Source organism: Haliotis asinina, chromosome 5, assembly GCF_037392515.1.
Source record: "Haliotis asinina isolate JCU_RB_2024 chromosome 5, JCU_Hal_asi_v2, whole genome shotgun sequence".
NCBI classification, from domain to species: domain Eukaryota; kingdom Metazoa; phylum Mollusca; class Gastropoda; order Lepetellida; family Haliotidae; genus Haliotis; species Haliotis asinina.
This window is the reverse complement of record NC_090284.1, coordinates 50,524,728-50,596,816: the sequence shown is the minus strand read 5'-3', so window position 1 is coordinate 50,596,816 and position 72,089 is coordinate 50,524,728. Positions and strand designations below refer to the sequence as shown.

General features: G+C 39.3%; 1 protein-coding gene across 1 annotated transcript; it reads left to right on the top strand.

Annotated features, from left to right (window-relative positions):
* The first annotated feature begins 28,591 nt into the window (after positions 1-28,591).
* On the top strand, positions 28,592-70,044 carry LOC137284461 (neuropeptide SIFamide receptor-like). The gene is made up of 3 exons (XM_067816273.1): positions 28,592-29,031; positions 66,593-66,692; positions 69,229-70,044. The coding sequence occupies exons 1-3, from the start codon at positions 28,725-28,727 to the stop codon at positions 70,013-70,015; spliced, it is 1,194 nt and encodes a 397-aa protein (XP_067672374.1). The 5' UTR covers positions 28,592-28,724; the 3' UTR covers positions 70,016-70,044.
* The last annotated feature ends 2,045 nt before the right edge of the window (positions 70,045-72,089 follow it).

Here is a 72,089-nt window from a genome sequence, read left to right as displayed (position 1 = left end):
CCTTGCACTCACGTAAAACACTAAAGCCGAGGAGCGGTCGCTCTACAAACAGTCCGGACAATCTGTCTCCATCTCTACGTTTATAGCAATACGAATTATTATCTAATTTAATCATTGTGACCTGTATGCTGCAGGGACAGTCCAACCAAGAGACATATGGACCTTTCCGTATACTCAAAACTGGAATATAATGACGTGGAGAGATATACACTTGATCATCCTTCATACAATTAGCATTATTGCACAGTGTTGCAGCAAATTGTGTTTCTTGTATTTTGAGATGACTCGTGCAGTAAAATGTCAGACTTATTTAATTGTCACGTTTAACTCGTCATCATAGGATGTTCTCTTACAAGTAACATGTAATATATTAGTATTTTAGTAGTGTCACAAACCTTTTGTTTTTCATTTTGCTGTTATTCCGCGATATCATAATGCGTCATGAAATCAATCCAAACGTATATGTTATATGTTCATGATAAATGTGGATACGACAAGCTATTGTAGACGATCTATTCAGAAGACACGTATCGAATAACGACACAAGTCTATTAATGGTGTGGGTTTGCAAGGTAAGCAGGTCTCAGCAGCTGCGGGACACCAGATGGTCTTTCTTGACGTGAATTGTAATTAACATTACCCATGGCACTGAAGGCAGACAAGCAGGTAGGGTGTCTTCCTGGCATCTATTGCTAGCTCACTGTATTAAATTCAAGAATCATGATGCCCGCTCAAATGATATCTGGCGCCTGTAATGATCCCGATAGTAAGTAAATCACAAAGGTAATTTATAAATTCATATCCGATTTAAATTATTCAAACATTCATAGCAGGTACAGATTTGAAAATAAATATATCGTGTGCATATTAAAATGATGACCCATACGGTAGTATTTCAGCCATATCATGACTGTACTTATATACTAATTACAATGAGAGACAAATTATATTAACCTGCCAACGAGGGACTGTAAAAGCACTCGTGTATCACAGATATACAGTTTAAAACTAGTAATTAAACTTATAACGATTTAACTGTACACCACAAGACAATATAAAAAACAGGCCATAGCACGCCAACAACTGAAGGTGGATCACCATGCTAGGGACCTTAGCGTGTCTTTTTTTCACAAAAAGCTTTTCTTTCAAGCAGATAAATGAGTGCAAGCATGTGGTATATTCAATGAACAACTGCCAGCTGGTGAACATTCACAATATGGGTCTGTATCATTCATTTTATATTATTATTAATCGTATCTTTACTCTCACTCTGTCTACATGTCTACGTGTATAGGTGGTTGAAATTTGCAACTGGCACTATGGCGTATTGACTTATTGTTGTCATTGCTTTTTAGAATGGTCGTGCCCTTTTCCTTGAAATGTCCTTTTCGAATGAATATAACACGAAGAGTTCCATTAGAATTTCAGTGGAAGCTTATGGGGTTTCAAGAAGTCAAGAATATTCGAAAATTTAAACAAAACTCTAAAACAAACTCTCACAACTTAAGAAGGTAAATTGTCCTGGATAGAAAAAGAGAAACAAAACCCGCTTTTCTCACAAAAACGGATACTGTGCCTTGTGTTCATTCCAGAAAATGCCAATCACATGAGCGATACCTTTTTCACTTTTAATTACAACTTCTGACCAACATTTCACCCCAACATTTCAGTCCGTGTCACGAAACTGCAATGACTGGATTACACATTTTATGGGAGAAGCCGTTTATAAGTAACAGTTCTCGGAGGAACCTAAAACAGAGAGAGAGAGAGAGAGAGAGAGAGAGAGAGAGAGAGAGAGAGAGAGAGAGAGAGAGAGAGAGAGAGAGAGAGAGAGAGAGAGAGAGAGAGAGAGAGAGAGAGAGAGAGAGAGAGAGAGGAGAGAGAGAGAGAGAGAGAGAGAGAGAGAGAGTGTGCAGGGATGTATTTCTGACGGTGATTCACGTCTTGTTATCCACATATATTTCTTACCAAAGTCATGCAGATTTAGTGTGCTGAAAACCAAACTGTCTTTTTGAATTTAAAATTGTGGTACAAGGATTGTATTCGTAAATGTACTGTTTTTGAAAGACTTGATTACCGCAACGATAGAAGGCGATATCTTAAGTTCAGTCTAACACGTAACCCACACCTTCAGCATTAAAAACACTGCAGTGATCAACGATAGTCCATGTGCATACATATCTATCGAGGCATTTACAAATCGCTTGCACCATCGAGAAATCACATAGATATATTTGTCGTGAAATCATAATCACCAATACAAACACCCTTTTCATGATAACTACGAAATAGCACGTCCAGTCTTGTAAGTAAATGTTCAGGCATATACATGTACTCAGTCGTGCAAACGGGCTCGGTTTTTAGAATATTCTTTTCCCTCAAATGTTTCAGTATTTTGTTGGTGTAATATCAACTTCATTTGTTTTAAAATAAATGTAAACATTAATGTGATAAACATGTTTAATCCCTAATAAGGAATTTCTGAATACCTGCTTTTCCTGAACAACATCCTCAATAACTTAATGACATCACGACAAATAATCAAGTGGGCGTTTTGACTTTGTGCTGTAGACGACACGGACAACTCCAACCAGCAACAGAACAACATGACACTGTGTTGAACACAGTTTTTTCTCTGTTCATGAACATTTTGTGCTGAGTGTATTTGCAAATATATAATGTGTAAGCCACAAAAGCAACACTAATACAGGAGTTCAAAACTCCAATCGCCCGACGCCCAGGACAAGTCAATTTGTATTTTGGGCAATCAGATAATGGTATCTTACTTGTTCGTTGGCTGCTAGATTATTTCCTCTTCAGACTTCAAATAAACTTGGATATCATGTGTTCGAAACGTAGCTAGTAAAGTTTGAATTCATAATAGAATAGATCTATATTCCTTTACTATTTTTCGCTTCTTGACAAAAACATGTCATGTTGATTTATTCGCTTGTAATTACCTCACGTTGGTTATGTCATAAAAAGCAAGGCAGGTGGAAAATAGCAGGTCCAGTGACTTTCTTAGTTACTTGCATCACAAGGGATACCTATTTCAAATTCCGAACTATGAAATATCTTTTTAATATGATCTCATTTAATCATTGCATTTTTCAAAGAACTAGATTTGTTAAATAACTAAATATTTTAGTGTTGGAAGTTTAAATTCGTAACTGTGCCTGTGTATCCAGGTAGTGGATGTATCCTCGAAGGGGGTTAAAGTACTGTAATAGCATTGTCCTCGGGAGATCTAGAGGGTTACGTAAGTCCACAAACATTCATCGAAAATTAAAACTGTCCCCATTTTAATCGTAGAATAATGTGTTTTTTTATTGTATGGCTAGATTTTCTAAATTGCTAACAGCTGAAGGGGTGATGTAAATCCACCTATAGTCCATGCAGGAACAAATGTACAGTAAGTCCCCATGGTCCCTAGTATGGTGATCTACCTTCAGTTGTTGGTGATACATAGTCCGTATTTTATATTATATTGTCCAAATAGTGACATTAGTTTTAACTTTCCACACTAGTTTTAAATTGTAACTGTGATATTCTAGTTGTCCTTGACGACAGGTTTTATAGTGCATGCACAATTCATGTCAATATCAATCAAGTTCTCGTCACGATATTGCTGAAATATTGACGATGTGACGTTAACTATTAACTCACTCACTCACTCACTTGCCCGGTGGCAAGAGAAAAATTAAACCCCTGTAACAGAAGGACGTATTTGCGGCTGTATTAGAATGTGGCTCTTTGGAATAGAACTTGCCATAAATGTCTTCCGAGGATGTAGTGTTTGTTTGCGTGACCTGTCAAGTCAGATGTAGAAATTGCTGAAAATTAATTCGCAAAAAAGATTGTGCAGGTTTGTCCTTTGTCTTCATTTTTAGATTTTGCTGTCAATATTGGTTAATTATAACGGTTTGTTACACATTAGCGTTCAGCTTTTATGCAAGATAGAGACGAAAGTGCGATCTAAATGGATGCTGGAAAGAACACGGTTTCTCTGAATGCCGCCACAAAATTACATGCTGGATCTTCCAAATTCTATATTAAATTTTCAATGTATGAGAAATCACCTCAGAACCAGCAAAATATAACACTGACAAGTCTAAAATGTCCAATATATGTATTGACCAAAAAGCAAGATACAAAGATTAAATCACAGACGTTTCTAATACACTGCAGCAGAATCAGATCTAGTCTAATGGGTCACGAAATGGTTTGAGAGTGATAAACAGTTATTCTGAATGTTACATGGCTAGAGGCCAGTGTTGGATGTAGGTCGAGGTTGACAATCAGACGAAGAGGCAGACAAGAGGTAGATAGACCGAATGATGGCAACCCCAATCTCTCTCTCTCTCTTTCTCTCTCTGTCTGTGTGTGTGTGTGTGTGCGTGTGGCACAAAAACCAGCCTTATATATACACAGTGACTGATTCTTGAGTATTCTAGCGAAGTGTGGAACCTTCGCGATCGGCCCATGCATGTTTACACACCAAAGGGAGGCAACTGTAAAGCGCCAGCTTAAAGGCGCTACTAAAACACTATTATTTCGATAGGAAATGTGGCCCATAATTGCCATCACGCAATCAATAATAATACAGATTACAGAAAATAGACTACCCTAACACTATCCAAGGTCGTAAACTTCATCGTGACACATCATACAGTTGCTATGAAGGACGTAAGAAACTATGTGATAATTGTTGTTTAATCTTCCAAGTTTCGTAAGAAGTGAGGTCTTTTTCGTCGTGTCTTTCAATAACCCCATTCAACGTTCAGTCAGTACTCAGGTCCTCACTTGCTATGATTAAACTGACTCTGTTAAGGAGATAAGTGACGAGTATCATGAAAAGCAGTCGATAACCATGTGGACAGTGTGCATGCGGCATCTCTATTCTGTCCCAAAGTCCCTGAACCATATAATTTCCCCTTCTGTCCAGTTACTTCTGTAATGCAATGAAGTAAGTCTAGATCTTTCTCAGGCTCTGAATCATCCATGTCACTGACGGTCCTTTGTAATAATTTGACTTTTGAAAAGTATACTGAACTGCAAAAGAAACACCACACCGATAGAGGTTTCTCAAACCACACGTTTTATTTGCTCTAATTATCAATCTATACCGAAGTTTGAGTTCAAGCCTGACAATTATGGGTACCACTTTTTCGAGAATCACACTTAGTGTTCATGCAAACAAAATCACCGTAAAAGGTACCATTATTGATTGTTCAAAGTTAGTATCGTGGGTGAGCCCCATGGGCATCGATGACGGCGTTGCATCGTCTGTACATGAAATGAATTGGTTGGTGAAGCCAAATGCCTGATAGAGTCCAGTTTCAGTTGCCGGCCATGGTGGAAGGTCATTCTGCCTTCTTAGTATCTCGTCCCGAAGGTGTTCTGTTGGGCGTAAATCCAGACAAGTTGAGACCATTGCAAGGGTTGGATACCACGTTGTCTTAGGATGCCCAGTGTTGCTCTGGTAGTGTGGACACGGCTGTTGTCTTGCTAAAAGATTATAAAACCGTTCCTCACACCTTCGCCATAGTCTCATTCTACCATCGGCTGCTGAGTTACCCATTGCAGTCGGTTTGGACGGTGGCGAGCGGTGAGGACAGGACCACGATATGCCCTGTGACAGCAGAGGTTCCTTTCGCGCAAACGTCGACGCACTCTATCAGCACTAAAGGGTCTGCTGCTGGTGTGTTGCGTTCCTCGATATGATGACGCGATCTAGCAGATTGTTGCGCAATATCTGTCGGTCTTGACGGCCTTGGATGCTGTTAGTGGCCGGATATCGCTCTTGCAGGCGAATGATTATCCAAACATTAGACTTAATATGATTGGCTACCCTCCATGCAGTCTGTCAAACTTGCAAATGGCCCAAGGCTCGGTTCCTCAGTTGTCTTCTCGTAAGTCTTGGTATTGTATCAACAGAAGAATGCTTTCAGGCACGTGTGGGACTCGCCTTCATTGGTAGGGTTGTCACGATATGCACGTGTATTTTGATTTTCACGACGAATATAATACGGCACCTATTACCTCATCTGTCTTTCTTAACTGCGTTTGGTCGATATGAGTTTTCATCAGAAGACAACCTATGCTGTTGTTCACTGTCAATTTGAATCGAAAAACACAAAGTTAAAACAAACCAAAACAGTACACTCATTTCAATCAAAACGCCACAATGAAAAATGCATTTTGGTTTGAAACGTCGCTTTTCTTTTGCGATTCAGTATGTTTTCGTGCATAACAACGTATGTATTCAGAGACCAAGCATTAGTCTAGCAGGTTCCACTAAGACATTGCTTCTCCATAATTGTTTACCGTTTGGTCACAAATCCGAATTTCGATGGATTCAAGGGGCAGCAGAACTAGTAATGTTTTCGTGACTGAAGTTTTCAGGACCAGTTTGGAGTGTATTTTTTACTTGCCATCAGATCTATTCTTATGCTCAAATCATCGGCATGAGTTGATTTGCTGCTACTACGTAGTAGATGTAACAGAATAATAATGCCATTCCACACGATTAATTTCAATTCATAATCTGATGTTTCATAATTCTGCATTACTTGAAAAGCGGAGGTCTGCAAATTTTCAAAACTGTAGTGCGGAGAAACAATTCCTTTCAAAGCTGATATTCTGATCTTTTATTTACCTGCAGCCTCGTAAAGATCTAGGTTAGAATTGGTCTTCAGCAGCTCGTGTGTGTCGTACAAAACGGGTGGTCAAGCTCGCTGGATTGACTGGTACAGACCTGCAGACCGCAGTCGTATAACTGGAAATTGTTGAGAGGTTGTTAAAAAAGCTCACAGGTGATCGTTTAAAATACTTAAAATACCCTCACAAATTATCTTTCTGAAAACTTGCATGGGTGGTTAAATTAGAAATTGACACAGTGAACTTTGTCAACAGTTCCGAATTGTTTCGACGTATTTATGGTATTGCGTGTGTGACACCAGAAATGGGCTTCACACATTGTTCCTGAAACCAAAGCCTGGAACTTGACAAGTGACAAGTGAACCCTTTATTTACTAGGCCACCACCACATCGACCCCCATATCCTGCTATGGATGTATATTTATTGACCTGCAGTTGTAATGATGTTAGGTACATCAGTTATGGCCAAACATTTCAGACCGCCTTGGTACGAGGACTACAAAGACGTCAATCAAATATTGGAGCAACCATTTTTTGGCCCAAGATTTAAACGCTGTGTTGTCAAGACAATCATAGGCGTCTTGCCCACCAAAGAAATTACGTTTAGACCATACTTTTAACTAGCCGCAGCATCAGGGCTTATTAGTGAAACGGCTGTTTTGAATCGATATTGAGACCATTATATCTGACCACAACGTCCCGGAGTACGTGCAATCATTCTGTCACACCGACCAGCTGCCTGACGTTCAAAACAGTGTCTCATATTTTTAGGATACCCTGATGTGGATCTTCCTAGTTGATTCATTCAGGTTTTATCCTGGCAGCAGTGACGAACGGCTACGATCAAGGGTGGGACGGGGCGATATCGGTGTATGAAACCATCATTGCACATTACAGGAACCTTAATGCTGTCATATGTGGTCATTTAACTTTAAGTGAGTCGCCACGTCCTTCTGTGCCTTCTGACTCATGGATGTCACATACACTATACAATGTACGAGACAATGTCAACGCAACTGACATGTTTTTCTTCCTATGGATATACAGCTTCTTTAATATAATACGAGCGAAGTTTCGGTGTAGCCTCTGACACCGCTATCAAAGTTATGTAGAATACTGATGGCTAGGTTATGTTTATGCATGGATGTGGTTTGAACAGGAAGTGATTGATGAGATTCATGCACAAGGTCATTGGAGGATGAGAGTAAGCTGTGTTGTAGATTATAAGGCGGACGCCAGTGCTCTGACATACCGGAGAATAATGGGATTAAGACTGTTGTTGATGAGTTGGCTGTAGGCAGAAGGGATGTAACATCCTTGGTGTCTGTTCATGATTGGTTGGAGTCTCTTGATGTGAATGGCTTCTGGTACTTTTCTGATGTTATAGTGGATGTCCAGTCCATGTTGTTGTCTGAGATGACGTATGTGGAGTCTCTCTTTTTCACAGAGCTTTGGTGTTCTTGGGGTCTAAAGGGGTCTTGAGGTTTGGCCGATCTACTAGTCTGCACAGCAGATGGTTGTGGTCCATCGGACGAGTGCGGCAATGTTTCCTCTCTTGACTTGTGTCAAACCATCAACTCAACAACTAAGAGAAAGAGTCCATCTACTGATCTATCCATCTCAGCTTCCTTATGAGGCGAAGGTCCAAACCACACACCAGAAGCACACAAAGTTACATGTCATACAAGGATTTTTTGACAAACATGTTCCGGATATTTCACAATATGACGATTTGCTGCTAATACACTTTACCTTAAACGATCGCATGTAGAATGAGTTATTATTCAATAGTAATAATAAGAATAAATGGACATTTCTAATGCGCCAAAGTCCATCCAGAGCATGCTCAAAGCGCTACATATAAAATGAGTGCTTAGAGTTCTGGAGGAAGATGTCACAGATTCGTCAAAATAACCAAGAGAACATTTCGCAGTTGTAGGTAAGAGACGTTTTGGAAGAGGAAGGTTTTTCAGTCCTGATTTGAATGCTTCTAAGGATGAAGCATTTTTGATGGAGGTAGGAAGACTGTTCCCAATGTAAGGTGCAGCAAATTTGAATGGCATATGGCCAAAGTGTTTGAGATGAACTTGGGAAACTGAGAGAAGATCCTGATTTTGGGATCGAAGAGAACGGCAGGACTATACGTTGATAACATCTCAGTGAATTGGTGAGGAGGAGCTAGGTCCTGTCTGCAGCGGAAGACGCGTGATGATCCTGAAGTGATTTCTGGCTTCAACCGGCAGCCACTGGAGACTCTGGGGGTTTGCGGTTATTTGAGACCATTTGGATGTTTCAGTGACAACTCTGGCGGAATTTAGAGTGAGTGAGTGAGTTAATATTTAACGTCACATCGGCAATATTGCAGCCATATCGTGACGAGAACGAGTAATTATGATAATACAAATGAATTAATAGCACATATATTGTAAAACCATGTCGACGAAGGACAGTAAAACAACCTGGCGGAATTTTGAAGTCTGACGAGAGGATTCCAAACAGTAGGCTTTTGCAATAGTCAGTCCTGGCGGGAACAAGTGATTGAGTGAGAATTTAGCCGCATCTGTGGTTATAAGATGGCGGATGTTACCAGTAGAGTGGAAACGGAAGTAACCTTCTCTACAGAGATGGCTGCTCCATGGTGAGACAAGGATCAAGATAAACACCTAGGTTGTTTACACTGGATGAAAGTGGGATATCTGAGTTGGCTACTGTGATGTCCCTACAGTTTATCTTTTTCAGACAATGTGATGTGCCAGTCACGATAACCTCAGTCTTGTCATCATTGAGGTTCATTTGTAATCGTATGTAGACGTGTGAAATGTACACATATGTGCTTATATTAAAGCGTTTAGCTGTTCACCAAGATGAATGCCATACCCTCAGGACCCGTGAAGGTCCCGGGGTAGACTAGACCTTCAGCAACCCGTCCTTGCCATAAGAGGCGACTAACGGGATCGGGTGGTCAGGCTCAGCGGAGCGTAGCGCAGATCGATGCTCATGTTGGTGATCACTGAATTGTCTGGTCCAAACTCGATTATTTACAGACTGCCGCCATATAGATGGAATATTGCTGCATGCAGCGTAAAACTAACTCATTCACCCATACCTTCAGTTACTCCAAACAAACGCGGTAGCCCTGAACGGCTACCTCTCATGATGGGTTCACGCCCGTTGTGGACCCGAGTGGATATTTGGTCGGTGGAGGAAGGGATCCTGGTGGTTGAGGGCAATAGGGGCCTGCAACCGTGTTGCTATTGCCTGATATATCACATCGCCCCTGATGTCACCTAGAGTGATGGTTGAATGGGCCCGGTTCAACCAATCGACTGGTCATGCTAACCCCTGTACATTTAAATGTTGCTACATAAATTTGAGAAATTATTCAAATTTTTGTCATGGCTTCATGATGATTCATTTGTATTTCGATTGTACAATTCAAATAACTTGAGTATATCATCCGGGTATCTTTGGTGCTGCAGGCTGGAAACCCGCCTGCTCTTAGCATTGTCCTTATGATACTCTGTGGCGGGTGGACAGCTCGGATAATGGAACAATATAAACTTACACCATGGCTTACGTATCTCCCCTCAAGAGAACAAAACGTCCTATTGATACTACTGATCCTGATGTTGACGACAAAGGACTGTCCATTGACTACTGGCTACGTTTTATTGTAATTGAGACCACTGACTATTAAAGCTGAACCCTTTTGCTGTATCAAAAGACATACAGGGCATTGCAGGTAATGTTAGAAACGTTAGACGTTTACGAACAGGTTCTTTGCTTCTTGAGTGTAGTAGGAGGCAACAGGCAACCAATCTCCTTTCAACAAAATCATTTGTCGGGATTTCAGTGTCAATCTCTGCTCACATCCTCTTAACACTGGTAAAGGCATTGTGAGAGACCGTGAGAGACTTTTTGCTGATATGCTGGAAATTGCCATCGCCTCAGAGATGAAGCACCAAGGTGTGTGTTATTTGTCAAACGTTTCACTACCCGGAAAAACAACCAGATCCAACAAACCAACACCTTTTTTTTCATTTTCCACCCCAGCTGCTCCAGAATCAATAAAGGCTGGTTACTGTCACGTCAAAGTTGAAACTTTTATTCCTAATGCACTGAGATGTTTCAAGTACCAAAATATGGTCATGGTGTAAATTCCTGCACATTGTCTGTTGTGCTCATTGTGGTGAGAAGACCCACTCAGCAGAAGATTGGCACAGTAATTACAAGAAATGCACCAATTTTTCGGGAGACCATTTCGCTTTCTCAAAAGAGTCTCCGATTTGGAAGTACCAGATGGAAATAAACAAGATAAAATGTCCTCAGAATATTAGTTTTGCTGAAGTGAAACAACTTGTTCAAAGATGCGACCTACAAGAAACGTATGCTTCTAAAACCCAAACACCATCTGAACTATCCTCTTAAGCTTCTAAATCTTCTTCGGCTGCTCAAACAAACTTGAAGCACCCGTGGCGAGCCACCTCCTCGTGGTAGGTGCTGGGTAACGCTACGTGCTCGCCAACCCCCCGTATGGACCCGGGGGCATGTTTGGTCCACCAGCACGTTTGCCGTGGGTTGCGGCCTTGTGTCGGTGGAGGAAGGGATCCTGGTGGTTGAGTCTTATGCCAGAAGGAAAGGCGGTGGCTCATGGGCCAATCTGGCGGCATCTATCCTTTTTAGGTATTTTCCTGCTTGAGTATACTCTCCTAGTATCCTTGGTGCCGTCTGATGGAGATCCACAGATATAAGGCATCGTCCTTGTTGACACTTCCTGTAAGTACAGGTATATATAATATGTCCAGTACTCCTGTCTCTGTCACCTGAAGAAGATGCAAGACATAGAACCGAAACGTCGTGTTAGACAATAAAAAGAAGTTGTCATCAGTATACTCGTCTTTTTATATTCAGCAATTTCTAAATGCCTCGCAAGAATCCCAGTACAGTGATGTCGGAGACAAATGAAAACCAATTCCAAATAAAAACGCTGCTCCAATCAAGGTTGAGACAACGAAGCGACCATCTTGCTCCGATCCAGTACAAACCTCCAAAGTCTAAGAAGGCCTAATTATGAGATACTAAGTCCTAATTATGAGATACTAAGTCCTAATTAGGAGATAAAAATATTCAGGCTGTGGCACTAGGACGTGTCCGTAGTAACGGACTTTAAGTTATGTCGTGCAGCGTCAGGAAAACAATAATTGCAGTTTTTTGCAGGACATACTTACCCTTTTTGCACCTGGTGTCCTGTACACCTAACGGAATTTGTTTTTGAGAATAGTGCAGACTGGTTATTCTTTTGCATTGGCATTCTATATTTAAGCTTTGACATAAAGAAACTTACATCTGATCACCACAATGAATCGACATTTTGCAGTCTCGTTCTGCCTTGATATCATGGAGACGGACACTTTTGTGACACTACACTTTGCTGCATTACTTAGAAGGGGTGATCAAAATCGGCATTGTATCTCATAAGCATGTGGTAAACATTCGGTCGGCTGTGTTTTAAAGATTAAAGTTAATAAAGATTACACTAAAATAATCAAATGTACTTTAATGGACGAGATGGTTTTGACGAGATGACGACATCTATTTCGCAGATGTTTTTAGGTGTGTGATTGTCCCAGAGTGTAGGCGACAAAATGCTATTTCGTAACCTGCTTACAAATGTTGCTGTACATACAAATGTTGGACAGCACAATAATTACTATTGTTATTATTTTAGTATATTAATATTTGTATTGCAGTAATATCCAGTTCAACTGCTAAAAAGGTGCTTTGTAAGTAGCTCGATCCTTGGATGTCAATGTCAGAAGGCACATCGTGTTATCAATCTCAATCCCCTGGGGACCATACAACTGCCAGTAAGTAGGCGCACTGAGTTATTATTGTTTTCCTCATCCTTAGGAGGTGGAGTGGGGCACATACAATACTTTGTCCAAGTTCAATGTAACTTTGGGTATCCGCAACTGGGTGTTTGCACGTATTCTGGTCATTTACCAATGGACTCGCGGATTCTTTTAAGTGCATAAGGATGTGTACAACACCGAAAGAGTCTACAAGATCTTTAGACCACACATGGGCACGATCCAGGCGTCTTAATCTCGCTCAAATACTAGTCTGGCGCCTTACAAAGTTCCACAACCATGTAATACCAGCTTAAAGGTTCTAACCCTTTGGCAGAAGGGTTCCTAGTATGGTGACCTAGCCTCAATTGTTGGCGATCTTTAGCCCGTATTTTATACTGTACTGTGTTCTTTAACTGGAATGTTTTAGCTTTTCTCGCTAGTTTTGTATCCATAGCTGTGATTCTCCAGTACTTTTACTGTCCATCGTCGACAGGTCTCAGTCTTCCACTTGTCTTCACCTTTATTGTATAAATTGGTTTCGTCACGATATGGCTGAGATACTGCCTATGTGACGTTACATATTAGCTTAGTCACTCACTCATTGTTGTACACAAAGTCATGGTCACCTTTTTCTCCCCTACCACAATTCCTTGTCCAACCCTGTACTTACCTTCAATGGTAGTTAATAAACGTTACGAACAAAACAATAATCAGTCTCCGCCAACCATATTCCACTGGTGTAAAGGACAAATTAGTCGTGAAACATGAATAGATAACTGGCAATGAGTGTAGTCACCTTTGTTTGCCAAAGGGCGAGATGCCTATTCTGCTTACAGGTTCTGTATGCCTGACGCCTCCAGGCAGAGCTCCTATAACATCAATCCAGAACACGCTTCTTAAGTGAGTGAGTGAGTAAGTAAGTAAGTGAGTTAGCATTTAACGTCACACCGGCAATATTGCAGGCATATCGTGACGAGAACGATTAATTGTAGAAATACAAATGAATTAATAGCACATACATTGTAAAAACCTGTCAACGAAGGACAGTAAAACTGAGTAGAATATCACAGAAAAGAATGTAAAACTAATAATTAGACCTAAAACAGTGTATCTGTAGAGGACGGTACAATTCAAAAATGAGCTTTAGGTTGCCAACAACTGAAGGTAGATCACCATACTAAGGACCTTGGGGACTTACAGTACATTTGCTTCCTGCATGAACCCTAGCTAGATTTACATCATCGCTTCAACGGTTAGCAATTTAGACAAATCTAGCCATACAGTAAAAGAACACTATTTCTACGATTAAAAAGCTGGAAAACTTAAATTTACTTAAAAGTACCCTTTCAGGAGGACAATTATTTTACTTCACCCCCCTTTGGGGGTTCAGCCACTAAATGTTACTAATTTAATCTTCCAATTATTAAATATGTACCTATTTACAATTCACTTAACAAATCTAATTCCTTTAAAATGAAATACTAAAACTAATATTTATAATTAGACTAATATTGCTAAAAAGATCCTTCATAGTTCGTGAATTAAAATACTGATCCCTTGTGTTGGAATACTCAACACAATCAAGCAGTATATGCTTGACTCTGATTCTTTCATCACAAGGGATACAAAACGGAGGATCCTCACCTTTAAGCAAATATTTATGTGTATATCTTGTGTGTCCAAAGCGACATCGTCGTAAAATAACCTTTCAAATCTGGACTGGCAATCCAAGTAGGTGTAACCAATATACGGTTTTATTTCATGTAATTTATTTATATCTACTTGGTGTCCCACTTCTTCTGCATCAGATCACGGATGTAAGCTCTAATGCTAGCTTTGTAATAAGAGTATGGAATAAGAAGTGGTGTCACAAATTTGTTGAGTGCTGCCTTAGCAGCAAGATCGGCCATCATGTTACCAGAAATGCCCACGTGGCTTGGTAACCAACAAAAGACGATGTCGTTCTGGCCAGTAGCAAGATCATTATACAATTCAATAATTTCTATAAAAAGTGGATGTTTACGAGGCAAATTTGTAATTGCTTGAATTAATCCTGGAAACAAAGTTCCTCCGAGATCGCCGTTTGTTTTGTTTATAGGTACGACGGGCTTTCGCGTTGAGTATTTTAAACTTATTTAAGTTGTGGACAGTTGGATGATGGCGGAAATAATGTTCTGCCTTTTTCCTCGCTTTTCTGACTTGCCTACAATCGGAATTGAACCATGGTTTCCGTACATGTGGAGCGATAGAGGACCGCGGTATGCACTCATCAGCTAACACGCTTCTTAAAGAAAAAGGACTGCATTTAAAAATGCCGTACTGAAGCAGCCTGACTTCAATCGTACAAGATTATTAAAGTTTTCAAATGTTACATGATATCCTTTAGTGCAGACCAGCTTCTTTCGCATGGACAAGCAACTGTGGACCGTGATTGTTTAATGAGTAAGCATGTTAACTGGGAAGCGTTTGAAAATCTATGTTGCGAAAGATAATTATGTAGTTGATTGTAATCTTCACTGACCTTTACGTTATCATGCTAAGCAGACAAGAAGTCGAATCACCCTACATGTATCTGGGAAATGTCAAAGAATGGGATTTTTACAAACCAAGTCAAGTGTTTTCTTCAAATACTATAGCTGGTAAAGAATCGAAATAGTATAAGATTATTAAGACTTAAGTGATCTAAAGGCTGGATGAGAAACGACAGTGTACTTGAATAACTACCACGTATCGCACGATGCTTTACAATTGGTAAGAAGTGGTCAAAGTGTCACGTGAAACTTGATATTGTTTTCTCAAATGGTGAGAACCCTATGTTCATATGCCATCTTATGAGGTTGACATAACAAATCATGATCTATAAAACAAATGAAACACATTTTCATAGGCATCGCTATCAAGGATGTCTAATAACTGGTCGTTCATCAGCAGCACTGACACAATGATGTACATTGATAATCGGAGGTGACTGACCTGTACAGTTTTTAAGCATATTTTCACATACATTTTGCCCCAGTATTACAAATCCACGTAAAGGGGAACGACAATGAATTCTGAATATGAGAGTCGTGCGCACTAAACATCAATAATTACATTAATTGTGATATTCCTTCGGGGTCTTTCAAGTCATCTGTTCCCATATTAACTGTTACTTGTGGCAATTCATCCATACATTTTATGGCTTTTACTACAAGTTCTTTGATCGTCAAATGTTCAAACATTCTTTGGTTTCATGTCCATACTCACCGTCAGCACTGAATGCTGGTAATGACGTGGACACAGTGGCTTGCTGCGTCAAGATGTCCTAATATCTGACGAATTAATATGTAGGGATTTAGAGCCCTATTTCAAAGGGTATTTTCTTTTGAAAAACCTCAGTAACATCTCTCATACCCTGCATGCACGTATGATAACGGACCGGTTGCTCAGTACACTGTCCACATACAATTTCTGTAACTGATCTTTGAGTTTGTAATAATACAAATAAATGATGATCTATTTTAATCATTGTAAACTGTATGCTGCAGGGACATTCCAACCCAGAGGCATATGGGCCTCTCCGCATACTCAAAACTCGAATATAAAGACTGGAAATAGAAATACGCTGGATCATCCTTTCAGCATAATTTTGCACGTTATACGTTACGTTACTTTACGCTATATACGTCAACACAGGTTCTTCTCTTGCAAGTATCAGGTAATGTATTAGTAATTTAGAAACGTCACAAACCTTTTATTTTTCAGTTTGCGTTTAATCCGCGAGGCACCCGTGGCGAGCCACCTCCTCGTGGTGGGTGCTGGGTAATGCTAAGAGCTCGCCGACACCCGCGTTGTGGACCCGGGTCAATTTGGTCCATAGCACCCCATTGCTGGTCGTAAGGAGCGATCGAATTGGGCAACCTGTTTGCCGTGGGTTGCGTCCCGTGTCGGTGGAGGACGGTAGGCTGGTGGTTGAGGACATTGGTTCCAGGAAAAGCGTTCCTTTGTCCAACACACCACTTCGCCCCTTACTTCACCTAGACGGGTGGTAGAATGGGCCCGATTCTACCAATCGGCTGGTCATGCCAAGCCCTGTGGTATTACTTGTATCTGTACAATTTATATTATGAATTATATTTTGACTTAGGTCTTGGCTCGTGTTTTTGGTTGTACAATGTCATTCAATTTTGAAATATGTCTTCTTTCATTTGCCTAGAGTCTTGTGCCCAGAAGGCGATGGCTCACGGGCCAATCTGGTAGACTGATTACTTGTTTAATCCTTCTGTTGGAGTATATCACCACAGCATCCTTGGTGATGCAAGTCGGAGACCCACTTGTATATACCATTGTCTTTATGATACTCCGTGGTGGGTGGGGAGCTGGGTGATGAATCTTTACAACTTCAACATGGCTCTTGAAACCCCCTTGAAAAAGAAGCGTCAGCTTGATAATGATCATGATGACATTGATGGTTGTCAAACTCCTGAACAAATTGAGTACTGGCCGAGATTTCTTGTCATAGAATCTCCGGACAAACAACCTATAACGTTAAATCCATTTGCGATTTCAAAAGCTGTATATGGTATAGCAGGAGATGTAAAGAACATCAGGCGTATGAGACCTGGATCACTTCTAGTTGAATGTGCTAAGCGACAGCAAGCTACCAACTTACTCTCTCTTGATACATTGGCGGGACTCCCTGTTTCAGTGTCAGTTCACAGGTCACTTAATTCAAGCAAAGGCATTGTAAAGGACCGAGATCACCCCCTAGATGACATGTCTGAGCTTGATATTGTTTGTGAATTAAAGGATCAAGGCGTGACAAATGTGAAACGCTTTACTCGGCGTAAAAACTCGGCAGTAATTCAAACCAACACTTACTTGTTTTCTTTCGTGTCTCCGTCTCCACCACGAAGTATCAAAGCAGGTTATTGCAGCCTTGTAGTTGAGCAATATATCCCCAACCCACTGAGGTGTTTTAAATGCCAAAAGTTTGGTCATGGGGTAAATCCATGCAAAAATGTTATTACTTGTGCTCACTGTGCAGAGAAAGCACATGTTACGGAAGACTGCGACAGCAACATTAAGAAATGCGTTAACTGTTCTGGTCAACATTCATCTTCATCTAAAGATTGTCCTATGTGGAAAAGAGAGATGCAGATTAGTAAAATCAAAGTTGCTCAGAACATTAGTTGTAATGAGGCTAGGAAACTCGTACCATCCAGTGATCCAAATGGTTCATATGCTTCTGTAACTAGAAAAGTAGCTGTAGTAACATCTTCAATTGGCTGTCAAACAGATCTGACATAGACACATTCTATCAATCTCGAGCCCACCTGCACGTCAGATTCCAGTACACAAACGCCTGTTGAGCCTTCTTCAGTTAAACAAGTTCCTGTTACAGTAACAGTTCAGCCGACAGGGGCACAGAATGATTCAGCCAGTTCACAGTCTAGGAAGGGGAAATTTCGTTATCTAGATATAAAACTGACTCTTCTCGTAACAATGAAACGGGTAGAGTCTCAAAAGGTTCTGATGATCCCATCAAACTTTATAATAAGTTTGGATCACTTGAAGTGATGGATGTCTCAGAGAGCATCCCTCAGAGAACAACAAGTTTATCGCCGAAACGTAATGGGCGAACAAGATCTCCTGTTAACCCGCCCAAGAGATGAATACTTCTCAGCCTTTGATTCAGTGGAATTGCAGAGGATTGAAGAATAACCTAAATGAAATCTAGTTACTCATACAAGATCTTAAACCGTCATCATTATGTCTTCAAGAGACATATCTTAAAAATACAGATAACTTTAATCTGAGACAGTACAGTGATTTTCACTCTTTTTCTCCTGCAGGAGATAAAGCTACTGGAGGCACTTCTATTTTGGTTCATCAGAGCGTCATCCATAGCCCTGTCGCTCTGAATACACATTTACAAACTGTTGCTGTTCGTCTTACTCTGCACATGGCACTGACATTGTGCAGCTTGTATATACCTCCCTCGTCAAATATTCAACATTCAGATCTTCAAAATTTATATGATCAGCTTCCGAAACCATGTCTTATCATGGGCGATCTTAACGGGCACAACCCACTTTGGGGTAGTATCACCACAAATACTAAAGGTAAAATCCTTGAGGAACTCATTTCCGATAATAATTTATGCATTTTCAATGACGATTCAACTACTTACCTATATCCAGCTACGAGAACGTATTCTTCCCTGGATATATCATTTGCCGACTCAAAATTATGTAATGAATTCGAATGGGAGATGCATGATGACCTATGTGGGAGTGATCTCTTCCCAACTATTCTTAAAGGCATTATCCCTGGGGATGATCCACCCTTATACAGACGGAACTTCAAGAAGGCTGACTGGTTCTTATACAAAACACTTTGCATTGATCATTTAAAACCTGATGTTTTTGTAAACAGCGAAGATCCTATACAACTGTTTTCAGATATAATCAATAACATTGCTGACCAAACTATCCCCAAGTCCTCTGCAATTCCACATATTCGCAAACCATGGTTTACTAATGACTGTAAACAGGCCAGAAAGAGTAGGAGGAAAGCGGAAAAGTATTTTCGCCGCCACCCTACAGTACATAATTTAGATAGAGTAAAAATTTTAAATGCCAAGGCTCGACGCACTTTTAAACAGAGTAAGCGTCTGTCTTGGAGGAACTATGTTTCCAAAATTAATTCCCGTACACCTATGTCTAAGGTGTGGAATATGATACAAAGAATTAAGGGCAAAGGTTCCAGATCTACTGTTCATCATCTGAAGGGTGGTGACCGGTTATTAACTGATAAATCTGATATTGCCAACAAGCTTGGTGAAACTCTCGCCAAACATTCTTCTTCGTCCAATTACGTACCTGAATTTCAACACTACCAGAAACAACAGGAGAAGAAGAGAATAAATTTTACCTCAGACAATGGCGAAGACTGTAATGAATTATTTTCATTACATGAGCTACACACTGCCCTTGAGCAAGCTCATGATACAGCGTCAGGAGCTGACGATATTCACTATCAGCTCCTGAAACATTTGCCCAAATCATGTTTGGAAACAATGCTAAATATTTTGTGATTCAATATGGACTTCGGGAAATTTCCCGTCTTCTTGGCGTAATGCTATTGTAGTTCCTATTCCAAAACCTGGCCGGGATCATACTGATCCGTCGAATTACAGACCAATTTCTTTAACGAGTTGTGTCTGTAAAACCATGGAGCGTATGGTAAACAATCGATTAGCATGGTTTCTTGAAACTAACAACCTTATCACAAATATTCAGTGTGGTTTCAGGAAGAATCGGAGTACCATTGACCATTTGGTACGTTTAGAATCCTTTGTAAAAAATGCATTTATCAATAAGCAACATGCTGTACCGATATTTTTTTATCTCGAGAAAGCATACGATACATGGAAGCATGGCATTTTAAAGGATTTACATGGTTTCGGTTTAAGGGGTCGTTTACCTCTTTTTATATCGCAGTTTTTACAAGGCAGGCAATTTCAAGTCCGAGTAGGTTCTACCCTGTCTGATCATTACAATCAGGATCAGGGTGTTTCGCAAGGCAGCATTTTGTCTGTCACCTTATTAAGTATCAAGATCAACAGTTTATCTAAGGTTTTAAACGACTCAATAGATGGATCACTTTTCGTGGATGATTTTAATATTTCCTGTCGCGGTAAGAATATGCATACTATTGAACGGCAACTGCAATTATGTTTAAACAAAATAAATAAATGGTGTCTTGAGAATGGTTTTAAATTTTGCATCCATTTCTGCCGTAAGTATAAACCACATAAGGACCCAGAATTATTTTTAAATGGCACTCCTATCAAAGTCGTTAAGGGGGCCAAGTTCTTAGGTTTGATTTTCGACTCTCATTTAACTTTTCTTCCGCATATCAAATCCCTGAAAACTAAATGCCTGAAGGCACTTGATCTATTGAAAGTTGTGTCAAACTCAAAATGGGGAGGGGATCAAGCTACTCTCCTGCACCTATACCGTTCACTTGTCCGTTCGAAGCTTGATTATGGCTCCATCATTTATGGTGGAGCCTGTAAAAGCAATCTAAAACTCCTTGATTCTATCCACCACCAAGGTCTGAGACTTTGTCTTGGGTCGTTCCGAACTTCTCCTATTGACAGTCTCTATGTGGAAGCCGATGAACCATCTCTTACACAGCGCCGTACCAAATTAGCTTTACAATATATTACAAAACTATACTCTAACGAATCCAACCCTGCTTTTAACTGTGTTTTCGATCCTCTTTATGAGCATTTATACAACAAAAAGCCTTCTCTTGTTCCGCCTTTGGGCACAGAATTAAACCATTCATTTCTGCTGCCGGCACTGAGCTGAAAAGTATAGCGCCTTCTCGTCTTCTTTCTTCTCCTCCTTGGCAATTAGTGAGGCCACAAGTTGACCTCACATTAACAAAGTTAAAAAAATCAGACACAAACGAATTACAATATAAACAAGAGTTTACGCAATTAAAAAATAATTATAGTACATACAAATCCTTATTTACAGATGGGTCCAAGGATGGTGGCACAGTTGCTTGTGCCACTGTCATTGGATCCAGAACAATATCTTCTCGATTACCTGATAACAGCTCCATTTTCACTGCAGAAGCAAACGCAATATTAACGGCTCTTCAATATATTCAAAGACATCCTAATCATGTACAGTATATAATTTTTTCTGACTCTCTTTCTTGCCTTCAGGCTATTAAAAAATTGTCTTGTAAACATCCACTTTTAATTGACATAATTGAATTGTATAATGATCTTGCAACTGGCCAGTGCGACATCGTCTTTTGTTGGTTACCCAGCCATGTACGTATTTCTGGGAATGCAATGGCCGATCTTGCTGCTAAGGCTGCACTCAACAAATCTGTGACACCACTTCTCATTCCATACAGTGACTATAAAGCTAGCATTAGAACTTACATTCGTGATCTGATGCAAAAGAAGTGGGACACCCAAGTGGGAATAAATAAATTACATGCCATAAAACCTTATATTGGTTACACTCACTTGGGCTGTCAGTCCAGATTTGAAGAGGTCATTATGCGACGATGTCGCATTGGCCATACGCGTTACACCCACACTTATTTACTAAAAGGCGATGATCCTTCGTTTTGTATCCCTTGTGATGAGAGAACCACGGTCAAGCATATCCTTCTTGACTGTGTTGAATTCTCCATCATAAGGGATAACTATTTCAATGTCAAAACAATGAAGGATCTTTTTAGCACAGTTAGTACTCGTTTAATTCTTGGATTTTTAAAAGAAATTGATTTTCTTATTGAATTGTAATTGATATGTTCTGTAGATTGTTGTATTTTAATGATTGGTAGTTTAAATTAGTAACTTAGATTGTTAGTGGCTGTACCCTCAAAGGGGGTTGAAGTATTGTAAAATTATTGTCCTCCTGAGAGGGTACGTAAGTCCAATACTCTCATAGTCAATTTAAATCTACTACTAGTTTTTAATCGTAGAATATTTTTTGTTTTAAGTAATGGCTAAATTTCAGGATAATTGCCAATAGCTGAGGGGATGGTGTAAATCCAGCTAGGGTTCATGCAGGTAGCAGAAGTAATGTAAGTTCCCATGGACCTTAGTATGGTGATCTACCTTCAGTTGTTGGCGATCTATAGCCCCGGTTTTATGTTGTATTGTCTTCTTGAATTCCAATGTTTTAACTTTCAATGCTAGTTTTATGTTCTGAGATACTCTAGTGTTTTTACTGTCCTTCGCTGACAGGTTTTACTTTTTCTCTTTTCTCATCTTAACATTACTATAACTTAGATTGTTCTCGTCACGATATGGCTGCAATATTGCCGATGTGACGTTAAATATTAACTCACTCACTCACTTTAATCCGCGACATCCCATTTGGTCATGAAACCAATCCTACCACCAAACATATCAGTTACATGTTCATGATAAATGTGGATGCAACAAGCTATTGTAGACGATCAGTTCAGAAGTTACGGATCGTATAACGACACGAGTCTATTAATGGTGCAGTTCTGCAAGGTAAGCTGGTCTCAGCAGCTGCGGGACACCAGATGGTCTTCCTTGACGTGAAATATAATTAACATTGCCTATGGCGCTGAAGGCAGACAAGCAGATATGGTGTCTTTCTGACATCAGTTTCACTGTATCAACTTGAAGAATCATGATACCCACACAGGTGACATTGGTCTGAAGCCTGTAATGATTCCGCTGCTAGAAATGAAATCACAAAGGTAATTAATATTAGTTACTAAGATGGTTTGTGGTGGTAGACGGGTATTACTCCCAAGTGACGCTATCATATATATAGCAATCTAAGTATTTCAGTGTTTCGTAAACCTTGACTAGAGTCTTGAAAGTTTGTTCCGAAAGGCTGTTTTGTAGTAAGTTGTCAAATAAAGTATACATTTAACATTTGAAAATCAAATAACCAGAACCTAATCCCGTTTATGAGAGGTCTTGCTTGTTCCGTTGATAACATGATGGCTTGTGTCACAACGTACATAGCGGCATATGAATGTGTTCAAGTTGTGATCAGGGGTTTGTTGTGACCGGATCAAGCAATAGTTGAATGTGTTGAAGCTGTCCTAGAAAAAACTAATATCGTCATAATCCGGCCCGTTGCAAGCAGATATTTCTTGTGATAATTGATTTTTGTAGTTGCATTTACTTTCTACTACAGCAGCAGTTCATATGTGAATGCATAACATATATATGATGTAAGAGAATGCTCAGGGGATCGGGTTGGCAGGCTTGGTTGGCACATGTCATCGTACTCATGCTGTTGATCACTGGATTTTCGGGTCCATACTCGATTATTTAGAGACCACCGTCATATGGCTGGAATATTGCTGACTGCGGCGTAAACCTAAACTCGCTCACTCACTCACTCAGGGGGCAACGGAAACATATGACAAACAATAGATCTGATCTCCAGTTCGGTGATAACCAGGACGAATTACAGCACTTAGTTTTTCCTGGATCCGCAAAAGTATATCGAACTAGAAATCTAACGACATTACAATCTTACTTTACATAACTTGTAACATCAATTCGGGATCAGCTAGAAGATACATCATATACATCGATGGGGAGCCCTTGGGTCATTTCAAGTGTCTCTAAAGATGAAATTTTGACCATCATAAAGACAAACCGACATCTTGTATACTTGATCTTATTCCAACCAAGGTACTAATTGAACATGCCGGCATCATGGTTCCTGCCATGAGCAGCGTTGTAAATCTCATCCTGACTTCTGGAGTTGTGCCTAGCTCACTCAAAACTGCGGTACTACTGCTGAAGAAATCCTCTCTTGCCCCAGGTACGCTCACAAACTATAGACCAGTGTCAAACTCAGTGTCATTCCCCTGAAAGGAAGTAATAATACCTAATAGAACGTGCGGTGTGTCTTCGGTAGTTACACCTTGACAAGTACGATCTGTGTCGATAAGCGCATTGTTGCTCTGTAAGGTCTTTCAGATTTCAGTGCAGCATTTGACATTGTTGACCACAGAAACCTCCTGCCTTGAGAGTCAGATCGGTATCAAACGTTCTGATCTCTAGTGTAGTGAATCCTACCTCGGTGACAGAAATGAGACAGTGCCCCTCGATGGGTGCACCTCAACACCAAACAAGTTAGTGTGTGGAGTTCCACAAAGCTCAGTGTTGGGACCTGTCCTGTTCACACTTTATACTAAGACCCTTGGCAACATCAAATGACAATTACGGATTCCATCGACACGTTTACGAAGCCACAAACATCTTCAGTCTGCAAGCTCCAGGATGGCACTCTGCTATGGGGATATCAAGAAATGGACGACCAATAAGGTAAAGTTCAACGACGAAAAAACGAAGCACTCTCTACCCCTCCCCTAGGCGTGCCACCCACTGACAAAGTTTTGGACAGTCTCCGTAAATTTATGGAAGTATGTTCTTTTAGGCGACTGCGAGTGGAAGTGACTGACCTTACGCATCAAAATGGAAGGTCTCAGTTTCACATTTGAGACCAGCCGACTACATCCATGCGAAGACAATAGATGCAATGGCTTCTCAGAAAGCTTCTCCACAAACGATTCTGTACAACAACCTTGGCACACTTAAAATAGTTGTGGAATTCCTTGCTTCGCCAGAGGATCATCCATAAAGAAATATATGTAAAAGTACCATACAGAGTGGAATGCTTTTGATGAATCGTGGAAGGAGACGTGTACAGAATCATTACGTGCTTGACAGTGACGTATATTCTCTTGTAGGTTGAAGGAAGCATGAGTTTAAGAGCGTTCCTTTTCATGGGCCATCTGAGGGTAGGGAAGGTTCAAGCAGTTCAGGAAGTCTCTCTTCAAGAACTTTCTGAAAGACTTTGGTTATAACGGGAGTGAAAGATATTCCCCTTTGCTGGAATTGTTCAAGGTACATGTGACAGCGTTGTGGTCTGAGACATTGTATAGTTTGTAATTACTTTAAACCAACTTATTTCTGCGACTGCAATTTACTGCAAAGCACGCTACTCAGCCAAGACTGCGAGATTTGCGAGTGGTTGTTTTGAAACGACCCTAAATAAGCAGAGATCAAACGTAATCTTGTCCATTGTGTTTTCTTTGACTCAAAGGCGCCGATGACACCCGGGATCGTAATAAACACAAACCTAATAATACTGATGAGCTCAGTTACTCAGTGCCACTCAGGTTGGATTAAAGCCGAACTGTCTGAGTAGATCGCAATACCATTATCTAACATGTCTAATTGACCCCTATCTTTGTGAGGCATTATCATGCTTGTTGTCACGTGACAGCTGATGGTTATGCAATTAACGGATTAGTGTGGTGTCAACAGGTTTATTGCATTGTCCTGAGACTTGTATCTGTACTTGAAGAGGTTTACTTGTCACTTATCGCCATTTTGTTTGTATATCAATGATATAGTTGAGCTGATTGCTTAGACTGATTAGCCACAAGAATGTGATCCACCATCGTAGTAGGTCCTTCAGTGTGAAAGGTCAATCTAGGTCCTTTACAGATTGGTAGGCTCTGGACAGATACCAGTCCATTATCTTGGAGGAACCTTGAAAGTATTCATTCACTTATGTTTTTTATTTCCAATCTGGGCATTATAATTTCCAAGAATGACAGCTTCTCCATGCTCTGTACCGATGGTACATGTACTCCTGCAAAAAATGTTGGTTTACATCCGGGAAAAATACCCACTATAAGGATAATCCTATCACTACATTCCAAGATAGGTGTAGGCCTGATCTCCCACAAGATGCTCATAGTGTAACTCGACCGATCCATCATTAGTTACGTGCAACGTTGGAATAGGGTGAGTATTACATTTGTCGAGTTCACAAGTCATGCCAATATGATTAGGAAAGGCCTCGACGAGGAGAACCTGGTCTTTCAAATTGATATCTCTTTTGGCAAGGGGCTCGATGTCATCAATGTAAAGGAGATGAGTAAGATGTGCTGGGGAGGTCCGGGATGGTAGCGTTCCTCTTTATAGAGCGGACAGCTCAAGGGATCTAAAGGACTAAATGTTCAGACCCGAAAGTGCTGCCAAAAGATGGAAATTTGTTTCACAATTCCTTGAAAGTGCTGGAATTCCTATGCTTGCATGCAGAAGGTCATCTTCTCTTCAGTCCGCAGAATTCTTCTGCAGCAAATGATATGGTTGATCGTTAACAAAGGGACTTAGGCTTTAACAGAAAAAGTGCTTTGCGTTCTGATTATCTATTTGCATAACTATCAAATATTCTGTCTTGTTTGCTTGGCGTGCTCGGTCTGAAGACAGTATAAATTTCCATGTACGGCAGCAGATGATTCTCATATAATATGCATGTAAGTGGGATTCATCTATCTGTGGGATCTACCTGTTATTGAGGATTTTAAATTGGCTCCCATGCCATAATAACCTTACATGTTATATATGCTGTAACTGTCGTGTACTAAGTCCCTATTGTTTTTTTTATTATGAGCTACCTTCAGTTGTCGGCGATCTATAGCCTATATTCATACTGTCGTGTCCGAATTTGAAATCAAGTTTGAGATACATGCTAGTTTCACTTCGAAACGTTGACAGGTTTTATACTTTACATATATTTATGGTGAATTTACAACTTGTTTGCGTCACGATATGGCTAAAATACTGCCCATGCATGTAACTTTAAATTTTAACTCACTCACTCATGTCATGTACAAGGAATATCTATCTGCCTGTCATATGGAATACATATGACATTTCTGGAAGACAATCATTACATAGGAAATTCATGTTTCGTGTAGATTTATCGTTCATTTGAATTTTAAATGGAAACCGCAAAGATAGTTAACATACAAATATGTCTGTATCTTTTATCATTCAGTGGCGTGTCATTAAACTTCTGCATCAAACATTCGTCACCCGTGTATGTTTTTACATTTTACTTTAGCACCACTTTCAGTGATATCTAAAATGCTTTCTCGTAGCATTTCATTACACTTAGTCCTGTTATCTGGCGGTATACCCTCACCGAATCAGGGTTCGATCTAGTTTCCCTATAATCCATCAATGCTTTTCGCTAACAGATTGTTGGTCAGAATAAAATATTGTCTTCCTACCGCAAAGATGCCGGAGTTCAGTCGCTGCTATGCCTGACTCAGATATTGAGCCGATTACGTTACCTGATCTCATTGCGACCTGGGGCGGTAGGGGTAGCCTCGTGGTTAAACGACGATGGTTCGATTCCCCAGATAGTATAATGAGTGAGGCCCATACTTGGTGCCTACCACCGTGATTTGGATGGAATATTGCTAAGAGCGTCGTAAAACTAAACTCACTCAATCACTTTATTCAAAGTGAAAAAGGTAGCTTGAGCATTTGTGCAACATCGTAATAGAGTATGAAAACAAAAAAATCCATCTTACCGCCGTGTCATGCAAAGACGCTGTCGACACAGAACCGACTTGAACCTTTTATCATCTTATACACGTATGTGGATATTCTGGGCGGTTTTAAATGTCACCGTCTAATCCTGTAAATGAGTCCTTTATGTCTTTACGTTAACGTAATTGCACCGATTCACCTTAATGTGGTTGTTTCTGTCTAAACTATTCCAATGGACGATTAATTAATGAAAGGTAACATATCAGTTACGTGCAGCAGAAAAAGACCTCGTTGCGTGCGAAGTTGTTGGTTGGGAAGGATTTCTTCTGCTTTCGGATGTGGAGAGTGGAATATCAACCATATATTCCATATCTTTCGTGATAGCTGCCCTTTTCTTCTGTAAGTACTTTTTGATACTATTTTGTGTAATAAGTAATATAATTAACATGAAAGTAAGACAAAAATGCAAATCTTAATTATTCAACATGCAAAACATTCAAAATGAGGACAAAAGTCTTATAAATAGTTTCATTATCTAATGAAAGCGAAAATATTCTGTTCCATTCCTCGTACATCGTATTGTCATCATTTATTGCTGTAAGTGCCTTGTACATGTATTCCGATGGGTGTTTCTGTGAAGGTAATCTATTCCATTACAACGACTATTTGTTAGATAACTATCCCATGCCTCAATTAAGTATACATTTCTCCCGCAACGACCACTCACGTAAAAGTACGCACACTTAAAGGGCTCATAAAATATCAATTTACCTCCATGTTCTACATTTGTACTTAGGGGAGTAACTTAACTAATGCTCTACTTATTATCCTTTTGAGTGACATCGGCCGTAAAGGCACTGACAGTTTCATTAGAACAAGATCTGCGGGTATTCATTACCTGGGGAATCGCTTACTTTCCTATCAAGGAGAAAACGTCTCCAGGCCGAGTGAGCTAAAACAGGGTCTGTAAATGCTGTTGGTTCTGTTACTGACATGTCATGTCCATAAGAGGCGGGCACCGCACCTGTCAATTTCAGCTCAACCTGTGTGTTGCACTACAGAGCCTCTTTGAGAGCATTATCAAACCTTATTCGCAGCGTGCTGCTTCTTTGCCGAGTCTGAGGCGAGAACGCTGAGTGTACTGTCAAGTGTCTCTTAGATCCTACTCATTTATTGACCAGTGTGAAGAGCTGGAGTCAAAGTGTCGCCACGATGTTTGTTTGCCATCACTTCAAGTAATAGTCACCAAGAACAGTATGGACATAATTCTAATAGTGAATTATTGCCACGGGAGTATGTGAACACAAGACAGTGTTATATTTCACAATTTGAAAATGGAGATTACAACTTTGACAACGCTGGCCGAAAATACAACGACTCCGGATAACTGGACAGACTTGTCTGAAAGGTTATTCTATCCCTTACTAAAACAACCTACCTACATGGTGACAATATTGACATTGGCATACGGGACCGTTTTCATACTTGCTGTGTTAGGGAACACCAGCGTCATAGCTGTTATCTACCGTGATCGTCGCTTTCATACCGTAACATACGTCCTGCTGGCAAATCTTGCTGTTGCTGATGTAATGGTAGCTGTATTTTGTCTACCCATTACACTGATGACTAATCTCTTTAACGGTGAGTACCCTATCTTTACCGGATATTTCTGGAATCACTAATTGTGGTGTGGTGCCGTGTCTTGGAACATAGTTCACAAATTCATCTCTAAGTGGGTTTAAGTAGAGATCCGGGATATCAATTAGGTTACTTTGCGAGAGTTAAATTAGAGGTCACTATTTACATGCGTCATGTCTAGGTAGAAGCAGGATGTATTCATAGTAATTTAATGTTCGGATACACGTCATAACTAACTCTAGGTAAAAGGACACTATGCACAACAAGACAGACACATTAATGCAGGTATCACATATTTTCTCAAAATCAAATCCCTTGTGGTGTCGCCTAATCTCAATTATTTGTGATCTATGGCTCACTGTATTGGTATCAATAGTAACATTTCTATGATCAGATACTACTTAAAAATCTATGTCTGATACAGCCTAGCCTTCTACGATCCATTGTTGACGGCCGCTATTGTAATACAATTTTACGTTTTTGTATGACTTGTGTTTCACACAGTATTGCCCATGTGACTTATAATATCAACTCACTCACTGACTCAAAACCAGAATATCACATGAAATTAATGATTGATTTGGATCTCATTTATTAAACCTTAACAGCATGACTTAAACATAACACCAATCGACTTACATCTGTTGGATGATTGTTCCAATAGATCTTTCACCGACCTCTTGTGAGTGAATTTAAATCGTCAGCAAAAATCATTGAAACACTTTGAAATACTGATTTCATAGACTATCTAGAATGTTTTGTACCCCGAGCACGTGCGAGAGGAACACCCTTTTGATTTTGCCCGGTCTCTATCACTTATTCTGTCTTTCTGTCCGGTTTTCATTCCCACTTCCGCTCTTCCTCCTCCAGACCCGTGAAGGTCCCGGGGTAGAATACGCCTTCCGCAACCCATGCTGACCATAAAAGGAGACTGTGCTTGTCGTAAGAGGCGACTAACGGGATCGGGTGGTCAGGTTCGCTGACGTGGTTGACACATGTCATCGGTTCCCAATTGCGCAGATGTTGCTGATCACTGGATTGTCTGGTCCAAACTCGATTATTTACAGACCGTCGCCATATAGCTGGAATATTGCTGAGTGCGGCGTAAAGCTAAACCCACTCACACTCTTCCTCCTCCCTTCCCGTTCGCTCTTCCACTCTCTAATACCTAGGTGATGTATTCAGGATTAGTTGCAAATAAATTGTCTGAGGGTACAAAACGTAAATGCCTCCAATTGAGTAAGTGGAACAGCACTTTTGAACAGCATCAGCCGAATTGTATTTTAATATGTAGGAACAAGGGATACGATGAGAGTTCTCGCTTATAACTTCACGTATGTTCTGTCTCTTCTCATCAATTTACTACATACTGTGCAAACAGATTCTGAACGGATTAATTCCAGATTTTCACGTCTATCCAGTTAAGAACTCTCGACACTACCGTTAGAGATCCGGATTACAGTTGGTCTTCAGCAACCAAAGATTGTCGTAATAAACGATTAACAGGATGTTGTATGTCATTGTATCCCAGTTTGCCTAGATTGATGTTCATGACATCAGTCAATGGATTGTGCGATACAATGATAACCAAAATTCTCACAATTATCATCGTTATGTAAAATTTCCATTGAATACAACGCAAGAGCCAGTTCTGACTGTTCTAAAAAAATCCGTTTGATGTAAAGCACAAAGCAGCGATGGAAAGGACCACTGACATCAGTGATGGCACGATGTGTCCTCTATGAGGGTCAGGTTGTCCTACCCTACCCACAGCAGACAATTGGCCTAAAATAGTAGTTTGTACTTTCTCTCATGTAAACAGTTTTCAGGCATTAAATCATGCGATATTTCAACGACGCTAAGACACAATACACAGTGGGACTTCCCCATATTCACACAAACCATATTACGTGTTGACCTTTTCAGCTGTATAAATCCTTACAATCCCACAGCTCAGATCCATGCAATACAATAGGTTGTATTTCAGAACCAAATGATTTCATATGAATTTTCTGTGACACGCATGAGGACAATATAGTCTACATGAAATAATGCTTTCCTTACGAACTGCAACAACAATGACACATTTTCGAGCTTAATCCTAAGTCTCTATTCACCTTAAGGTTATAAAAGCTAGTAACATATATCCCTGTGGGCAGGTTACAGTACTAGACATCAGGTCACCTCCCAAAAGCATCAGGATGCCATGACATGTACCAGACTGTATAATAATGACACATAATTGAATGACAGACAAAAAGAAAAGCATAGGACTTAAGATACAGCCTTCGTGTAAGTCATGGAATAGAAAATATCACTTAAAGCAGCACCTCATCGAAGGTATGATTTTACACTGGATTATCAATGGCAGACATTTTGACATTTCCACTCCGCATTTTATCTATATTTGTAGAATCAAATGTCATTCTCTATATTTGTAGAATCAAATGTCATTCTAACATCAACAGAGGTCACAGGTAATTTGTTATTCTGTTGGATAACTAGTTGTGCACAAAGTGAATATGTTTTGAAAAGTCGAATAACCATTTAAAACGAGTGACTTCAATTTCTATCGTCACATCGGCAATATTTCATGCATATCGTGACGAGAAGAATTAATTTTATACATAGTAATTAAAGGTAATTAGTAAAAACCTGTCAATGAAGGACAGTAAAATAACTAGATTATTACAGATTTAAAACTAGTAATGAGACCTAAACAGTTTGAATATAGATGAAAATACAAGATAACAAGAGGCTAAATATCACCAACAATTGAGGTAGGTCTCCATACCACGGAACCATTTAAGACAACGGCTTGATTCTCTGAAATGAGACCTCTAAATTTCAACACTAACGTAATCTAATATTAGTATTGCCATAGATGCAAGTTAATGTTTTTGTTTTACAAAGATTACTAGTTAAAGATGTAAACCTGGATGTAAATTGCTATCCTTGGATTAAGGAATAGTGAATGATAGATTGTGATGAGGCAATAGGAAAGAAACTGAGACATTTATCCGAAACAAGAGTATTTACAATATTAATTGTAAAACACACCAACCACGGCAGATGTACCGATTTCAACAGCTCACCAAAAGCCACCAACATCATCAAAATGTTACCAGGCGCCTTCATTATCTCTTCTAAAGAACTGATTGTCTAACAATGCACCCATATATATGTATATGTAAGTATAGAATAATCTGGAACGTAGCCATTCTGTTGGTGATATGTATTGTTTGGCGATACAGTGCCTATTGCAGAGAACGTATGGTTTTCCACATCAGTATCACACTGTTAAAAGTGAAATATCATCTCAGATCTTCTAAAGGTCTACGTATATTTTCCACTGCACAGTAGCGTTTTCCTATATGATCACAACGTCTCAACTTTCTTAGAGTCCTCCTGTATTCAACCCCCAGCAGGAGCACAAAAGGAAAACCTATGTGAAAATGGTCTGATCAGTTATTAACATGTAACATCTACATACTGGCATAAATTGACAGATGTAGGGAAATCTGCAACAACCCTGAAACCATTACCCCTAGAAACTTGACACTGCGTCCTCTATCACCGTAAACTCTGCCACTGAATATAAACTGACTAAGAGCAAAACCCGTCCGCATCTATGCAAACAATCATATTGGGACATACGTGTTCCACATGGGTATTGGGTACAAGATGGGCATTGAGTACATAAATATAAATCTTCAAATTCACCGCTGTTGTCATGATATTGATTTCATCTACTGACATTAACATATCAACAAAGGAGTACATGTGATGAGATTGGAAAGGTAAACATACGCTTTTACTTTATCAAAAGCACAATCTCAATCACATTTCATACACAACTTGGAATCACAGTTTAAATTAAACTTAGATGTTGGAAATTTGAAACAAGAGGTTGTTATTATCTGTCACTGTCACTGGTTGGCAGCAGGCAAGGACTGTATCTGTCCTAGGAGCAGAAAGGATAGTTGATTGAATCTAATCGAACTAAAAGCAGGCTGTCCTTAAAGTCTTTAGTTTCCTCACGTCGTTTGACCAATGTGGTTGATAGTCAGTGAATGACAACCAGTACTCTTGCAATAGCCCTGTGCCCAAGGACATGCCAGCATTCTGCATACCAATATGTTTGAACATTTGACAGTTGAGAAGGGTCCATAGCTGCTTGTCACCAACGAAATCAATTGATTTTCTAAATTATCGAGCAGTAAGGACACTTTATTGAATCTAATATTTGCTTAATAGACGCATTTGATCTAAAATTACAGTCAGGAAATAATCATACATTCAAACCTACTTATAATAATGGCATCATGAGAGTCAAAACCATGGGTATATTTATTGGTGTGACTTATTCACATTCCGTGTGGGGAAATCCTGTGTCTTATGTGATTGCCATGTCCTAAGGTAACCGTCATGTAGGATAGTCATCAGTCGTCCTTTGTATGTTCCTGACTTTGAATGTGTCATGGCTTTGTCCATCATTATGTGATTTGGTTATTTATTCAGTAAGCGTCCAGTTGTGCCTGTATCATTCACGGCTTTAACATGTTCACATTGCCGAATACTTAAGTCACTTGCGTAATGAGCGCTATGCGAGTTTGATACTCCGATGTTGTCATCGGATAGCTGTAATTTAGCGATGGGCGGCTTTAATGTAACAATATTTAATATCCAGGCGTTGAGCACAGAGTGGCAAAGAGTGCACTGATGACTATTTGGTTGTTGTTTAACGTCGCATTCAACAGTCTTCCAGCTATATGGCGGCGGTATATAAGTATGGAGTCTTTTTGACAGAAATGAAATTGTTTGAAACGTTTTGATTCATATTCTTTGTAAATATATATATACAGCATACTCGCCAATGGCTATGGTGATGATATAAATACAGCTAGGGTCCTTGCAGGAAGCAATTGAACTTTACATTTTATACTCTTAAAAAAGTAGGGGATCTACATTTTTTTTATTCACGATTAAAAATATTTAGGAGACATATCGGAGTCAATCAATGTTGATATGATATTATTGAATGTTTTGAGAGTGCATCACCATTTGCACTTCCTTGCAACCATAGTTATTTGGAATGTAGTCGCTGTTAAAAGATGATTGGTGTATGGCTTGTCATTTGCATGTATACGATTTTCATTTTAAAACAAACGACTAGAAACAAATAGTAACATATGTGTGGTGCAAGATGTTTAAAGTGATTTCTCGACCTTCTTGAAAAAAACATTATTCATTATCCCCTACGTTTTTGGAGGAGTATATTATTAATAACTTGTTTTAGTCACGATATGGCTGAAATACTGCTTGTGTGACCTAAATTCGTAACTCTATCACTTGGTATATTCACTGCCGTTCATAACTATAGTTCCTCGAACTTGCAAGTAAAGACGTTGATTAGAATAACGTTTTCACTTCTGCTAAATGCATTAACTGTGATAGGTTCTCCTGTTTATTTTCCGTCCGGTCACTTAAACCAACCAAGATCAAATCAACGTCTTCGTACAGCAAGCTCGGACTGTCTTAACGTGTCACTCTCAACGTAAGAAACCTTTGAGTCAAACCAATTGAATTTACTTTTCAGTCCTCTTACTCCATTTGACAGTAGTGTTATCCGAATTCCATCTTGACATATCACGCAAATGGGTCTTTCTTCGAAAAGGTTTCTGGGATTTCTTTGGTGGTTCAAGATCCATCTCTAAGTTTTTAACACAGACGATGCCATGTTTTTCTATCCTATTTGACAGGGTTTTGCTACCTAATATGTAAGTGTTTCCAGCACGCTGAAATGTAGACGTCCAATCTATATCAAAGAATATGACGTTAATGGGTAACCATCTTCCTCTTTCTCAGATGTACTCAGAACAATGCAGCTTAAACCAATACGCAGTGTAAATGTCCTTGCACATACGATATTTTTTTAAGAAAATAGCGGACTAACGAAAGTGTTAACTCTTAATTGCCCGGTGCCTTGTGGTTCAGTGAAAACTTGAGCCTCGATAGATTCGATGTTGTTTTTCTAGTCACTCAATTTTAGTAGCTTCACACCTGGTGATTTTGTCAAAATACGAATATCGTTAACAGAGGGCATTCACATAAGTATTCACGGCAGTCTGGTCCGTTAGCCACTGGTCCGTTAGCCCGTGTCTATTAAAAATCCAGGCCAGTAAATCTGCACTAGTGAATTTTCAGGGATCATTTTGTAAATAAGTGACTCTTTCCGACTTGCTATGTTATTATACATCATTCACGATTGTGGCCAGCTTAATGTTGAAATCCGTGGCTACATTCAAATGTCGGACTAGTGAATTATGCTGTGGGCTAGTGATTTTAAGGCATAGCTAGCCTAACTGGCTTGCAAAATTTGGAAACTATTTCGCACACTGCTTCACGACACATGCATCATGTAATATGTGGTATGACACGCGGTATTGTGATTAATAGGGATAAGTCTAAATATCGTCAATATGCCTGCAGCTTGAATGTGACTTTAAATAGTCATAAACACATGACATCATGACTAATGCAGTCTATTCCAAAATTTATGATTTTTTAGGCAACGTTGAATGCACGCGAGAAAAATATAGCCCGATGCCCTTAACGCAATTTAGATCCAATCAAACTGCAAGGGAGATTAAAACATCAAACATGTTTAACATAAAAGTATGAGTAGAAAGATCGCTGTACTGATTCTGTAGTTCAGAGGGTGTAAGCACACAATTTAGCACCATATCGCGATGTTTTGTGTAAAGGAGTATGTTCTAACTGCCCACATATAAGACGATAACCATACACATGTGCGCTGCCTTCGGTTGCTAAATCAGGCTATGATGCTAAGGTTTGTCCTTTGGGCAGGCTGAGTGTGATAAGCTTAGTTTCATTACAGCGCGGGCGAAAAATCAATAAAATCAATACCCTTAGCAAATGATTTATTTCTCAGATGGCTAAATGTTGACATCAGCTGTAAGCAATAGAGTACGGGGCTACTCAATTACGTAAATCCCTATTACAAGATACGATGACTTGACAATGGATTAGGTGTAGCTGTCGATGACATCGCTTTATCTTCCAGAAAGAACGTCCACTGGAAAAAAATACTTCACGTTTTGTTTGATAAGAGTTCATATTCCAATGACTACAAGTTTGGTAATTTAATATTCATGTACGTCAACCCCACAATCGTTTTACCAAAATAGCTGATACTAGAATAACGATGAAGACTCGTCTTGGCTTTCTCGTCAGTTGACATCCTCATCTTCCCGAGGCAGTAATTATAACGTTCTCGGTAAAGGCAGTGTGTCATTTGCCTTTTTGTGCTGTTTATCCTATATATATATCTGGTAGACAAAGAATGTGGTGATCTTCCAACGACTTTGACACACACAAGAATGCAATCAAAATAAAGAATGATGCCGTTGCGACACAACAACGTGATTAGATTAAAGGTGAACGTGATGAGCGGACGTTGCCAAGAGACATGTGTTTCTGGGAAGGTTTGTGTATGTGTCACTTCCATTCTTATAAGACGTGTTTACGATGAAATTAGTTTTAAATTGAATTAGTTTAATCAGTTTCAATGTTGATTTCAAACTCCTAGTCGGAGTATGGATTTCTTCAGCGATGCCAATATTCAGCCAACACTCCGGATGAAACTGAAAGTGGCCATCGTACCCACGTTGTGCTTCCAAGGCGTTTCTTGGTATGGATGATGAGCTAAAGCTATGAGCTCAATACTCACGCTATCCCCAAACCGTGACCAAACTTGGCCGACTGGGCACCGAACACGCCAGTGGGGACTAGGTGTAGACAGTGCCTATTCCAGATTTAGAATAATCCTTCAGCCGTCAAATGTATGGATGTATGTCTGTGCTTGGCTATTGCAATCCGTGGTAAAATGACACTTAGTGCAAGAAAATATATCCCGTGGAAGGTCTCGGGGTTAGTTTAAATGAAATCTGACTTAACCAGACTATGATCCCACAACATATGTCTTCGGGAACTATTCCTGAAGGAGTGAGTGAGTTTTACGCCGCATTCAGCAATGTTTCAGTTACATGGCCAGACAATCCAGTGATGGGCATCGCTCTATATACGGAACTGTGATACGACGACATACGTGCACCATTTCAGCGAGTCTGGCCACCTGATCCTGTTAGTCCCCTCTTACAAGAAACATGAATTACTTAAGATCAATTCTAGCTCTGATCTTCAAGGGCAACTGATAGAGAAGATTTATAGGGTATTATAGTTTCCAATTATTCATCACACAAAGAAAAATGTCGATACTAATTTGTTTGACAAAATGTAATTCGTAATCGAGTGTCACTGTGCAGTGTGTGGAACATTAGATATTGCAAACGCATAGTTACGTGTCACTGTCTTCATCTCATCGTTCCCGCGTCTTGTGATATTTCAGAACTTAACTGATCAGCTCTACATGTCATTCATTATAATGAGCAACTTGCATGGAAGTAGTTCTATAGGGGCAGCTCAAGGCTGAACAACAACCGGGAAATAATTGAGTAACTGAGTGAATAATTGATCAAGAACAATCTGCTTATCTTTCATGCTGATGACAATATATACGTGAACTGGGCTATTGGGAATTTTCACCGTCCGTCTTGCAATTGCAGAGCCCTCACTTTTGAATGTAAACTACATTATCTTTGGAGTCACTTTCTAAGGTTCCTCAAAGGCATTACATCTGATAGGATGGTGCCAGCTTCTGGCAAAGTTGTAAGTAGGTAAATAAATTCACTTTACCTATTCTCCAGATGTGATAACCTATTATGAAACCACCTGGTTGTAGATTTCTCTCTCAATTCATTTTCATAGGATGCCACAACACGCTTCATCACGATGGAAAAGGACCGAAAACTGTCATATTTACTCACTGTCGACTCAACTAAATATATACCTTCAGAATATGAAAACAGAAGCATGAAAAACATCAAACGTTCTTTTCGTATACCAGAAAACACCTCTCAATAAAGTGTTAAAAGGGTCCAGGAAGAGGATAAGTGATCATGACACAGTGGATGCAACATTACAAATATAGTTGGCATAACAGAAGTATGTTCCTGTTATTTAATTGCACTCCTGAATTTCACAAAAATATGTTACCAGGTGAAGGAGCATTTAATTTTTTCTTCAAATAATGCAGACAGTGTTCTCGATCGACTCTTGGCAGTTCTTGATAAATCCGATGACACAAGTTACTGGTCCTAATGAGATCCAATACCAGTTGTTGAACTGATCTACTTTGTAAATTGTTTGTGCTACGTTGTATACTTGGTAAAGTTGAATGTTGTACCATCACTGATAAGTGCCAGAAAGCGATCACCCTTGAAATTCTTATGCTGAGCAACGATAACAGATTACATGTACCAGTTGAACGGATTATCGTCTAGTTGCCTAGTCTATGTGTTTTTGTAGACGATGAAATGATGAACATTAGGCTTACTAACGATATTTTACTTTAACAAGTGTTGATATATTTGATATCAACAGACACGAGTTTGAGATTATATTTATCATCCAAAATTAATCTTCTTTACTGTACATCTGTGAACTCGGTTACTGCTACTAGAGCTTGTGTGCAGCAATGTCATAGTACTGTGACGTCATCAAGTTCATGGCGTCACAGCGTTGTCAGGGCATTGTACAGAATTTACCTCCTAGGAGATTTCGTTCGATCTCACAGAATCCATATACCATGTGAATCTCGGTTTTAGATGATGAATCACGCCCTCCGACTTGATAGGTCATACATTGTAGCCATACTTTAAAATAACATCTGTTCTACGATTATGACTGGGTAATAAGATTTGGAAACTATTTCCCATACTGCCTGCTTGGCATCCTGAATCAATTGACCTCACAGCATACATTGTATGTACATTGACGTTCAGACATCACAAGGGGATAGTATAACATGACTTGTATTTCGTTCGTTCGTACAGTCTTCGTATACAAACAACATTCAGATTCTATATTCGGTACTAATGAAGGTCTTCAGTACCCATGGAAATATGGTTAACAAAATTACCCTTACAATTCGGGATTCCTCGGGCACATGCCCGATCTTATTTCTCGGTTTCTTTTTAAATCGTGTTTGGCATTAAGATGAACATCTTTTTAAATAGAGACCAGTATGAAGCATTAATGCGCCAAATCGTCACCACTCAAAGACGGGGTGGCTAAGTGGGTTAGATCTTTGTCTGATGCCTGCGAATCATTTGTAGAGATGGCCTTTTATGGCCATTAACGTCGACCAGGATGCAGTATTCTCACAAACTGAAAATCGTCCATCAATGCTTTGCCTAAATGGCCGCTATAAGCGTAATGGGGTTATATGGTGCATCAAACGCAGATCAGATCAAGTTTGTAACATGTGAAGTCAAAGTGACAGGTATTTTAACAGCGGCTTTCAGAAGTATCTTGTTTGGCAATTACCTGTACATGGCATTCTTGTCTTGAGCTATCTTAGGGTAAGTACCTATCTTTGTAGATCCTAGTAACAAGAGCAACGATCACTGTATTTATGTGATGTATGACGGAATTGATTGGTAGCCATGTAATGAAAGAGTATTCCCACGTAACTGAGTTTGTTCACAAACCACATTTAACACTATCCCAATTATATCACGTGGTGTCAGCTTAATGGAAAGAGATGAACGAGTTAAAAGGAAGTGATGCAAGTCTAAATTGTTTCCCTATTTGATGAAATCCAAGTGTGCAGACAACGTGCTGACAAACCATGGACATAAGCGCGTCGAACTAGTATTCGAGTGAGTGTGTAAGTTAATATTTAATGTCACATGGGCAGTATCTTAGCCATATCGTGACGATAACATGTAAAACTGAATCGGAATATGTATGTGTTATAAAAACCTGTCAACAACGGACAGTAAAACAACTAGAATATTACAGTTAGCATTAAAACTAGAAAGTTAAAACTAATATCATTATATGAACAACACAATATTTAAAAAAACAGGCTATAGATCGCCAACAACTGAAGGTAGATCACCATACTAGGGACCATGGGGACTTACAGTACCTTTGCTACCTGCATGGATCCCAGTTGGAAACTAGTATTCGAACCCACAAGGAAAGTTTCCTGGCGGTAATGAGGGACGCCACTCTGCATAGTGAGTTGCTGCAACTATGGCGACTCTTGCCTTCCTTTGCCCGTTGTTATGTAATGAAAACGTATCGGATAAGTAGTTTAGAGTGAGTGAGTTAATATTTAACATTGGCAATATTTCGACCGAGGAGAAAATGTTTGATATTGGAATGGATAGGTATTTCAGATTAATATTCCACAATGCTATACAAGAAGTTATGTGAGCGTTAAATAAATTTCCATAATCATTAGAAATCTCTGCCTTTCCTTTGTCGAATCTGATTATAAGGCACTCTCAATTAATGTTTGTGGGAAAAAATGTGTGAAAGCTGAGTACACGTGTCACAAACACCTGTACAGCCAAAATTATTGTGCAGCTGAAGAAATGACTGGATCATGTTGTATAAGTCATATTTTCACGTAATTATAATATCTCATGTACATTTAATTTTCATTCAGTTTGCTTTTATTGGATCCGCTTACTGATACACCATCATACCTTAGTTTAATAGGGACAGCCCACTCAGACACAGTATACAGGGTTCTAGACTGGAGAGTAGATGTTATATCTAATGTATGTCAAGTTTCTGGCGTTATTGTCTACTGGTATGACTGGACCGGGAGAATGGCAGTCCGTTTTCCATGGCAAGTAGGCGCACGATCCACTTGACCGGGCAGATGGTCAGGTTGAAACTTTTCAGATTCCACATATCGTTTTAGACTTAATACTGCATGATGAAATTGCCTTTTACCAGAGAATTTAATCTCAAGAAGTAAACTATTAAGGGCTTTTAAACATGCCAAAGACAATTACACTATGTACATGTACTACTTGAATATTTGTTGATAAGAAACGAAAAACGAAAACTACCTTACTAAGGTTCAGTGTTGACTGACAAGTCATAGGTTGATACAGAAGCGGTTTTCCTTTCTCGTTTGTAAACTGGCTGTTGTGAAGAAGATGAATGCCCAATCAGTCTTGCATTGTTCATTCTGAGAATATCATCGACTGCAAGTTGATGCGCATACAATGCTGAAGTGTTACGTCCCCGACGACCAGGAATATAGAAACATGACAGAAAGAGGAGATTGTGCTGAGTGAATGTTACAGCGCTACTGACTATAAATAAACGACTGTGCGTCATAATCTTCGGTAGACATTATAACCAAAGACCCACGCAGTTTAGGATTCATTGATGTATAATATATCACTTAGATAACATATTTTGACCACACGATTATGTCTTCCGTTGACATGTACGACAAGTAATTCAATTTTGACTCGAATCCTGAGACACGAGCAAAGTAAGAACTACTTAAAAGAGATCTATGACGTTAGCTTTATCAGTTCTGCTACCAAAGGGGTATCGTCCGTTTATGTTCTATGGAAAATAGTCTCTGGACATTTTATTATTTTATCGATGATTATGAGAACAGTACGATTTATTAAGATTACCTCCGTCGTTATTATGTTTATAGCTTTCAAAAGCCTTTGCATTGAATTAGTCAGACAGTAGCTTCATGACACTCAAATTCAGTGGTCACAGTTAGGACGATGGAAATAGATCATTTCTACTGTGTCCACAGTTCCTCATGCTTGTGGTGAGAGTTGTTTACAAGGATGTGTGGGAGTTGAAATGATCTGGCGGATTGTATACAACGTACAATACAAAGTCAATAGCATGGTGTTGCCTTTCTGGTCAGAATGCAACTTTGTGAGGGCTAGATAACAGCTTTTAGAACATTGGACTAAGACTTAGAACAACATGTGTTCATGTATTCCGAAAACGGATGCATCCTTGTTGAGGCTGTAAGTAAAATAATAACAGTGGATGATAACATAATGTGACTTTATTACGTCAGTAAGCATACAAAAAGTGAATTACAGATTGAGGAGTTTGAATTTTAATGTTGTTTTAAACAGAAAATTATTTCCCTTTGTTTTTCCTTTCTTTGCATTCTGAACTAAACCGCTCTCAGTTATGCTCACGATGTAGGCGTAACTGCATAATCAACTTTGCTTATACCAGAAATTCCGCATGAATGTGCAGAGGGAGTTTTTGAGAGAATTCAACCAGTAAAATATTGCTTTGATCTTTTTACAGAGCTGATAAGAATAGAACAGATTTATTCTGATGAAAGTTTATGTTAAAAATACATGTACCCGACACCTTTTTCACGTTAGTGTTTTCTTACTCACGTAAAAACATTCGTGTTTCTTCTTTACAAATAACAGCAAACAGAATGGCAGACCTGTTTGCGTACGCACATATGTGCTCTTGGGAAATAAATGAAATGGTCATCAATGACAAGTTGGTAAGACATCTGTCACATCTGAAAACGCGCTGTCATTTTGCCCTTCTTGTTTGGCATAATATACGTCTTCTTTCCGCAAATGCAGAAAAGGAAACCTTTGAAAGTTCCCATCAAAAGCAACACCAATAACTGGCGTTTCTTTAAGTATGTCGTGTTTTACACGCATACACGTACACTCTTTTTCTCTCCCTCTGTCTATTTTTTCTTTCTCTCCATCATTCCAGTTTCTCCTGTCTCTCTCAGTCAATATAGAATCAGGATAAACGTCACGTATTAGTTAAAGGACAACTGTTCAATAAATGTACATGTTGAACTCAACAAATATAATCGTTACATATAAGCAAATATAAATGTTACAGAAAAATGAACGTTATCAATATAAAGGGGAGTAAAGGGTAGACAGTAGGCAAAAGGACATTGATGGACACGGGGTTCCCGAATAGTTCTGCTTTGTCGATACCTAAAAGCACCCGACACACAAATAGTCTGTATGATGAATGAACGTACTGTTGGTAGCAGAATGGATTTCTTTCTGTCTTAAAGACAGTCAAACATTTTCATGAGAAGACTGTGGCATGTTAAAATGTTATTACAGGTCCTTTTCATTTGCCGCAATTGTTCTTCTCTTATTTTGGCATGCAAAAGTAATGCATTAACAGCCCGATCCTCAGAACGTTAATCCTGAAACACATTTTTCTGGTGTTAGTGGAGGCACACTTATTAACACCAAGTGCATTTCTCATGCATTGCCTAACATTTCTCAAATCCAGCACCAAATCAATAATGGCTTTGATTATTCTTTTCTTCACATTTTGCCTACTCTGTGGAACATACCAGTTGGTTGATGTCTCTTGGATATTGATGAGAACTTGCTGAAGGAATATGTGTCGGGACATTTATAATGATCCCTAAGTCCTGGGGGATCAGAGAAAAAGATCAACGCAATCTGTCAAAATCGCAGATTTTTTCATGACACAATGTGCATACTGGTGTAGTATCGTGTTAATGTGGGTGGAACACTACACGTACGTGTTATCTGCTAAAGTGACAGGTATGCGTAAAATGCCTTGACATAAATGTTTCCTTGACATCCTTTTCTATCTAACACATATGTAGGCATGTTGACATTTTCCACAACCCACTAGGAAAACATGGAAATTTACACAACGTGCTCACGTTTGAATAGAAGGTTAACTGAGTGAGGAATGAGGAATTGGTGCCAGGTTGTTCATGATTGCTCCTTGGTACTATCACTATAAGTGGCTATGTGCCATATTATTCATCATGGAACAGTTGTATCATATTTTATGGGATTATTTCTGTTAGTTACAGTTGAGGCAGTGGAGTACCTAAATGATTACGTTTTTTACGTTTTGGTTAAATGGTAGTTTCAACGTGGACATGTAACAAAATATTTTGCTGTATGTTAGAAATCATTTTCTCACATTTACAGCTATGTTTCTCTTCTTAGCAATAATCAAATGTATTGGTCATATTGCGACTAACTACAAACATCTCATCACAGATAGGCTCCAGTTATGTGAACACCCCGGGTGTCGTGAGGAAAATGCTTTGAACGAAATCTAGGTGGGCCAAGATTCTGTGTTGGAAGTGACATCATGCCAGCATCCCACGAATACCATACAAGGCGAGTTTATTGATCCAGTTGTCTATAGCTATGGCTGTCTTGTCGGATCATAGCTCATGCAATCATTCACCATTCCAGTATTAATATTGCCAATTGCGGCTTTTCTTAAAAACGAAACAACAATAACCAAGCAAACCAAGCAAGCAAACAACGAACAAGAAAATAAAAAAGAAACCCCCCCCCCCCCCCCCCCAAAAAAAAAAAAAAAAAAAAAAAAATCCAATAAAATGGCGAGTGGCCACTGTTTTCATTTGAATGGACGATGTTGTTGCTAGCTTTGCAATCGTCCTGATGGAAAAGCAGCCAAAGTAGAGTAACTGATACACATCACATTTGTAACACAAACACGGTAACTCGCAAATTCAGTACCTCCATGTACAAGGAAGAGATGAAATATACTGTACAGAAACAGGTATATATGTAAATTTTAAAATAACGAAGAATTATCTATTCGTTCATTGACAATCTGATGAAATATCAATCATAAAGATACCATTATCCCTAAATTACTTTGTCCAGTGTAGTTTACAGTTCTATGATAAAATGAAATCCATGTAAAGTGCATTGTCCTGTACAATTTCTAAATCTTTCGACATTTCTCGTAAGGACGGTGATATTTGAAAGAAGTAAACAGACACTCGAAAGATAAAGATTGATGTGAAATGTTAATAAAGACTTGTGCCTTTGTTACTCTCATTTACCATGATATCCGGTTAACATAATCTAAATGACTTTAAAGACGTAAAGTAATACCGTGCATTATAGATGTGCACCAAGACGTCAGTAGTTGACGTCTGAAACTGCTCCAATAGACTGAGTGTTACCTATATGTACCTGAAGGATACTAACGACATCTTTCAAGCGACCTGGCTAATGGTTTTTTGACATTTTATATTATTCAGAAACACGGTTTCCCTTGTTGAAATACAGTTTTAGGCATCCTGTGCTAGGTTTTGGTGGCAGGCTTCGGCTTATGATAAGACTTTGTAAATGACTTCAAGCAATACACCATTTTATCTTTATTGACATAACACTGGGGAGTGTCTTTGTCGGGTTTGTATGACAAAGAAACTGTATTCATGTAAAGGAGAACTGCCGAGTTAGATTATTCTTTGATCAGTTCTCACAACTGATATTTCCTTCAGCAGATCAACATGTGACGAGGCGTGTTTTTGAGATCAAAATTATAGAAATGTATACATCAAACTGATACCTCCCAGATACGTTTTTGTCAAAAACGTCTTTGAAGTAATAACTTAATCTGTTTCAGCCTGTTGTGAAATTCTGATTATGTGTAGCTTCCGATGGGTCTAAATTCATTTACAGTGCCGTTTTCAGTGATATCTGAACGTTGTCCTTCAGGATATTGTCTCTTTAAATGCGTAAAGTTTCACAGATGGATGATCCTGAACTGTGTCACGTACGCTTCTTTAACTAATTACATCATGCATCTTCAAAACTTTAGGTTCTTTAAAATACTGAAAGATCAATAACATCTTTTGTTTTAATATGATTGACTGAGTGACTCAGTGAGTGAGCTAAACTGAACCTGTATTTAATTTTACATCTATATAGACATAACATAAGGAGACAGCGCGATGAGATGCAGGGCTCATGTATTTGTAATTCTGGTGAAGCCCACTAGCATCGGTAAGTCTTGACAAATCTAGAAACGAAATCTAGACTAATTGGGATTCGAACCCGCAATCGTGTCTGAATACCGAAGGCAACCTGCAGCGACAGGTTGCGACCGGTGACCCCTTCTCAACGCAAGTTTGTGTCAGGCGATCGTGGTGATCAGAAGCCAGCGTCAAGGCTTCAATATTTATCGTACGAGTGACAGAGGCATTGGTACCAATCTAAAAGAACTAAAACGACATTTTCCAAAATGTACTCCATAGATGCATCATCATATAAAACTGTTTTCGATATATTTTGAGTGATTATTGCAACAAAGATTTACACAGAAGTCATGTTTTTTCACTGAACCGTCTCACTAACACAGATTTATTTTGTTACCTGTTCGGTACAGAGACGTGGTGTCCCGATTCAGTTGCAGCATATGGAGTTACATTTTCAGATTTACGTCAAACGTCACAGTTAACAATTATACGTTGAAAGAAGTAATACCATCAGCAACAAGTGCAGAAACAAGCAGTTACGCTCCAATGTACTGACGCCCCGAAACGCCCATAAGCTTGATTTGTGAAAACCGCCATTCGGTTGTGTTCGGTTAAGTTAAAGCCACCAACCTCTATTAAAGACGATTTCACGCAGAGAAAGAAAATACATGAGGAGTCTTAAAACCTGATTTACAGCCGTATCCGGTCGCTGACAGCTTGGGAAAGAATGAAAGTGAAAGAAATGTTACAAAAAATAAATAAAATAAAATAACATTAAAAAAAAAATAAAATAAAAAATAAAGAAAGAATCAGTGCTAGCAGGTGCCGATAGAAGTAAATGGTTCAGTTTGCAGAACTTACAGAAAATAGTTTGACGAGTTCATGTTGTAAAATGTTATACTTTGAAAGGTAAGACTTCTGTAGACTTTCGACCTCACTGACATATTTGTGACACACAAGTAATGCATCAACAGCAATGAGTTACCCTTGTAAAGCATTCCTGTCTCTATATAGAAGTGATAATAACACAGCGGAGGACTTGGTTCGTTTAATATTTCATCATTACAAGGTTATCTTCTTTTTATATTTGAAGACACTCTCATGACAAAATCTGGTGGCAGTAAGTTTGTAATTAAAATAATTACAAGGTTATTACACCATTACAAGGTTATCTTCTTTTATATATTTGAAGACACTCTCATGACAGAATCTGGTGGCAGTACGTTCGTAATTAAAATAATAATAGCCTGATGATGTACGCCTCTCCGTGGTGGTCCTAAATAGGGGAATTTTATTCCCTGAACTGGACGTACATCACCCAGTTAGGGCTGACCCCCCGAAGCTGGTTTTCTTACTGCGTTACAGCAAGACAAGAAGAATTCAATCTTTCACTTCCGCAGCGCAGTCAGCCTTCCTCCCGTAATGACACAAACCATACTGGAGATGGGACTTGCCCCAGGGGAAGGCACAGAACCCGACCAAGAATATCTTGGTCAAACCATCTAGACTGTGCGACAGCGACAGTATGGCCTGATAATCCACGCATCAATGGCAAGTCGCTTAAGCTGCATTGGGACAATGCCATGCCCATGTATGCTTACCTGACGGAGCAAAATCTCCGAGATCAACTACGGAGGCTAAAACATCTTATGCCTCGTGAGCCAGTTCAACCCACAACTGATGCCCGTCAGGAACGTTTGCATGAGCAGCATGCGACTGTAACCTGGAGGCACCATGGGTCAGTGATTATGACCATGCAATGCATGAGAAATAAAAAGATTGCCAGAATACTGTTATACAGAAGTCCAAATCTAATACAGCTCCAGGCCCGATGGCATTCGAAACCGGTATTGGAAACTGTTTCCCTGTGTCCAAGCACCACTACTTCACTGTTTCAATTGTCTTGTGGATACAGGTGATGTTCCCCCATGGTTCTGCAAAGGTCGAACAATACTTCTCTCAAAAAAAAGGAGACTTGACTGATCCCAAAAACGTCCGCCCTATCACATGTCTAAATACTCAATACAAATTATTCACAGGGTGTTTGACGAAACTCGTGTCATCATATTGCTTGTCCAGTGAGATAATTTACAGAGAGATGAACTTGAGATGTACTCGCAAGGAGAGGTGCAGACTTCAGATTCTATTCCAATCAGAAGGGGAATTTTCCAGGGGGACTCCTTTAGTCCTTTGCTTTTTTGTCTGTCTCTAAATCCATTGAGTTTTCTGCTCAATAGGGAGGATGGGTACCATCCCGGGCCTCCTCAGCACAGATCCCCAACACCTCTTACTCATCTCCTCTACATAGATGACATCGAGCTCCTTGCCAAAGGAGAGGCCAACTTGAAAGAACAGGTTCTCCTTCTCGAGTCCTTCTCTAATAATGTTGGCATGACATTTGGACCGACAAATGTAATACTCTTCACTTGAAACGTGGCAAGGTAACCAATAATGGATCGGTCAGGTTACAAGGGGGAGGAGTTATTGAGCATCTTGTGGAAGATCAGGCCTACACCTATCTTGGAATGCAAGTTCGAGACAAGCTCCAGAATGCCCAGATTCAGGATAAACTTCGGGCCGAGTATATATCTCGTTTAAAGAACATCTGGAGCTCCGAGCTAAATGCTCGAACCAAGGTCAAAGCCACCAATACGTTTGCTGTGCCAGTCCTCTCCTATTCCTTTGGAGTACTTGATTGGACAAAACAAGACATCCAGGGTCTTGACCGCCTGACCAGATAACAGAGCACACCACCCTCTTTCCTCTCTTAATCGTTCATATATGCCAATCAGTTCGGGAGGACGGGGTTTGATTAATGTGGAAGCTCTTCATGACAGAATAATTTTATTGCGTACTTTTGCACATATTTACTTATCGGATGATCCTCTGGGGATGCACGTCAAGACTCACGATGAAAGCAAGGAATTCTACAGCTATTGTAAGCGTGCCAAGGGTGTTGGACACAATCTGAAATTTGAGGTTGATTTTGTTGATGGCGATGTACTGCTGGACGGTACAGTGATGGGAGCAAACCAGGTGAAGTCCTTCACCAAGTCTGCGCAGAGTCGGTCCTTTGTGGAGAAGCTGTCTGAGAAGCCATTGCACCGAGTGTACATGCAGTGTGTGGAACAGAACAGCAATCCAACCGAGTCCTTTGACTGGATGAAGTCGGCTGGTCTCAAATGTGAAACTGGGGGCTTCCTTTTTGCTGCTCAAGACCAGTCACTTCCCACTCGCAATCGCCAGAATGTTATTCTTAAAGAAAATATCAATATGAAATGTCGTCTTTGCAATGAATTCACAGAGACTGTCCAACACCTTGTCAATGGATGCCCTTCCTTGGCACAAACAGCATATCTTAAAAGACATGATGGCATGGCTCGCTGCTTTTACTATCGTCTCCGCCATGCCTGTGGCTTTGACCCCGAGGTCCATCCATGGTACGACCCTGAACATGTCCAGGGCGTCCTGGAAAATAATGCTTTCAAACTTCTCTGGAATAGGCAAATATACAGTCTGAGACGAATTCCAGCCAACAAACCTGATCTTGTCCTTTTTGATAAAACTAATGACATTATTTTTATCACTGAATTTTCTGTCCCTTTTGACAGCAATGTGATTGACAAGATTCAGGAAAAGCATGATAAATATGCGGACCTCGCCTTTGAAATGTCTCGCCTGTATCCCAAGTACACTGTCGTCAGGCTCCCATTGTTCTCGGTGCCCTTGGTTTGGTACCTCCTGGTCTCTTGGCTCAGATCAGGAGAGTGCCCGGGTTCTCCACCGGCAGCACAGCCCTTCTGACAATCTGGGTAATGCAGAAGGCTGCAGTGTTGGGGAGCCTCCATATTCTCCGAAAAGTTCTTGGTGGGTTTGACAAGGCAGTGTTTCCTGGGAGAAGTCCCATTCGCTGTCTGGGCTGCGTGTAGAGGGGCGAGGGCCCTGAGCTGATGATGAGCTTTACCAGCCTGACAGTGCCAGGATCACCCAAACCCTCTCTGCTGCATTTCATTATTCATAAAATTATGACGTCAATGATTTTCAACGGATATTAGTAAAGTCTAAACAATTTACCAACTATCATTATAACTGAAAGAACGTGTGAAGATATTGTGGAAATTTTTAATATAACCGAAAGTGAATGATTGAGTTAAGATTAAAGTCAGCTTGGGAAAGTGTCAGCTATATCTTGGAATCAGGTTACAGGTTATTAATGAATAATTCATACAAAAATAATTGTCAAAGAAGGGTAGTGAAACAACTAAAATATCACAGACAGAAGTGTAAATGTAATTAAATCCAAAGCATGTTAACTATTCAGGACAGCACAATATAAAACAGGCTATAGATTGCCAACAACTGTACGTAAATCACAATACTTGGGATCATGGGTACTTTCAGTACATTTACTTCGTGCATGAACCCTAACTGGATTTACGCCATCCCATCAGCCATTAGTTTTTTTGGCAAACCAGCCATAAATGGAAACGTTTAAAAGCAGTGGTATGTTTAACTTTACTATGAATGTTGAGAACATCTGGTTTGTTGACATCTTAAACACACATGCAGATGCGTTTGGATACAGATGGTTGCATGTTCAAAATACATGTGTAATCGCACAATGGTGACGGTTGATGGAATAATACACGAACGTGAACTGACTTCATCAGCAATCAGTAACGTCATTGTGGGACCACTGTGGGACCTATTCGTTTCTCTGTTATTACTATTCACAAAAAGACACCAATCAAGTCCTAAACGAAGCGTCCTCCTCATAAGACTTGTTACAGCTGAACACTTAGACATGTCGCTGACCATTTTCGTGATCATACGACTGAAGTCCAAGGCATGGTTGTATCGGAAGGATTTGAGACAACGATCCAGGTGACCTAGCATCCACTTCAGCGTTGAAGTGAAAGCGACCTGGTAGTTATTGCAATGTCAACTCGTATGTGTCTGAATCGACCTTTAAAAGGAAACTTCACAAAGCCGTGCTCATCTAACGTGATGCATGGCGTTATGTTTAAGTGAAAACGTTATCGTAATCGCAATTGAGTTGAAACGCAGAAGTTAATTCAGATCTCGGTTCGCACATAACTAAATTATAACAGCTGCAAATCACTACAAAATTACCTGGCCAATTACCTTTGGAAAATGTACATGTTAAGATAAAGGTGTGGGCTTGCTATATAACTGCAATACAATTGGTCAAAATTATGGCAAGCTCTAAAACTAACAGACCCTAGAAATAGTGTTTGTTTTTTTAGGGATGTTCAGAGGATTGTCAGTTCAAACAGACTTGTCAGCTCAAATCGGAAGGGGATCGTCATCTTGTGGTAAAGAGGAAAAACCGAGAGCCTCCTAAAGTCATTCCCAAAAGACCTGGAATGTCACGCGGCCGAGTTGGGTATATGACTGATTTTAGTGTGCTGACAATTAGGGGCCTGACTGTAAGAGTGTGGATTCAAATCCCGGATGGGACTCAACCCATCAAATCTGTACGTTACCGAGAAAGCGTAATTTCAAGTATTGTATCTGTAATGTGCAGAAAAACCCAAGGTTTCATCACTACTTACCTATCTACCGGATTTCTGAACAAAAATGTTCGTAAAAAATTCGTAAAAAGCATTATCTCATACTTTACTCGCAGCAAAAATATCTTCACATCAACAACCAACAAAGCTGGTATTCAAAAAAGAAAGAAAAAAAAAAGAATCATTATTCAAACACTTTGATGAATATTATTTGTCCTAAAGACTGATCTTGCTCTCATTGAACTAAAAATTTCGATCCCTCGATCAGGTATCATTATTTCTTTCTTCCTTGAAATTCTATAAGGAGGTATCAGTTGCCTTTCATTCTCTTATGTTATTAATTATGGCGTTCAACCATATAGCTGGAATATTGCTGTGCGGCGTAAAACTAACCCCAAAGTCACCTCACAGTTGGTATTCCATGATGCAAGTTAAAGAAGGGAAGTATGCTTTTAAACGAGAACACTGAAATTTCAAATATGAACAAAGCACTAAATTAATCCACTATTTTTGTAAAGAAATTGTTCAAATACAGTTCTCAATCACCCGATTTCGACCTGCGAACTTAATTTACATAAACATTGTGCACATTGTTTTCTAAATTTCCGAAGAGCTCAGACCATGCATGTCATATATCTGCCTATAATGACTCTACATTGCTACAAGATCAGGAGGTGTAGAACAACATATCCTTTTTATTCAGCAACTGCAATGGCTGCAATAAGCGACTAAACAGATCGAGTCGCTAGGCTTAGTGAGTCGGTTCATAGCATGGCTTTGCACCTGAAGGCGAGGGACGATGTTTGATAAGCAACTGGACTTACGTATTTAGTTAAGTAACACAGTAGACACGAATTACACAGATGGCACTGTTTCAGACAAACGTTAATGACAAGGATGGCCGAATCTACTAAGCCCGTCGTGGCGCGTTCCTCAGACAAATTCCAATTACCATGTTTCGTGACCGTAGGCTTTAGCTGTCATCTCAGACTTACATAACTTGGGTTTCTTCTACACAAAAGCCAAACGCAGCAGTGCGAAACCATATCAACTTTAAAATATCAGTTGAATGTACTTATTGGAATTAGTTAAAAGTGTAGGTCTGTACTTGGAAAACTGAGAAAAGAAACACATTTCATGTTCAACCAACGCAAGAGATACTGATAACAAGTTGCGCATGTGTCCATATATTCAAATTGTACACAGATCTTTCTCAAACATCATAACAAGGGTGTCTCAAAGTAAGGAATGGTGCTGTGTAGGTTAACAAAGACATTTAACGTTTAACTACCTGGCCTATGAATACATTTATGTGAACTATGTTTGGTTTAGGTAGATTATAGGAGCTGTTTGATTTGTGTGAGTGTACACAGTATGTGAAGACGGAAATCTGATGTGCTCTGCCTGTTTGTAAATCAGTTACCAACAACTTAACGCAATTGTAGGAACATGTCTTTCTCATCCAATGGACATGAGTACTAGATGGTTGATTATGTTAGGTTCTTACGGGGCTTACATCACATAACTTTGACACTCATCTTAGACACCAGTAACTAATGACACTAAAGAGGAAGACTAACTAAGACAACACATAGGGCTGGCGGTCATAATAAGTCGTTCCTGTTGTTAATGGGGCCAGTTTGTTTTGATGTATTGTATTCATCAGCTTGTATTGATGAACAATATGATATCAACTCTACATGAGGGTTTGAAGATACATGGTCCAGATATTATCGTCAGATCGGCAATATTTCAGCCATACCGTAACGAGAACATATTTGACATTGAGACTGAATATGTGTACAATATAAGAACCGGCCGTTAAAGGGCAGTAAAATAACTAGGGTATCACAATGACAACTATGACTGGTATAGAAAGTTAAAACCAATAGCACTATTAGGACACTATTAGGACAGCACTATTCTTGCTACAGATTGCCAATAACTGAAGGCAAATCACCATACTACGGACCGTGGAGACATACGTTACTACCTGCATAGACCCTAGCTGGATTGTTTTCAACTCTTCAGCAGCTAGCGATTAGCCCACATTAAAATGACAAACGGCTGGTCAATCAGATGGTAAATTTCAATTTTCTTTGAATATTTTGGGATTTACGTGCCCTTCTATATTGGTGACATTGTTGATGGTATAGACGGCTACGTCCGCCTTTTTCCGGACGATACGTCTATAATAGATGATCATATTACAGCAGCCACAATTGTAAGTAATGATTTGTTAAAACATTTCAGACTGGGCTGAGAAATGACAAGTTAATATCAATGGTGAAACCAATAATTAACTAGTAATGAAAAGTACCTGGTGAAGCGGCACAGATTAAACAAGCGCTCAAACAGCAACATCACCTTGTTAAGGCATATACCTTTCGCTGGAGAGTAAAACAAATGCACAAATGAATCTAATTGTTGTCGATCTAGTTAAGAACAACGCGGTGCTTAAAGGGATTTGTACACTAGGAAACTGTTAATTAACCCAAATGTCCTTAGGTAAAATGTTAATACGCCGTAGTTAATACGTAGATTGAAATGCCTTCCCAGGCTTGGGGACATTCTTCCTAGGAACCGGCGACATGCTTGCTTTAGCCACGGACCTCTAAGTGTCATCGTTTGTGTTGTGGGCTTCTTCACCGTCATCGAGCTTCAAATAATTACCGTGACCTCACCAATAAATATCACAAGTCTTGACTCTAGACATGTACATTGTATCCTTGCTCATTTTATTGACTCCACACAATCTTCATTGTATTAGCTGATAATGGTGGGGATTCAAGCATGGTTCAATAACAAACGCCCGTTCGACCCACACAACCGAGATAATAGTGATTATCTTGACCGACTCAGACATACGTGAAGCTAAGATAATCTTATGTTATTTACAGTGACCTGACGATACGTTCATCACACACGAATGACCTGCTGGTACAAATGTCACGGCAACTGGGTGAATATATATGTGCCGTATCATATACTACGCGAATGATCTGCTAGTACAGATGTCCTCACCTCCAGATACCTCAACTGAGTATACATACACACACACACACACATAGATAGATAGATAGATAGATAGATATAGATCGATAGATAGATAGCTATCACTTAGCTATCACTTCATCTATACCTCATGAATTCCAAACCTTTTCCACTGGTTATTTCTCCAGTATCAGAAGATAGTTCCTGAAAGCAACAGTACATCACGTTAACGCTGACGTGATTACCGTATTACATAATACAACGTGGCTGGCGATGCAGAAAGTAATGCATTAAGTAACCCTTATATATCACTGGAGGTCAAATGAGAAAGGTTTATGACGGTGACGATCGTTTATGGTTTATCAAGACCAAATCGTGTATTACTCAGTGGTAACCTGATGTATTTATTCTCATCACTCCAAAATTATTTTAGGGCATGGCAACATTTACGAGCTTGAGAAGAAGAGGCTAGTGACTGTTTTAAGGCGCTATATCACTTTAATAAATTACTGTAGTTTATCATGCATGATCCAGTCAGAAACAGTACTCCGAGCCGACCGGTCATTGCTTTTTCACTAGAATGCCCAAATATAGGACCCAACAAGTATTATGTTTCTAATCCAAAGGGTGAGCTTTACCCGCTGGACGTAGGAGATGATTATGTGATGTGATGTGATGTGATGTGATGTGACAGAGTGAGTGAATGAGCAGGCGTGCGAACGAGCGAGCGTGTTTCGGGTGAGTGAGTAAATACTTAACGCCACATCGGCACTACTTTGTCGTGGCGCAGTCAAACAGACGAACAACATATATTTCACAACGTTAAAAGATTATTTACAGTGATATCACAATCAGCAACGATAACAGGAAATTTAATGATGGGATCATCGTCAAAAGATCAACGTCTCACATTAATCTTAAAAAATACTACTACTTGTTTTCTTCTAAGACATTTTGGTTGATGAAAGATTTAAAACTCGTTTGATGTTTGTAATGTAGAAAGAAAATTCTGGTGCAATTACTATTTTATGTTACTTTGCGGATCCACATCAAAGAGGGCACATCGGAAAATGTTACAAAAACCCAGCAACTACATTTCACACACTTCGAAGTCAATTGGCACTAATCGAATTTTTTACCGGATATTTTTGTAGACTAACATTTAGTCTCATGAACATATGTTAGAGAAAAACAGTTACAAAATTATATACGACGAATGTTACAAAGCAGAGTCTGGAGACATTTATTTGCAGAGATCAACCAAATTGTAGATCTAAAATTGCTTGGAATTTCACATCACAAGTGAAGCTAATTCTTACAAACGATCGCTGCCGTGCTACTGGAAGGGTGCGTGCCAGAAGTATCTATTCTCTCCATCATACAACCCCCCGCTAGCAGGTCATCAATGCCACTTTTCATGTTTACCATTGATGCAAAAAAATGAGAAATCACTTTATCTCCTTACCGAAGTAACAATGAAATACACGTCGTCTGAGGCTTCGGGCAGATGGCATGGAAGGAACATGATGTCTTGATTCTGTCTGGTGCCTTGGGGAATTGTGAGGGAAACTCGCCTCGTGATAAAAGACTGATTGGTTGGTTGCACCCAGCAATATTCCAGCTATATGACGGCGGTCTGTAAGTGATCGAATACTGACCACACATTCCAGTGACCAACAGCAGGAGCATCGATCGACGCAACTGGGAACCAAGCTAGCCTGACCACCCGATTCCATTAATTGCTTCTTAGAACAAACAAAGGTTGCGGAAGACCACTTCTAACTGAACTGAAACGGGTGCATTTATCTCCTCAATCATTGTAAGCATATCTGTAGGCAAACTGAGTTCATCTAGGATAAGTCACTCATTTAGAGTGACAAACATAAAAGTAGTAGCTTTCAATGCGTGTGTTTGATGACGCTTCTTGCAATATTGCAGTAATACCATGGCGGGGTACACCAGAAATCAGCTACATATATGCTACCCTTGTAATGAAAACGCGAACGCATCACTGGTGTGACGAGCGAACGCATTTGCTAGGTTACTCGACCGACCCCACACAGTTGCAACCGTTCTGACGTATGCTGTACTGAAGACCAGTTTTGAATGTAATAATGCCGAATGTTTCTCTCAGGAGTTGTGAAAGTGACCGGAAGCTCGGCTTCAGATCGCTAGTCAACGATGCATCATACTGGGTTCCGGACTACAACATATTCCACTTGCCATTTACATGTTTATGTTTATTTGATGCCACCTGTTTCTCTTGCATGTATCGTGTATCAAAGGTTCAACTTTGAAACTGATGTATTGTTTAAGTGTAAATTTCGATCAGCTTTGCGGTACAATTAAATCGTCATGAATTTCCACCTGACACGTGTTTTTCGCACCGACGACAGAGGTTTGCTGCTGTTGCCTCTTGTGTGTTTAACGCTGTTTTCCTGAGTCAAAGAAATGTATATACAGACACTTCTGAGAACTTCAACTGTTTTAGAATTAATCACTGGTTTTAAATATCTATCTGTGATAATCTAGTTGTTTTAGTGTCCTTCGCTGACATTTTTACCATGCACTATTCGTTAAATATCAACCCACTCACTCACTTCTGAGAACAACACGGTGTGATTTCTAATCCTGAGTGGGATTTGGTGTCTCACCACCATTTGTGACTGATTTTACCAATATTGTAATCTTCAAAATTTGTTTCTGATCTGGCTTCCCACAAGCCTACACGTCATGACAATGAGGTGTTTAACTTTTAAAAAATGTCGCCTAGGCGACGCTATTCAATTTCCACATTCAGGACTCAAAAACAACTTATCACCCCAAAAAACAAGGACCTAGCCAGACAACCTCCTAGAGTTGACCGTGAGTTAGTTGATAATGAGTCTTCACTTGAAGAGAACTGGTTGCCAAAACGGCGTTCTCTCATCTCATACACTGTATGGGTATGAGGAGTAATGCCTGTACTGGCTATCCTTCCAATGTGGCCTTTGAGTTACCTTCAGACCATGATATACATTCAATATATTCATTAAAGACATAACACAAATGTATGTTCAATCTGCTATTCATGGACACTTTGATTTTCTTTGCTCTAGAATTGTTTGCTTTGTCATTTGATTGATATGGACTTGCTTTGCTTTGAATTTATCGCCTAGTATATAGATTTTCATTTCAGCGTTAGTGATAATACTTGCAATGAGCCAATGGGTGGCAATGGGGCAAACACATTATTGTGCTTGTGTATATCATCCTTTCATATCCCCAGTATCTGCTGGATATCCATGTTGGAAAGGTATTGTTGCGATGCTCTTATTGTATGCACTCAGTTTCAGATAGAAATTACAGGTATATATTTAGCTATACAAAATAGTTTTCAAAGTCTCCCTTAAAATCAACACCTCCACTTGCAATGATCATTATGCCATATGAGTTTTACTTTAATATCAATATTGACCACGACTCTTGGTAATGCAAACGAGATCGTGTTTCGGGGCCTTCTTGATGCAGGTCAACTCCAGGTGTGACGATAGATCCCCGTGATTCGCTGATTGTTGAACTTCTATTAATTAATTAATATTACTGAATTCAGGCGACAACATATCAGTTTTCTTACAAAAACCGTCAACCAGACCCAGAATAATTCTGTTCTGCTGATGACATTGGCTTGTTTTTTTTTCTTCCGGTTCATAGTACTCACTGATGATCTTATATCTGAACACCAACCTTCAAGCCGCCATGGAAGGTCTTATACTGCACTCTACTTTCACAAAAGGACACGAGGACTAATCCTAAATAACGGATGATTGCAAGAATACAAGAAGTATGCAGAATCGGAAATTTGAAAAATATGGAAAAGGAATACTGTAAGGTGCTATATCACAATCAACAAATCATATCAGCAATAAATTCTAAGGACGCAAACAACCAAGAAAAAAAACGACAGGATGTAAACTTAAAATAGCCATGGCATTTCAAGTAACGTTTATAAACCTATCTGTGTCACCGCCCTCGGTTTTGATGCTACATGTCTAGCAGTTGGGACCCAGTTCAGCTATCATATCAGGTATTCTCTGCTGTGGGCGCAAACCTCTACTGATCACGTTCCAAACGTGCTCAGTGAGTGGAAAAATCAGAAATCATGGTTTTCCGTTGTATTCCCGCGATGCTTCACCGCAGCAGAGAGTCAGTTACGATAAGTGCATATATGTAGAACAAGAAAACGTGGGCCTACATGGCGCCATACTATAACAATGTAGTCGTGTGGTTGTAAAAATAACGATAGTTCTGTCGTTCTAGCAGTCATAGAGATCCTGCCCAGTACCGTTACTGTGGCACCCTGTCATGTCGGCTAAGGTGACGTTCTCTTGACGTTCATCAAGCCGTCTATCCAGGAATCAGGAATTAACACGCGACCTCTGGAGACTCTCTCTGTTCCCACGTTCTAATCACCATTGGGGGGACAGTGTGATAACCTAGTGGTTAAAGCGTTGCTTCGATTTCCCTCATGGGTACAATGTCTGAAGCACATTTCTGGTGTACGCTGTCGTGATGTTGCTGGAATTTTACTGAAAGCGGCGTAAAAAACATACCTACTCCAGCACTAATCACCAATGGTGTATTCCTGAAATGTGTCGGTTTGATAACACTGAGCAGATCATCTAGCTGTAAATTATGTCTTATAATCTGATCCAAAGCTCTGGTCGCCAGGCGCCAGATAACCACAATATAATTGGATCGTAAGGTCTATTTCCTGAAGATTGGACTCTCATTAATTGATACAAGACTTGTGGTTGTGACCTATGGCGCAAATCATGGCTATATGCTGTCTGCTGAAACCTATTCAGGAGTCTGCAAATCACAGAACGAGACATACTGAACATAATACGACTTGGAACTTGCCAATGGCCCTTTGAGCGTCTATTACGTTGCAGACCATGCCATCGGAGCATCACTGTAATTAATGAGCAATATAGTCTGTCGTACAGACCTTGAAGTTTATATATCCAAGAAAGCCCACGCAAGTCTAGAAAATGTGGCAAGTCTAGCTTTCCTTAGCTCAGCTTCTGAAAATGAAGAAAGTCTCAGGGCTCCATTTCATTATATTATTTTTTTCACCATGAACGTTTTTTCAGTAAAATATGTTCATTTCAGAGACTAGCTGTTAGTCTATGAGCAATAGAATCAGCGAGTGAGTGATTTTAAGCCGCATCGGCAACATTTCAGCAATATCGTGATTATTAACTATTAAGTTATAATTGTCATGATACATCACCATAGAAACCTGTCGGCAATGGGCAGTAAAAATAACTAGAATATCACATATAAAATTTTAAAATTAGTGTGAAAATATCTTAACTATGAAAGACAATAAAATATACAAAGTTGCTATAGATCGCAACCAACATGGGGACTTCCAGTACTTTTGAATGGGACTTACATACAATCAGCAATAGAAATGGAGCGGCTTATCTACATGTATTCCTCTGTCCACATCAAGACTAACCACCAAACATCCAATAGCCAACCTAAGTGCACGTGGTCAGTATGCATTGTTTTAAGCGGAGTCGGTTGTCTTGTTTCTGAAATATCTCGCATTTCTCGTTTCTTCCACTGACCTTCATCTGATGGCCATACCATATTGTGTCCCTACGAGAGCACATGTTCCACCTGTTTCATATCTCTTATTGTCCGATATCTGGGAAGATTACAATGAGGTAAAAGATGTATGTGTAACAAAACTCTGTCTGGAGAGACGCAAGAGATTCATAGAGGACTTCATCTTTATCTGAATTAGTTTATGTGCTTATAATGATTCAAAATTGTATATAACCTGCAACTGGCATCTACTCGTTTTGAGTTGTCCATCACAGTTTCAAATCAGTCCATGGTGGCTTCTGTTGATGGTCTGAATTTGCAATCCAATTTTAGAGATAAATGCTAGTTTTACTTCTCAAATTCTGTAATAGTCTAGTTTGTGTTACTGTCCTTCGGCTACAGTTTTCAAAAATAATTTACATGCATTTATCGTGAATTCACAACTTGTTTTAGTCACGATATGGCTGAAATATTGCCGACGTGACTATGAATTTTTAACTCACTCACTCATTCGCTCACCTGTGTTGACGGGATAATAATAAAACAGGTCGGTTGTTTGTCTTTCTGATTTCATCACGATTGCATTTTTCAAGGTCAAAATGTTTCTTGAACCAAAAAGGCAAAAGTAGTTCAAAACAGTAATTTAGTGTCAATATCAATCGAACTGCTGATGAATTGATTCATAAATGCCCTACAAATCCACATGTACCTAAACAAAGGTTTTACGAAGAGAGGGAACTAACTAGAAAGATTGGAAGCGCATTTCTGCAAAAACCCAAGGGAACAAAAAAATGATTAAGCTTGAGATAGTAAATGTTATAACCCGTCGCACCTTCAAGTTAATTAATCTCAATCCAATCTTGGCAAACAGCTTTTTTTAAGAAAAATCAACTCAAGACGACATTGATAAAAGCATAACATATACGGCAAAACTGTTACGGAAAAGACTTCAAATCAAGTGCTAATCGTCCCATGGAACCATACACGTTTCTAACATATATAATTATATATAGCAAGCAAACAGTGAAACGTAAATTCATATAAACATTTTTGTCAGAGGCGTGGATTAAAATGAACTTCTCCAATCCATATTATTGCAAACGTCTTTGGAACAAGCAACAGGGTCATGTTCTTTACATTATCTGTTCATTCTAAGGCAACAAATGAGTTTTTCATCAATCTTTTGAAGTACTCATACAGAAGAACCCCTAACTATTTCCATCGTTTGGGATTCGTATCAAGGCACAAGTAGTGACCACGTCACAGAGATGGAACTGCCAACAGTCTTGTTCTTTATATTACACGCATCTCCCCATATCGGCTTCTTTATATTCATGCATCTCCCCATATCAGTTTCTGCCTTTGGAATACATTCAGCATCAGACCAAAAGTAAACAATTCATCATCTTTCTTGATTATCTGGTATCCCTCCAGGCACTGAAAAAGTATTTTCAATCATCCTTGTATTCTTAAAGTTCTAGGATCACACAACACATCGTCTTTTTCGGTGTCCTTGTGAAAGAAAGGCAAATGATATAGAATGAAACGCCCTTACACTAGCCTCAAAATGAAACTGTGCATTGTTAGAAATATTTCACAATTTGAAAGTATAACAACAGTGAAAGGTTTCGATACAAACCTCAATAAGAGCATACTGAAGAGACGGCAGTACAGTATGTTTATTGCCATGGCATATTAGGACAGAGGTGATGGAATGTGTAATGACAGGAACGGCTATGAAAAGCGGTGCATGGTTGATGCCTAGAGTTAACCAAGAAACGAAATTGCCTCTAATCCGAGAATCTGATTTCCTAAGCCCATACTCATCCCACCCCAAATCTTTAGGAAACCACCCCCGGAGCGATTCCCACCCATGACACAGGGTCAGCATAACGCTTCCTCAGAAGTCTGTCGACAGGTGACCGGAGTCTTCAAGAAAATGAACAGTCGTCAACCACAATCGAAGTTGACGGACAAATTTTGGCAGCACCTAACCTATTTCTAGATGATGTTGCGTCAGGAACGGTTGGTCGTTGGTCCCGTCATGGCGGAAGCGGTTCCTGCTAGCTGTTGCGTGGATACGCCGAAATAAAGATATGGTCTGAGCCTGCAGTCATGTGCCGTGCATTGGTTATCGGTATCTCTCTGTTCTGTCTTAGCCATGTCTTTGTGGGTGGACACCTTGCATTGACTATCGGTAACTAATTCGGGAAATTAATATAGCATACGGACCGTCACAAGATCCTCAAATGTGCAGTCGTAGAATAATGTGCGATTTACGCGCACGCACTCACTCACACACACACACACACACACACACACACACAAACACACACACACACACACACACACACACACACACACACACACACAAAGTACAGTTTACCTGAGAATAGATTAAGTCAGTTAATCGGTAATGCAAACACTGGTGTGATCGTCTCATGCATGTTCGCAATTTCAAAATCAACTCTTAGTTGATAATCCTAACAATACAATCTACAGAATACATATATGGAATTATATACTTCAGTGCTATTTGAAGTAAGATGAAAATGACATGAAAAGGTGTTAAAAATCGCTTTGACAGTTTTAGATGATTTTGACGAGACGACAGACACAAATGGTTCGTGGTACTTGACCTGTTTACTAGTGAGGTGAGGTAAGAAGTAGAGGAGGACTTTGGTTTGTCCATGAAGGAATTATTTTGTCGACATGTTGTAATTATATGTGTTGGTTGGAAATCATATCTACACACATCTTCTTGCATGTGAGCGAAATCTTAGAGTCAAATCAATATTGCATCCTTATCGTCTGGACTATGATACTATGTACTTTAAATATAACTCATTTGTTGCGTAACAACTGTCAACAAAGTACAGCAAAACAGGTAAGACTAGCAGGTAAGCATTAAAACTATTATTACAATACAGGATAATACAATAATACAATATATAAACAATATATTCAGATTCAAATACTGAATCCCGAATTCGTTTCTGTCTGTATGTTGTTTACTTATTGTGACCTTCCAGTCTAGCCATAAATTGAAACAACACATATTTTACGATTAAAAGCAGTAGCAGGTGAGTGAGTGGATCAAAGATAAAATAAAAGAAAGATACGACAAGTTCGTCTGGGCAGATTAATGCTTGTGATTCAAAGATTAGAGTGAGAAATACCGCTATGTATCAATGACTAGACACAGAGTCATCATAATACTATCATCGATCATTCATGCACTTTCTGTGGCTCGCAACGAATCCCCTAACGTTAAACGTCTCCGAGATGATGTGTGTGATTCCGTGAAGAGCGTGTATCCAGTTACCTGAAAGCGTTACTGAATTACGTTGATGGGAGAAACAACTGAATCATCAGGCTGCAAACTGAATGAATGATTCCGGTGTCTGAGTAAAAGTACCTGAAGGACCATTAGGAGCCTTTGAAGATATTTCTTCATCTTGATAAATTGTTTATTTGTGAAACATGTTAAAAGAATCTCCACATATAATTGACCTTCAGTGGTTTTGAAGAAACAAAAAATTCACAGTATGTGGTCGATAGTTTGTAAAATACATCAACTTCATCAAAACTACTTGAAGAGCGCCAGGAAACATTTTGAAGACGTTTCAGGTTGGTGATTGTCTGTTCTTTCAAGATGCCGGAACTACAAAGACTGTTACTGCTTTGCGTTAGGGAAAGTCAAAAGCGATGAACATAATGGACGGTAAAACCTGAAAAAGAAATTTAATAAAAAATGTAGTAAACGGAATGCGACAGGAGCTTGAAAATTGTGTCCATTAAATTCCATAAGGTCTAATAATGTTAGAGTTTGCTGATATGCAATTATGAATTACGTCAATATCCATTTGCCAGTCGAATTAGGGTTATGGGCTATAATATCTGATCCATTAACTGGTTCGACCGACAAGAGATACAGTTTCTGTACGTGTTTGGATTTCGATTCGGAATAGAGAAGACAGGCTATCGACACTGACGCACCCTTAAAAATATGTGGTTCAGAGTGAGTGAGTTAAGATTTACAGTCACATCGGCAATATATCAGCCATAGTGTGACTTTAAAAAGTTAAAGTTCATAATATTGTCATTATAAACCTGTCGACAAAGGATAGTGAAATACATAGATCTGACAGTTAGAGATTTAAAACTAGCATGTAACTTTAAAAATTAAACCAAAATTATAGGAAATACATCATACAAAACGGGCTGGAGATCACCATATGTGGATCGTCGTTATAATACTTGTCCTACTGCTGTCCAGATGAATAATATCCGAATTTCTGTTTTCGATGATGATGATTATCTCCAAGGCTCTTTCAACTGCAATGACTGTGACTATTTGTGCACAACATCCTGTGAATGTTGTAAGATAGGACGCTATTCCTGACTTTCCATTTGGATTAGAACTTTGCGGGAATCCTAACGAGACCTAGGACCGCTGGTGAGTCAAATTCCACTAATTGTATTATAAACCAATAATGTGGATGGTTATTTTAGGGTTGTAACAGACCACATGTGTCTGCGACAACGATAATGAGATCAACGTTATGATCCTAATGTGATAATTGGCAGATGGAACTGAGATCTGTACTCATTGACTGTGTCACAGTTTGGTGCACCAGGGTTGTGGTGGATATACATTGAGAGTTAGGAACTGAAAGACGTATATTGACTTGGTTTGGCAAACAGTGAACACTGAACATCAGAGATTTATTTATATACTTTGCATCAACAGTTTGCCTTTATGTGCACTGGAATCCACTGACTGTTCTCTGGCATTGCAGATGCTCTACTGTTCAATGTGTATGGCGGAGCGCATTGACATCGGGTGCTAAGGTATGGGGTTTGGGGCTGGGGACGGCAACTTAGTTGATTTGGTGATGTTTGACGCCGTACTCAGAAGTAGTACAACCCTCGAAGGTATGTAAATAATGTAGTCTGGACCAGACAGTCCAGATTAATAGCATGAGCATCGGTCTACTCAATTGGGATACGATGACCTGTCAACCAAGTCAGCCAGCATGAGCTGATCTCGTTTGTCGCCTTTAACGACAAGAATGGGTTGCTGAAAACCCGGATCATCACGGGTCGGCAAAGTGGAAATGACCACATCATAACCAGATCAGTGTTATGTTGTCATACCCAACCGGTCCACACAGCGTTTCCACACCACCCAAGTCGCTGTGTACTTTGGAATCCAAAGGACTTCTCACGCCCGCAGCACGTAACAGGAAAGATAATTTGTAATTTTTCGAATACTCACCTACATTACCATCTTTAATAAGACCACCCCATTCTTAATACCCTGCATATTGATATAAATGGATATTATCACGTTGTGGGAAACATTCGTAATCCTCTTAACTTGGCGCCTCATTCGTCTTCAGAAACAGATTCTTTTCGTTGGGACCAAGTGTTTCGGTGTATTTGGACCCTACACGTTACTAGCAAACTACCATGTCATTAGTCCTGTTCAGTGGAACGCAGTACATTCGATTTATATTCTCGTCTCCCTGGGAAGTAAATAACCAAAAGTGCATATGACGGGCTATCAAGTGATTGATCGGCCGTACTTGGGACCGAATCTTAGTTTCCCTTTCATAACTGAACTTTCATCCGTGCCACTAGTTTCAACAAACTTATGAATCTGGTGTGGGTTTGTGCATTCCGTTGATCCGTAGTCTTCTCACTAAGACACTTATACTCGCTGTGTGAGAGTATTTATTTATCCGTGACTTCCCCATTAGTAACATCAGTTGGACAATCAGTTTACACAATTACTCTCTGTTTTATTGCATAGACAACCATCATCAACACTGCATGGAAACATGCTACATCACGGAAACTAATTATTTCAGGGGAAATTGAGACAGGTGAAAGTAGTTCATTATTATCACTGAGGCTTTTACCGTAGCACTTGTATGACGGTGTGGCATTCGCGACACTTTATCAGTAGTATAAGCTGTTCTTATGTTAAATCTTATACCTGTGCGTTCGACATCAATGCCTGTTCTTGTATATAGAGATGTTCGTATTGTAACAATTCACATAAGGAGACACATAGACACGTAAAAAAACTACTGATTTGTTCAAGTATGGCTGCTGACTGGTTTTAACATCTCAGTCGACGGTTCAAACACAAATACTGAAACACTTTGTATTTAGTTACAGTTGAATCTCGGAAAGAGTGTTATTCTGTTACGTGTTGCCTTCGGATCTAATTGTATTTTCAAGCCCCAATAGTCCCTAGTATGATGATCGGATATATTTATATTGTATTGTCCAAATAGTGATATTAGTTTTAACTTTCCACACTAGTTTTAAATTGTAACTGTGATATTGTAGTTGTTTAGTTGTCCTTTGACGATATGGCTGAAATATTGTCGATGTGACGTTGACTATTAACTCACTCACTCACTATTTTCAAGCCATTGTCAGATGGACAAAGCCGAGCTTTCATATTTCAGATAACCAGTTAGGAGCAGTCTTTGTGTTTTTTGTTTGTTTGTGTGTGTGTTTGCAATGTTCATCGTGCTTTTCACCTTCCATTTATAAATGCAGTATTAATTGACATTTGCAATGTCGTCTTTCTTTACCTGACTTTCTGTTGTTTCAATCCGATTCAAGATAATATTTGCCAACATTTACAAAAATTAAAAAAAATTAAATAACATTTACGTTTTGGTTTCAGACTGGCTGTTTGGGGCACTGCTCTGCAAACTTGTTCCATATCTTCAAGGGGTTTCCGTGTGTGCTTCAGTCAACACACTGGCAGCTATTGCAATAGACAGGTAAATGTAACTAACATGTTGTATCCAACCCGCCAGGAATGGTATTTCTAGAGCGGCGGTTCGCTGTTCTGCGAGGGAACGGTTCCAGCGAGACGTGCAGAATACGCTATTTGTCGCCACTAATTAGACATTAGATCCTTCCGTGATAATGCATGACCTAGTCTTAAAATGAACCACGATGGTGTTACAGTCGTTAGTGCCAGTGTTATGAAGGTACATCTCTGATATTGTCTGGGTTTAGCCTTATTCTTCTTCTTGAGCTGAGGGCTGAATATTACTTAAAGGGAAAATAACATGACCAGAACTCGATAAAAGGCCATTAAATACTCATATGCTATTGGCGTAAATGTGGTCTTGTTCTAACGCCCTCGGCATGTGACCTATCAAATGACCATTGTCGACTAGTTTGCGTATAAACGGGTCTGAGTAACTCTATACATTGACCTTTCGATCCCTTATTCTCGCCAAAAATGGTTTCTTGTGCAACACTTCGATCACGAATGTTATATATGACGGAACAGCTGATGTGCTAAGAAGAAACGAGTAATTTATGAATTGATACATCCATAAACCCAACCATTTGGTTCTGTTGTGTTTGTTTTACTCCCTGTATGTCTCACGGTGCGAGTCGGTCTTGGATCTGCTAAATAACTGAACCTGATTAGCTTGGTTTTAATCTGAAACCTTTTGATGACTTAGTACTTTATCAGTCTTCTTCTTGAAACTGCAATAAGAACGCGAATCAATGAACACTTGTGTTGGTTTGTCACCGTACTGGATTGCAATACTTGATAAATCATGTCCAGTAGTCGTGTATGAAGTCAAAGGCAAACCCTTTGCACTCATTAGGAAGGTGAAGCCCTATGACCAGATGTTCATTGTATGTTTACGTCTAGACATTAGTACCATGTGATGAAATAACGCATTATCGCTATGTAAGGAGAGTAGCCTTGAAAAATAGATTGAAATACAGCTTGAAGCTTTTGTGAATCAAACCTGGTTCGACAGCTAGTTATACGTGACCTTTTTGTTTAGTGCTACACAAATAAATAAAAGTAAATGTCTTATATATCTTTATAATTCTCAAAAAAACCTTGAAAATTGCCTTGTGATTGTTTCACAGGCTAAACGAAAGTTTGAATTAACCCTCATTCCAGATGAAAGCAGGTCAGAACGTTACAATTACTTTTCACATGTACTGAAACTTACTACCACATAATGAAATACTTTTGCAACAAGGTCAGTATTAGATGTTGTTGGAGGGATGCCAGAACGGTAAGTTGTCAACAGATCATCTCACTTCCTTATTGACCCGACAGTTCGTTTCTAAAATTTAATCAGCAGGAACATCTGTAACCAAGGGAGTTTGTTTATTGTTTAGAAAAACACCCATGAACCAATTTTAAAAGAAAAAATACAGAACCTTATATCTACTTCACATAACTTGTAAACCAACAGCTCACTTTATTGATTTTATGACTCAAAGTAAAATATTCTCTTCTGCATCAGGTCATCTTTCCAGCAATAATGACTCTCGTAAACAAATCGGTTCCTGCACCAGGAAGTGCTCCTGCAAAAACTTGATATCTTCCAGTACATTGCAATGTTACAATGTTTTGAAGACTTTTAACAGCAAATATGTTAAACATACTTTGATGGGTATATCTAGAATGATGAATGTTGTATAGTAATCATTGGAATCTTCATCAACGTATTGTCAAGTTACGTTTATGCAGACTTTACAGCAAATATAATGTCATCACTGAAACCACCCATTTCTATATTTTCACATGATGTGTTGCCTCAGATAACAAAGACTAGTTATTCTCTGACGTTTTAGCTTTACGTCATGAATATACAAACGCATGACGGACGTTTTTGAGAAAACATGTCTGAAACATTATGGTGAGTGAGTTAAGAGTTATAGTGACATCGACAATATTCCAGCCATAAAACTAGATCTAAATAAATAATGCATGTATGCAATATGTAAACGAAGGACAGTAACATAACTAGATGATCATAAAATGTGTTAAACTAGCTAGCATATATCTTAAACGTAGAAAACTATTTTTGCACAATACAATGAAAAAGTGGGCTATTGATTGCCAACAACTGAAAGAAGATCACAATAACTCAGGGCTGAGAAATTATAAGTACCAACAAAATGAACTTCTAAAGACCAGAAAAGCATTCCATTTGGAAAAGTTACATTTGCTGTTATGTGGCATTGCCATAACTGATCTTTATAGCTTTGTATTTCAAAGAGTTTGATTTACTCGATATATGTACATTATTCCAAGAAAGCAATCTGCCTCAAAGGGGGACGGTAGGAGCACAGTGGTAAAAGTGTCACGCCGAAGACATGGATTCGATTCCCCCTAAGGCGTGAACACCATTACCGGTGTTTCCTGTCGTGTCATTGCTGGAATATTGCTAAAAGTGGCGTAAAACCCGCAGAACACACTCACTGTCACAAACGTGTGATGCGGGACAAAATATGCATAAATAAACTGATGTTCCAACTCTGTTTCAGATACATTGCAATCTGCCACGTACTTGAGTTCAAGCTGACGATGAGGTCTGCCCGATTTACAGTGGCTGTCGTGTGGACTTTGGCTGCCTCCATTATGATCCCATGGATTATCTATTACCAGCAAATAGAGTACAGGACAGAGCTACAGGTTCTCTACATCTGCTTTCCGGAGTGGCCAAGACCCGAACAAGCTCAAGAGTTTTTCCTCGCAATCTTCCTGTTTTGTTATATTTTCCCTCTTCTGCTCATCGTAATATGCTACTCTATGATTGGTCTCAAAGTATGGAACAGAGATCTTGGAGGTGTATGTTCAGAAAATGTCGTGATACATAGATCGAAAGTTCGAGTTGCCAAAATGTTGGGTATTGTTGTACTGCTGTTTGCTCTGTCGTGGATGCCTTTGTACGCTATAAACATAAAGCTGTCCTTTAACAGTCCAGGTATGCATAGCGAGGAAATGAGAATCATTCAAGATCTAATCATCCCCATGGCCCAGTGGCTCGGATCGTCCAACTGCTGCATGAACCCTCTTGTATATTGTCTGTTCAGCAAGAGAATGAGAGCGAGGATCAGAATAATGCTGACCTGTTCGTCCTTGATCAGAACTCGTCGGAAGCTTCTTAAACGATATTATTCAAGCACGAAGCACATGACTGTGGATTATTCGAATGGGCAGATCAAACTGGCTTTCAAAAGAACGCAGTTAAATGGTTCAGATGATCGATTCAGTAAGCTAAGTAGTGATACCCCAAAGGTTCTTGAGAGACATCGCATGTACAATTTGTAAGACGTCATCTCTTGTCTGATGTAAAGCGGGACTCTTGCTTGAAGCTGATAATCATCGTATCGTCCATAATGTTGAAACTGTCTGCCATAGTCGTCTTATTCATGTAGTGTATAGTGTTATTCGTGAAGTGTATGCCATAAATACGATATTTTATGAAACGATATCTTTGTTCAATATTTTTTATTATTCGCTTACCATGGTTCCAACCAATCATGGCGGTAATGTCAAATACTTGTATTGATACGTGTTTATGTGTTTGTTGCATTTCTTGTGTATAAATACGTTTAAGTAAATTTCCTAAAGATAACTCCTATACGTATTAGTCTGCTACTTGGTTTCAATGAAAGAAATAAACGCTGGTGTGTGAGTGTGAGTGCGCGCGCGTGTGCTTGTGTTTTTTTTTTCACTGACCAGTGTAAAGAAGTGCTCTTGAATGATTGGTAGAATATGCTGTAGTGTTTGGTTGTAAGTGTCATGTAGAGTGGAGGTGAGTCGTATTTAAGAAGGATGAATGGACATGAAACTTGTTTTGGTTTCGTCGGGATGTTTGACAAATGTCACAACTTGAGAAATGGACTTCATAAAATAATCCTAGCTTATATCCACAATCATCTCTTGCTTGATAAAGGTTAAATGTTAAATAACCTGTCCCGACATGTCGTATTAAAATCGAAATAGAATCCTTATTGTTTTCTTGTATTTACTTCTTAAAATAAGGTCTGGTTGTGTAGACAAACTATTGTAAGAAGAGACTGAATGTTCTTGCAGTCATTTTATTGCCCTCGTGTTATAATACCCTTCTAGGCATTTCTTTTTAGGAATGAAACAAAACACTTCAAAACATGTATGTACTAGCCGTATGCTCATATATGTGGAAAGGAAACGAGAGCTTTGATCACCTTATGTGAAAAAAAAATGTTTGCCTGACCAGATGGTCATTTTTTGCAGCACGCAGAAGAAACAAATAGAAGTTACTTTGAAAAGTTGTTGGATGACGATTTGTTTCTACTTTTCTATTAGAATGTTAACTGGATTACATATGAAAATTGATCCTAGTTCTTTGTGATGCAAACATACACGTTTAACTGGCTGCAAGGTGCATATTTGTCTTTCGTGTAACACTGACTTTGCATTTCGCAACAGTTGTGTTCCTAAATTGTTATCACAATGAAAATTCAAAGAGACAAGATATAAAAACCACAAGCTGTTTTCGAGTGCATATTAAACACCTGCATGTTTTCATGCGGTTGGTACGCTGTCGAGAGCCAGTTACCCAGAAATCTGTAAGCGTAGGGAAAAGAACAATACATACAAGCTAGTTTTAACTAGTGCTGTTTTTGTGATACCCTAGTCATTTTGCAGTCCATCATGACTGGTTTTTATTTTTTTTATATTTATTGTGTATCCACAACATTTCTCGTCACTATATGGCTGCAATATTGCCGATGTGACGTTAAACGTTAACTCCCTCACCCAAAGAACAACGTTAACAAAGAAATTGTGTATTGTTTTATCAAGTACTACCAAAGAGCACAAAATAGAATCTCAGTCCAACTTCAAATCAAGTACAATGAAATCTTAACAGAGAAGCTGGTCTTATAGCAACAAAAGGACGTGATATTGAACTAACGGAAACAGATGTTAATTGGCAAACATGATTTCCACGCACTTTGCTGGTCTTGATGCACCATGGAATAAAGTGAAATGTGATGGCCATTTATAGATAAAAGTTAAGGTAGCTTTGACATGGCAAAAATCAATTCTCATCGCAGTATCCTCTAATAATAACATAAATATTCTCTAACTAATATAATCTGTCGCTGTATGTGGTTGACTCCCACGAAGCAGCAACCAACCCAAATCCAACCCCATTCCAAGCCTAAATATACCAACATCAACTCAACCAACATCAACCACCACCCAAGACCTAGAATATAACTGGCCTTCACAAACATTACATGGTTTGTATCGGAGTTTATTTGGTTCCTACACCTACATTATTTTAAAAATACATGATAATTTAAATTGATATAATGCTTGCCTGTTTTGGCGTTCAGCGGATGGGAATGTCGAA

Coding starts and splice junctions, on each gene's coding strand:
- LOC137284461 (XM_067816273.1), top strand. CDS start 28,725: ATGGAGATTACAACTTTGACAACGCTGGCCGAAAATACAACGACTCCG. Junction 29,032..66,592: donor GATGACTAATCTCTTTAACG/GTGAGTACCCTA, acceptor TTTTGGTTTCAG/ACTGGCTGTTTGGGGCACTG. Junction 66,693..69,228: donor GCAGCTATTGCAATAGACAG/GTAAATGTAACT, acceptor ACTCTGTTTCAG/ATACATTGCAATCTGCCACG.